The 72,089-nt window shown below is 41.5% G+C and overlaps 2 protein-coding genes across 3 annotated transcripts in view; one reads left to right on the top strand and one right to left on the bottom strand.

The window, feature by feature from the left end:
- Nucleotides 1–9,667, top strand: part of LOC111142588 (GRB2 associated regulator of MAPK1 subtype 1) — a 196,875-nt gene extending 187,208 nt beyond the window's left edge. Inside the window, exons 5-6 of one of the 2 annotated variants that reach the window (XM_022495880.1) lie at nt 6,767–6,933; nt 8,417–9,667. In XM_022495880.1, the coding sequence (XP_022351588.1) occupies nt 6,767–6,933; nt 8,417–9,311 (1,062 nt within the window). In that variant the 3' untranslated portion in view covers nt 9,312–9,667. Of the gene's footprint in view, nt 1–6,766; nt 6,934–8,413 lie in introns of both variants that reach the window. The other variant, XM_022495879.1, reaches the window with a different exon arrangement.
- Nucleotides 9,668–38,684: 29,017 nt separating this feature from the next.
- Nucleotides 38,685–71,605, bottom strand: LOC111142409 (meprin A subunit beta). Its single transcript, XM_022495478.1, has 15 exons — nt 71,543–71,605; nt 69,970–69,988; nt 69,049–69,093; nt 68,919–68,962; nt 67,148–67,226; nt 63,293–63,410; nt 62,384–62,562; nt 61,558–61,776; nt 60,797–60,949; nt 59,256–59,471; nt 56,166–56,609; nt 54,490–54,669; nt 53,146–53,281; nt 52,351–52,555; nt 38,685–38,828 (listed from the first exon to the last, which is right to left on the bottom strand). The coding sequence occupies exons 1-15, from the start codon at nt 71,603–71,605 to the stop codon at nt 38,685–38,687; spliced, it is 2,244 nt and encodes a 747-aa protein (XP_022351186.1).
- Between the last annotated feature and the right edge of the window lie 484 nt (nt 71,606–72,089).

Here is a 72,089-nt window from a genome sequence, read left to right as displayed (position 1 = left end):
TTACCATTGATTTCTTTTCTGGCTTTACAGTGGCCAGTGATGGAACGGCCAAAGCAGAAAGCAATGGGAAAATGTCTCTTCTCCTCTCCGTCTTCTTAAATGAAGGGAAACCATACATCCTAGGGATCAGTAAGCCATTAGCCTCCAGGTTATTATGTGTGTGCATGTTTATATCTGGGCACATTTCTAAAGTTCTTTCAAGCTTAGGGGTGAAAAAAGCCATGCCTTCTTCAGTCCACTATCCCTTTCTAGTAACTGCCTCTTCCCCTTCCTTTCTAGTCAGTATTCTTGAAAAGAGTGTTGTGCCCTCCTAACTTCATTCACCCTCACTTCCTGTTATACACTTGACTCACTGGAATCTGTCTGCCAAGTTGGTTTTTTTGTTTTTTTGTTTTTTTTCATTCTGACTTTTGCTAAGATCCCCAGTGACCTGCTGACTCTAGTTTATCTTCCAGACTTTTCCTGACTTTTGACATGCTCCCATCCTTACACCGCCATTCTCCTGCTGTCCTCCCCTCCCTTCACTTCTTTGACACCATTTGGGCAGGAGTCTGCTCTGGGAGTGGTAAGAGAGAATCACCTCTTTCCTCCTTCTTCGTCTCCTCTTCTGCCCATTCCTTAGGGGTTCAGCTTTCTTTTCTTCTCATCTGAGATCCCAATGCCACCATCACACAGATTCTGTCGGTAGAACATCAAACTCAAGCTCCGTATTTTCAAAACTGAACTCCTTGGTTTCTCCCAAGCTTTGTTCTTCCTTCTAAGTTTCTGTCTGATAAATGGAAACAATATTTGCCTCATCGTTGAGGCCTCCAGGCCCAGGCATCACTTTGGTTTTTTTTTCATGCCTCTGTGCCTTTTGCACACTCATACATTCCTTCTTCCTGGAGACTTTCTCGGTACAATTTCCTATGAATTTGTTCTGTCACCTTGAATAAGTTGATGGTGCTCCTACTGATCTTTCCTCTTACTTCTGTTATTACAAGGCCATTTGTGTCTTGATTATGTTTGTCTCCCTTTTTCCCAACAAATTCCACGAGCTAATAATTTCTGTATACGTAACACTAGCTCAGTGAGCGTGTGCTAGGCATTCATCAGACCTTTGAATGCATCAATAGCAAAATGGAATTAATGTACTGTGTAGGAAAAGGGAAAGGGATAGCCATATTCTTTAGACATTTGGGGACAGTGGAAGTAGTGGCTCTGATCTCAGCTCTGAGCCCCAGACACGTTTTATAGCTTACTTCAAACCCTGACTGTTAAATTGTGTCAGTGTGTTAGATGGCAGTCACGGGAATAGGCCTTCTGGACTAAAGAAAGGTGACTAGAGAGTGTTCTAGAAAGAGCAGAACTCACCATTTCCACCTTCCAGTAAATGACCTTTATATTTAGCCCTGGGTTAGCAATCTGCTGCATGAATACTAAGGAGAGGTTGTCTTAATCCTGAGTAGTGGTATCTTACATTTGATAAGAATTTAATTCTTGAGGGTTCCTGGGTGGCCCAGTCGTTAAGCGACTGCCTTTGGTTCAGGTCATGATCCCCAGGACAGGGTCCTGGGATTGAGCCCCACATTGGGCTCCCTGCTTAGTGGGAAGCCTGCTTCTCCCTCTCCCACTCCCCCTGCTTGTGTTCCCTCTCTCACTGTGTCTCTCTCTGTCAAATAAATAAATAAAATCTTTAAAAAAAAAAAAAAAGAATTTAATCCTTGAGCATTTTACAAAAGGGAAGAGGTAATTGTACTGGAGGTGTGACTGCTGGAAAGAAAATATTTATTTATAGAGAGATTGTGTGTGTGCTTGCCTGTGGGCAGGGGGAGGATTAGGGAGGGAGAGAGAGAGACTGTCAAGCAGACGCCCTACTGAGTGCAGAGCCCAGCTCTGACCAGTCCCATGACCCTGAGATCATGACCCGAGCTGAAATCAAGAGTCAGATGCTCAACTGACTGAGCCACTGAGGTGCTCCAGAAAGAAGAGCTTAGACCCGAGAATTCATGAAGCAAGGCTCTGGGGACAGCAGGGAGCCGGCTCTCCCTGCTGCCCCCTGATTCCATGTCATGTCATTGACCCTGTCCTAACCAGCAGGTGGCAGGAGCGTGTCTGCAAACACCCCAACTACCCATAACCAGAAATGATCAACCAGTAGCCGAGGTCATGCATAATCTGGGATAGACAGTAACACCTGCCCCCAAACAATGCCAGCACCTCGCTTAGGACCAGCGTTGGAGGTTTATTCCTGATAACCCAGGTACCCCCAACCGCACCGTGCTGCCAGACATGCCACGTTGGAGAGGAAGGGAAGGACTCTAGCCTGCCAGCCATGCTGTATTCTGTAATACCCCCATTTAGAATAATAGTTACTCGGAGGGGGGTTGACATTTCCCAGTTTAGAAATACCGTCATTGTCATTTTCGCACTCCTACTATGGCAAGTGTGGTGGTGGTAGAGTTGAGGTTGGTCATATGTGCCAGGTCTGCTGGTACATTTTTTTCTCACTAATAGGAGGACACACACAAAATTAACATCCAACCCAAATGACTTACCAATAACAATGCCCACATAAAAATATAAAAGGCATTCTTACATATTTCAAAATAAAAGTAGCTTTTTGTTGTATTTTGTGTGTGTGTGACATCTGTTAACCTCTGCCTAGCATTCTGTGGGACATATTTGCACCCGAGGTGATGAGTCCCCGAACTCTGTCATCCACAGGGTACCAGTAACAACAATGCCTACCATTTTCACTTGCAGGCTCAGTGACTATACATGGGAAGTAAGTAAATACAAAGAGTGTGAGCTGAATTCAGAAGCAGTGACATGTACTGGTGCCCCTGTGCAGTGATCCCAGACCGAGCATGTAATGTTTGGGACTGGGCCTGGGGAAGTGGCATTTAGGAACACAGGCAGGAAGAAGCACAGCAGAGAGGACCGGACAAGGACAGGTGTGTATAGGTGACGCTGAGTCTGCCGCTTTGGATGGACCTGTGTGTTCATACAGAGGAGTGGTGGGAGAAATAACCAGAAGGATGGAGTAAGGTGTAGTAATTTCTGTGGCTACCAGAGAGAGCTAGAAAGACTGCAGAAGGCTTCAGTGGAAAGCAGGAGAGGCTGGACTTTATCCAGCCATCAGAGGGTGCCACTGGAGATGGGAAGTAACGTGATGAAAGCCACATGCTGAGACTTTCAGAAGGAATCCGCTGAAAATGTAGCACTTGAAAGTGAAATTGAATATGAGGGAACCTGGAAATAGGGTGATTGGCCTTTCCAGTCTTGTAAATTGCCTTTTATTGTCAGATAAAATTCCTCTCAAATAGAACTACACTCCTCTGGGCTATTCATGTCCCATGTTGAATCCAATCAAGAAGCAAAGTAGAACAATTACTGTAACGGGTGTAGGAGGTAGGAGGGGAGATGGCGCAATGAACCCTCACTGTTTGTAACTTCTGGGTCCCAAAATGCATGTATTTCACCAAAGCATATAGTTTTTCGCATAAACTGCATATGACTTCATTTGAAAATCTTCAGCAACAAGCTGAAGGTAACAAGTTGAGGGGCTCCTGGCTGGCTCAGTGGGTAGAGCGTGCAAGCTTGGTCTCGGGATTGTGAGTTCGAACCCCACGTTGGGTGTAGGGATGACTTAAAACAAAATCTTCCCGATAGAAAGGAAATAACAAGATGAAAGTAACACACAGAGAGTGCTCAGCCCCACTCAGTCCTTACGTACCCACTTGGAGGAGCCAAAGCCGGCCCTTCTGTGCCTCGACAAAATGACACCTGAATTCTTGTTATGAACCAGGTCCTTTTTTTTAAAATAAGATTCTATTTATTTGACCGAGACAGCGAGAGAGGGAGCACAAGCAGGGGGGAGTGGGAGAGGCAGAAGAAGCAGGCTTTCTGCTGAGCAGAGAGCCCAATGCGGGTCTTGACCCCAGGACCCTGGGATCATGACCCGAGTCAAAGGCAGTCGCTCAATGACTGAGCCACCCAGGCTCCCCGAACCAGGTCCTTTTAAAGTCATTTTGTTTTTGTTTTCATCTACCTTTTCTCCCGGATGGTTTTCAAATCAGTCTAATTCTTTGCCACTGAGCTCGCAAGGACGCCCGAACAGCCCTCTCCTCACAGTAGAAGAGAACCCTTCTCTGGCCTTCACTGACTCCTCCCCGTATCCTAAGAGCAGGAACCACACACAAGCACGCACTCTTCCTCCTTTTGAGAGTCCTGTGACCACCCCAAACACTTCGGTATCTCCGCTACAGTCTGGAGTTGAGCTATACACACTCAGCCACAGCTCACCTCCCTGGGCCCTGGGAGCCAGTGCTGCTTTTCACTACTTCCTCTCCGCTCCTCCTCTCACATGGGAAACCTGTCGGAAGGCTCTTCAGGACTCCCAGTTATAGAAGTAGGTGGCAGAACCAGCTCAAAACAACCTTGAGTGCCTGGGGTTAGTTTTAAGAATAGGAAGAGGGGACTTAACATAGGTCAAATTCAAGTACAGGCGGCTGCTTTTCTGTGTTCTAAGAGCTAAGTCAGCCACTTAAAATTAAAATTCATCTTGTCATGGACATCTCAGCATATCATAATTGACATCTAGGTCAGTGAGCCCTAATGAAACATCACAGTCAATGACTACTTCCAGAACTTGGAAATTTCTAAATCAAATTCAGCATTAACCATGTTTCCCCCATGCTCTTTTCTAACCCAGTATTGAAAAGGGACTGTTTATTTTAAAAATTAAAAAGTTATAAGACAGGCTCCTTATGTTTTCCCTGATTCCTATTACCGTATGCATAAACAGAATCAGGCACATGTATAATAAAGTAACACCCATCCTGTAGATACTCCCTAAGAAAGAAAAGAAATGTAGCTGGCTCCTGTACGAATCACTAACAAGACGGAAGCTGACTCACTATCTCAGTTACTTATTTTGTAACCGGTATATACTCCTGAAAGCCAGCCAGTGGGGTGACCAGGCCAGCCCTTCTCAGTGTCCTAGCTGGTTCTCAGCTCCTTAAGAAAAGGAGACCCTCCAGTAGTGCGGGAGTCCCCCCGCCCAGCTGAGTGATCCTTTCTCTCTCTTGCTTATCCAAACCCAGGTCTTCCCAGATTTTCCTTCTGTAGTCCTCCACTACCTCCTTTTAAAAAACTTAAAAGGGAAAAGTCTGCATGTATTGGAGAGAGAATCCGCTGCTCAGAATTACTTTGTTTCAACCTAAAGAGCTTTTCCAGTGAAAAAACAATCACCCATGGGTCCCAGTCACTGGGGCTGTGGGTTCTTCTCCGGGTGGGAGCAGTGATCCTCTGCGCTAGGAAGAAATGCAACAGATGAGACTTTTTAAATTGCTTCCATTTCACTTAAAATTGAGGTTTGCGTGGTCATGTGACTTTTTGTTACCTCTGGTTTTTTTTCTGGCAAGCTACTTAGGTCTGGGAAGCCAGTCAGAGGCCCAGTGTGCCATGTAGGTGGTAGAGGATACAAAGTCACGTGCACATATTTTATTTGGTTTTAAGCAAACCCAGTACCAAAGCTAATGGAAGCATTTTGTTTCATTGTCCTGACTACCCCAGAGCTGCTGGGACAGGGACAGAAAGAAATTGAAGGCAAAGGTGAAAAAATTGTTGGGAACACGACCTAAAATCAGGCAAGGACCTTTCTGAAGAAGTCAGAATTGGCTCTTTTTACCTGTGTGGCTTAGGGTGGACTAGCAGAACCAGGTATAAGCTGCCCCCTGCTGCCTGACACAGAGAAGTACACTTAAAAATGTCTGCCTCATTAAAAAGAATCCTATTCTCGAATGCCTCTGTGAATGGAAAAGAAACGGGATAACTTACAGCCTGCAGACTCACGCAAGCCATAGACATCACAGGTCACCTAATGCTCTCCAAGGTGAAGCTGAAGGGAGTTAGAGGCAGCTCTCGTGAAAAGTGCCAGGTCCCGGGGCTTGGAAGTCTGCCTCAGTACCCCATCTGCAGCCTTGTTCCAGCAGCATCTGTGGTACCCGGGAGCTTGTTAGAAATGCAGGTTCCCAGGGCCCTGCCCTCGGTCTTCCAACTCAGAATCTGCCCATCAACAAGAACCCGGGTGATTCACATGCACCCTTAGGAGTGAGAAGCCCTGAGCATAATAACTTCAGAAGGAGCTTCCCCGTGGAGAAGAGCCTCCAGCCCCAAAGGATCACACTGAATTCAGTTTGAACAGGGGATAAACACAGCCCAGTCGATGAGTTTGATCCTCTATGAAGGTCACGATTGCCTTATGTCCTTCTTTTCTTAACGCATCCCTTTTACACAGCTCACCCATCACTAGCCCTTTAACTCGCCGTAGTTCACATTATTGGCCGTGGTTCAGCAGCCGCTGGCCTTTGCCAAGCAGTCCCCTTGAAAGTCGGTCTGTCCCGGGGGTGTCTGGGTGGCTCAGTGGGTTAAAGCCTCTGCCTTGAGCTCAGGTCATGATCCTGGGGTCCTGGGATCGAGCCCTGAATCGGGCTCTCTGCTCATCAGGGAGCCTGCTTCCCCCCCTCTCCCTCTGCTGCCTCTCTGCCTACTTGTGATCTCTGTCAAGTAAATAAAATCTTTAAAAAAAAAAAAATCGGTTTGTCCCAGCAAGTTCGCGACAGGTGTAGCTTTGATCTCGGGCAGCATCAGTGTCTGTCGTCCTCCTCGCGTGCTGCGTCTTCTCTCTCCCTCCGTACACCTGCTGCTACTGTTGTTTAAGAGTAGCAACTTGGCCCAATGTCAGTCTGTTGCTAACCCAGAGTGTTCTTTTCTGCGCCAGGTCAGGGAAGAGTGCCGGCTCCTGAACGCCCCTCCTGTTCCGCCCCGAAGCGCAAAGCCTTTGTCCACAAGCCCCTCCGTCCCTCCTCGCACAGCCAAGCCAGCGCGGCAGCAGACTCGCTCTCCCAGCCCCACCTTGTCCTACTATTCTTCAGGGCTGCATGACATGTAAGTCTTCACGCAGGGACGTGTCTTCTTGTCGGCCAGCTCACCGGGTCTTGAGAACAGTGTCAAGGTAGCCGCAGCCCAGGCAAGAGGTGGGAGAGGAAATGTCCTTTGAACGCAGAGGAATTTCACTGGAAAAGCATGATGGGGCCCCTGTTGGTTTCAGGTTAGGATGGAAGAGCCAGGGTCCTAGGAAGAAAGGAAACCACAGTATCTGTGAGAAACTCTGTGATAAAGGCCAACTAGATTCTCTTTAAAGCGAGCCGCGGGGTGCCACCAGCTCCCTCAGACCAGCATCTTGTTCTTTCCACTCCCACTTCTGCACGAGCAGACAGGCAGCGCCTTCAGCCGGGACCTGCAGTGGAAAGGGTCCTGTTGGCTCTGCTCTGCCTTTCCACCCAGTACGGGAGTCCCTTCTTGACCGCGGCGGTCTGATAGCCATTCGCTTCTGTCTGGGTCCTTCCAGAGCTGTTGAGCTCCTTCTTTTGCACCGCAGTTCATTCCATGGTTGGCAAACGCCCGTGATTTTTTGGTAATCTTTCCCTATACCCAGTTGAATCTATCTCCACGTAACTTGCAACTGTTTCTTACATCTAGAAAAAAAATAAATAAATAGATCCTCCCTGCTTCTCTTTGGCAGCCCATGAACGATTTGAAGTCGGCTAAGGTGTAAGTCTTCTTTTCTCCAAAGAGATCACCTCAGTTCCGTCAACTGTTTGCCCTGACGTCGCTGCCCGGTTGGTCCCCCATCAGCCTCGTCACCCCACCTCTGAGCACAGCCTGGCTTCCCTGACACTCCTACAATGTGGCGCCCGAGCTGAATGCACCATTCCATATATGGTCTTCACCATTTAAAATAGCTCTCTTTTGCATTATTTTTTTTTTGTTCTCTGGACGTTTAAATCCTGATGCTAGTTTTACTCAGTTGAATGGAAGCCAAGGCAAGCATTGTGTTTGACGCATTTCTTCTCACTTCCGACTTTGGGATAGAAATAGAGTCCTAGGTGCTGGTGCTGTGGTCTTGTCCCCTGGCACAGGGATGACAGGCACGAGGCCCCCCTTTGTAGCTCTCGCACCACCCTGACCCGCTGTAGGCATTACTCATCATTTACATGACCTGTTGGGGTCATATGGGGGTAAGCCTCAACATGGCTTAAGAATTTTTCTCACCGTAAAGATCCAGGCACCCTACTCACCATGATTTTCTTGTTAGTTTAAAAAAAAAAAACTAACCACCTCTACTATATCCTTTTAAATCATTATAAATCACAAATCTGTGTAATTATTGGTATATTTTGGTAACTTACAGACTTTTTTAAAAACCCGGTGAAGTTAGCAGGTGCTTGATCGAATTCATGATAAATACTGTGTTTTCCTTCCTAGCTGTCCTTTTCTGTTCAGAAGTGACGACTGGGGGATCAGAGTCGGCTTGACATTTGGCTTTTCCTTTTGACTCACCTCCTTTTCTGTGTTTGCTCTTAAGCAGCGTTCCTAAAAGTGACACAAGTCCTCCCGAAAGCGCTCCTGTGTCCTGCTATCCCTGTAACCGTGTGAAAACGGATTCCGTGGACCTCAAGTCCCCGATGGGAAGTCCCTCTGCTGACACGCTCTCCTCCAGGCTCTCGTGGCCCAACCATTACTCGGGAGTGGCGGAGAACCAGACCAGGAGTGACTTCCTGCTGGGTCCCAGCAGGAGCTACAGTTACCCCAGACAGAAGACGCCAGGCACACCAAAGAGAAACTGCCCAGCACCCTTTGATTTGGACGGCCTCGAGCTCTCGGCCAGTCCCCCCGGCTCTATCACTTCAGAATTCAGCGGCAGCATCTCCGCCTGTCCTAAGTCAGCCAGCTACTCTGTGGAGAGCACAGACGAGAAAATTCTGGCTGCTGACACGACCAAGCAGAGTATTTCGTGCCCTGCCTTACCCCCCAGGGCTCCCAAACCAGTGGAAGAGAAAACCGCCTCGGACACTTCTCCTTTGCCTCTGAAAATTGATGGTGCTGAGGAAGACCCCAAGTCAGGGTCACCGGACCTCTCTGAGGACCAGTACTTTGTTAAAAAGGGCATGCAGGACATCTTCTCCGTCACCTACCCTTTCGCATCTCCGCTCCACCTCCAGCTGGCCCCCAGGTCCTGTGGCGATGGCTCCCCGTGGCAGCCACCCGCTGACCTGTCGGGACTCTCCATAGAAGAAGTGGCCAAGTCGTTACGGTTTATTGGTTTGTCTGAAGATGTCATATCATTCTTCGTTACTGAGAAGATCGATGGGAATTTGCTCGTTCAGCTGACCGAAGAAATCCTCTCGGAGGATTTCAAATTGAGCAAACTGCAGGTGAAGAAAATAATGCAATTCATTAATGGCTGGAGGCCCAAAATATAGCCAAATAACCCCAGCTAGCATTGAACAAAACGAACAAATGTGTGTGCTAGAAGGGGTGGGCTGGGACACAATTCCATGTTTTTTGCACTAAAAACCTTCTCTGTAAATAGGGATAAGAGGAACCTCTTACTATGCAGATTACGTTTTTGAATGGTGAACAGGCTATTTTGTACATCAATAAAAATGCTGTACAGAACACTTAGAGGTGTGCCTTGTACATCACTCAACACTCAACAGCTGCTAAAAGACAAAAGGCATGTGCAGAGAAGTAATTCTCACCCAAGGAGGTTTATGTGAGAAGGTATGATATTTATTACAAAATAGCCAAAGCTGAAAACTGTAAGAATCAAAACAAACAAACAAAACTTAAACAAAAAAAACAAAACAAAACAAAAAAAAACAAACACTTTTTGAACAACAGTTCTCTCCTTTGGGGGAATCGACTTTAGACAATGAACTGTCCTGTGCTCTGTCGTTTGGATTGCTCAGTGCTAATCGTTTTACTCTTGTGCCTGAAAATGTTAGTGATATGAAATGACACTTTACTGTTTGATACATGCTTGGTGGGGATCTTTTCATCAAGAGACATTTTCCAAAAGTCATGTGTTGATAGAGGATATATGAAATAATACAAATCATGACCACAATAATTTATCTATAACTACTGCTGATTTTATTGAGCAGTGGGGAAAAAAAACAACCCTAAACATATACATATATGTGCATATATGTATACCCAATACACATGTGTGTTTTAAACATCATTAGTCTGATATTTTAGATAACATCTGTTCACTTTCAGAAATTTGGGTTTGGGGCCGTTAACTAAGTTGACTATTTTAGGAAGAGTGGACAGAGTGATTCCAAAGATTCTCAGAACCCTTCCCCTCGAAGCTCAGTCTGACTCTGCTTCATCATGGAAAGCCTGGAAGAAATCAGTAGAGGGTCTGTATTAAAGAATTAAATTTGATTGTAAGCCCAAGGGCGGTGGTTTGCTTATAATAATACTTGCATACCGATGTCTGGGAAAATGATAGTTTCTTGTCAGGGGGTAATTCATCTCCTGTTTGAGGGTCATCTTTTTTCCTGGTGTCTAACAGCGAGAGGTCTAAAGAGTGTTTCTCAGAGCGTGTTAGGTATCCAACGCTTGGCTTCAAGAGAGCTCAGAAATCAGACTTAGGACCTTCACCTTTTGAGTAAATTTTTATAAAGTATCAGTAAGTACACTTGTTTCGTTCATAAACCTCTTCTTCCATCTCTTCCAAAGAAAACACATTATTACCATAATTTTATTCCAAGAATTCCAGGACATGATTCTGACAGTTCTTGCCAAATGTGATTAAATAGTCCAAAATATAATGGCCTCATCATCCTTGTTGACATTTTGGAGGAATGTAAATCTTAGAAAAGTTCTAGTTCTCCGAGCAAGTCGCCAGCACTAGCCCTGCCTCCCCCCAGCCTGATTCTGGATGTGCAGACATCTGTGACTGACGTCAGCCAACCCGGTGTCACTATGACTTGCAGGATTGGCTTCTATCTTCTTACCCACTCTTCTTGCTCACCAAAATAAATGCACAAGGGGAAAGACAAGACCCCTGGTAACACAACATGCAGTATGCAATATGGCTTTATTTCTTGACATTAATGATGCTCTCAGTCCATCTCCTGATTGAGAATTGAGGTGAACTGACACCTCTTCTCATTTTCCATCCTAAATCTTTTTTTAAGCATTTCTTCCCTCCCTTAACACATCTCCCAAAATGTAAACACTCTAGGTAAAATGTATCCCATAAAGAGAACTGAAGCACCCCTTCAGAAGTAGCCAAAAAATCTGTATGGAAGTTTCCGGTCCTGCACTCACATGACATGAGACTTGCCCTCAGTGACTTTCATGTTTAAGAAACATCCTTCTGTGTGAACAACCATTTCTCTAGCAATGTTAATCTATCAGTACTTTCTTTTAAAATAAAAACAGGATGCAGTTGAAATGCTGCACGTTTCTTGTTTTTGTTTTTGTTTTTGTTTTTCTCTAGCAAATCCTTGCTGAATCTGCTTTTAAGCATCCGACTCTTGGACACAATTCTCGAATTCAGGCCGGGGGAACACAGTAGGTTTGGTTTACTGTGAAGGCTGCCCCCATGAACAGCTGACTCCTTGTGTGTTTCTCTTTCCTTTTTTTTTTTGTTTCTTCTTTGCAAAAACTCGACACAAATAGTTTCTGGTTTTCATCCGGGCATGTTTATATCAAGTTTGTATCGGTGGCAACGCAGAGACTACTTGGGGGTGGGCACAAGGGGGCGGGCGCTAGGCCCTTTGGGTCATGTATTCAGATTTGTTGAGCACCTTTTATTGCCAGGCACTGTGCTAGTGTGACTTGACAATGCTGGGGGGGGGAAAAAAGCCCTTTTGGAGCTCATAATGTTTATACTTAAAATCACAGTTGCTGAGTCTGCATATGTGTGAGTAAGACGTGAAATCTTCTGGGCCGTTGGATGTATGGAGAGTTAAGTGTGTTCTGTCTTTAAAGAATCCACAGATGGAAGAAATCACAAATGGCAGCCTCTGTGAAAGGGGTAAAAAAATCAACACCATGTGATCGTGAAAACTTGGACTATGTTGGAGACAGAAAGTACCTCGGACTCCCACTGGCTAATGTTCTCTTTTGCTGATTGGGGATGTTTAACTGTGGTAACTATCTTCTGGCATCTCTAAAGGCACAGATAGACGTAGTTGCCATCCTGAGCTGAACACTAGTCTGTAGAGGACCTTGGCACCCTGACTAGACACGGCACACATAGGCAGAGAGAATCACGGCAAGAGCCGTGGCGCGGGGGTCGGGAGGAAACGGCCTTTCCCTTCAGAGAGCTGCAGTTTCGCAGGGAGAAATGATGTTCTAACGATCCCCAGAAGCAGAATTTTTTGTAACCAGCCAGGTCAAGACTGAGCATTATCTGGCAGGTTCCGTGCAGTCAGTGCGGTGACCGTGGGGCTTGGGGGAAAGTGTGTCTAACAGGACCCTTCTTGCGATTTAAATTCATGGCCCCCATCAGAAGAGAAAATCAGCAGTAAGCCAAACCAAGCAGCTTAAGTGTAGAATATGAACCTGACTCATGCTGGAAGGGAGAACTCACACACTCCCAGACCGGTTCTTTCTCAGAACCTTGTAAAGGCCGGCACATTCTCCTTGAAGTTGAGCTGCTCAACTTTATGAACTGTGAAATTTACATTTATACTCTTTCAACCCACATGTACCATTCAAATTTATGAAGTTGCGGCAAGCTGTCCATTCGACTAAATTGCCGTGTTTATTCCTGTCTCACGTAGAAATAAAACAATCTCACGGGAAACTGTTATGACAACCCATTCCAACTGTTTTCAGACACAGGCATAAACACCCTCTGCTCACATTCCAGAACCACCTGCCCACTATCCGTACAACTCCTTGAGAAGTTCAGGGATTGGATGTGGACGGAGAGAGGGTCCTTCATTTTCCAAACACTTTGTGTAACAAGTCACTACTCATCATGTCTAAAGAGCATAAAATCAACATTGTGAATACCCAACTGCAAAACAAAACAGTTCTCCAAAGTACCTCGTATACCATTTAGAGGAAATTTCAACATCAGTCCCCCTGAAAAGTTAATTTTGCTGTTGGACACACAAGACTTTCAGAAACTATGACCCTTCTGTCAATGCCCACTCTTTATCTAGTAAATAAAGGCAATGGGCTCCTAGGGCAAGACGAGGAAAATGCCCAGAGTGCAAATGATGGAAAGTAGGATTTTTTATGCTGTGGGGTTGTCATGTTGTGGAATTCTCCTGGCCCCTTCTTGTCCAGTCCCATTGCAGTTTAGACTTTAAAACTTGTTGTTTTAAAATTTATCTCGTTGTGAAAACCAGAAACAAGAGGTAAACGTGATTTCAGTTAAAACTGTGTACAAATATATTACGTAATTTTGCTGCTCTGTCTAATTTTTAGGCTATGGATTTTGTAATGAGCTTATCAGATTACAAATTTCCTTTGTTTACAGTCCCATGTAGTCAGGCTCAGATCGTTTCTTAGCTATCAGCCTCTTCTCCCATTTTCGTATTAAGTTCCATTTAAAATGCTGTTTAAGCTAAGCCTGAAACTTCAACTCAATTAATTAAAAATTGGGAGAGTGTTCCTTGATTTAAATGGAAAGGGTATATTCTGTTCAAAGAATTTTGTAACTGTCTTTATAAGTTCTTTGCTTGGAAAACCGGGGGTGGGGTGGGGTGGGGGGTATTAACTACCAGTTAATGGTTGTATTACTTTCCAGAGCATTATCTAATGGGCCCAATGTGTACCTCAAGAGAAACATAGTATGTTATGTCTAAAAAAAATTCATTGTTGATTTAAATGGTTCCAAAATGTCTATAAATAAAGAAAATTTAAAAGTTGCTCCTCTTGCTGTTCCTCAGTGAGTCGGACCTAGGGCATAGTTTTCTAGAACTTTCTTCCCCATCCTCATGAAGGAGATGAGAAGGCATCTGAAAGGAATTTTAATGCCACAAGCCCATTCCACACTAAAAGATAGAAGACAATGGCTATTGTACAAAGAAGAAGCTGGGAACCAGGTCGCCGGACGGCATTCAAAGAAAACCCAGTACTGTGTGGTCAGGAGTTCGAACAAAAGACAAATACAGGTGAGCTTTCAGAAAAAAGAAAAAAGAAAAAAGTCCATGTTTGTGTGGGAAAGAAACAATACACATTCCTCACTTTTGGGTTTATATATGGTTGAATTTATCGAATCACAGGCAGTGTAAGCAGTGAGAGAGATGGTGGTGGCTACTAGAGAAAGTCATGAGTCTTCAGCTTACTTCAACACCCACCGGTGAGTTTTACAGAGAAGCTGGCAAATGGCAAGGGGGCGTTGCTTAAGAGAGCTTCCATTTTACTTGAAATAGCATGAAATAGCTTCAGACCATTTTATGGAGAGGCTTTGGGGGAGGGTCAAAAGGGCTGAGAGGACAAAAGGAACCCACGTCCTCGGCATCCAACAGGAACCACCCACCCAACAGCTTCACAATCGTGCAGTTTTCCTGACCTCTTTTACTAGGCAGAGCATTCTCAAACCATCTATTTAAGCATTCAACCCTCCATCCTATTTCACAGGGATAAAGCTTGTGACTAAATCCATAGGTGACCGCTTCTCTGGATTTCGGGGATATGCACTAGAAGAAAATCTAGGGTTTACCTGTAGAATGGGGTTGGCTAAAATATGCAAGGCTCTATCTCAAGGTCCTAGGAGTACTTACATCAGATGGACACTAGGACATAGGATTCCCCCAAACTGAAAAATTGCAAAGTAAATTTGAGTTCAGAAATAAGTGGGGTTAGAGTCAAATATCTGGAGGTTAGAAAAAGCCAAATCATTGAAAAGAAAGATTAAGTACTGGATAAATTCTCATTTCACTTGAAATGAATTTTCCCAGGTCCTCCTTGCTTAGCTGACTCATACACTTCCTTCTGGATTTACCAGTACCATCCCCCAAAGCCAATGAGATTTCACTCTGTGCTGACAGCTTCCTGCGTGCATTATCTCCGTCCCTTTGTAAGCTACAAGCTCTTCATATCAGGGCTTAAGTCTCCATTGTTTTGTCTTCAAGAGTAGATGCTCTTTGGAGTTCTCCTGAAGGACAGCATGAATACCATCACATTCCTGCTGGTGGCCAGACTTTGTGCCATCAAAATCAAAATAATAAAGTTTAAAAAAAAGACACAAATGAAACTTGTATCAATCCTAAGACTTCTGAGTAGACTTTTTTAAAAGAGGGCAAGATATGAAGTTGTTTAGAGGTCCCAGACTGTTTGCATCATTTGCCAATGAGTTCATTTTCTTCCAACAGTTTAATTAAGCCAATGACTTCAGTTCTTTAATGGATATAAACAAACTAAAAAAGATCAGTGTGTACCCATCAACTGAGTGAAATATTGGTTCTAAAAGACACAAGCAATTGAGTAGTAGATATGGTAGAGTGACCAAGCCACAATTTTAGGACTACCGGCAATGACCGGTGAAAATAAGGAGTCGGGTGCCTGGCTGGCTCAGGTGGTGAAAATTTTGACTCTTGATCTCAGTGTTGAGGGTTCGAGCCCCTTGTTGGGTATAGAGATTACTTAAAGATGGCATCTTTAAAAGAAAGAAGGGAAGGGAGAGAGAGGAAGGAAGGAAGGAAGAGAAGGGAGGAGGAAGGGAGGGAGGGAATGAAGGAGGGAGGGAGCGAAGGAAAAAAAGATAAAGAAAAAGAAAATAAACAGTTTCTGTGTGCTTAGAAGCCCAACTGTGCAGGGCATAGAAAATCCATGGACAGATCACAGAAGTTTAAAGTCAGAGGGAACCTTGAAAATGGTCTCGTCCAATCTCTTAACTTTATTTTAAGTATCTCTACACCCAATATGGGGCTGAAACTCATGACTCCAAGATCAAGAGTTACAGGCTTTACTAACTAAGCCAGCCAGACACCCCCAACCTCTTTACTTTATAGGAATGAAGCACATGGAGGATAAATGACTTCCCCCAGATTGCATATGGTTTGTGACAGAATCAGAGCTAGAAATAAAGTCCCCTGATACCCCATTATGTATTCATTGTATTACAACATTGTCTCCCAATTTCCTTGACTTTTTTTTTTTTAATAATATTTTTTTCCCCTGGGTGGGGCACCTGGCTGGCTCAGTTGGTTGAGCATACAATAGTAGAGCACTGTCATTTTTCCAAGCCCTATGAGTTTGAGCCCCATGTTGGGCATAGAGATAAAATTGATTTTTTTGAGTGCAAAGAATTTCCTATCCTGGTCCTCCGAGCTCTCTGTCTTCTAAGATCTTGAACTGATGCTACACAGCCAGTGCTAGCTGGAAATCAAGAGAAACCTCTCCTGCTTATAAAATGGAGGCTCTGAGCCATGTCTCTTGCTTTTTCATCAGAAGGAATGACTCCCTGGAGATAGTGAGATAGGTATAAAATGAAAAAATGTCAACAAACAAACAACAACTTACACATAGTACACACACCTTTCATCCCATTGTATTTAGCCATGCCAGCCCCTTGGAAGAGTTTACAGATGGAGACACCAACGTGGAGAAGCAACGGTAATTCTAAACATGGCCGCAGGGTGTCGGGCTTTTCCAACCAGCTAACGACTACACAAGGCTTACTCCAGATGGAGTACAACAGTTGAGGCAAGGAGGAAAACTTTAAGTTCGGCCTGTGTTGGTGGTCTCCATCTTCCTCTCATTCAGTTTTCCACTCTCCTTAGCCAAACACATTGGAATCCTGAAGTCATGGAAACAGAAAGAAGTGGCTCAAAAAAGATAAGGCATTTGAAAGTGGAGCTCTGTCAATTTTCCAAGCCATATGTAGGGAAGGAAAAATTCTTCCTCTACCCTTCGTAGTCATCCAGCTGGACTAAGAATTAAATTTAAAAGATGAACAGAAGAAAGAACAAAACTTTCATGATGTGCACACGGAGGCCCAATAATGAAATTGAGACCTAAAGAAATGATCAAGGCTGGAAGTTTTTATACTTTTTAGACAAAAAGACAATAAATCTGTAAGGAATCAATTAGTAGGGAATTCTAAACAGAATTTGGACTGGGGCAGTAAGTTAGTAAAAAGTAACAGTAAAAAGTAACTTTATAGTCTTCTTAGTTCTAAATTTCTCACTCTGGTGATAAGGATGTCTCTTTCTCTCCTGGCATAGGGAGGATAACTTTCTCATGGGAGAAATATTTCCTGCTTTCAGAGGACAGAGGAGGGTCTGGGTGTCCTCGCCCCAGCTGCCTCTTAAGTATTTAGAATAATTGTATGCTAAAGTGGCACATTTTGGCTGGCCTACCCTTGGTTCCTATACATATGTCCACTACAAAAGAGATACAGGAATTTTCAGAGTGCAAAATTGACCCGTCAGATGCCTTGTCCCTTTCTTGGTTCTGAGTCTCTGGAATTCTGAAACTGAAAGGTACATGTGAGTTTAAAAAAAAAAAAAAAAGCTGTACTTCTTTTTTTTTTTTTTTTAATTCCGTTTGTTGGTTTTGAGCAGCAAAACCCTCAACCAGAAACAAAATCTAGCAAGTATCATTGCATTAAAGCTGACTTCCAAGATAAGATTGGAAAAGTAAATCTCCTTCAGTCCTCTTTCACCTTAGTCAAACCATGAACCTACTAATCGGTCCCGGAAGAAAGAATAAATAAAAGATTAACAAAGGAAATGTCAAACTTCAGCTCTTGCCTAAATATGTTTATGCTTCATTCTCTGTGCTTTTTACTATTTTCAGTAGCAGTTTTTTGACAAGGTGAAAGTCTCTCAATTTAACTTTTAAGGAGATGAATTTACAGTTTTTTTTTTTAAAGATTTTATTTATTTATTTGTCAGAGAGAGAGAGAGAGCGAGAGTGAGCACAAGCAGATAGAGTGGCAGGCAGAGGCAGAGGGAGAAGCAGGCTCCCCGCTGAACAAGGAGCCCGATGTGGGACTCGATCCCAGGATGCTGGGATCATGACCCGAGCCGAAGGCAGCAGCTTAACCCACTGAGCCACCCAGGCATCCCGAATTTACAGTTTTTTATCTGAAGAAAACAAAAATGCTAGTTCAAAAAGATATAAGCACCCCTATGTTTTTTGCAGCATTATTCAAAATAGCCAAATTACGGAAGCAACCTAAGTGTCCACTGATAGATGAATGGATAAAAAAGAACTGGTATACATGTATGTATAAATATGTGTGTGTACACACACACACATATATATACACACACATGCACATATATAATGGAATATTACTCAGCCATAAAAAAGAATGAGATCTTGCAGTTTGCAACAACATGGATGGACCTTGAGGATATTATGCTAAATGAAATAAGACAGAGAAAGATAGATACCATATGGTTTCACTTATATGTGGAATCTAAAAAAACAAATGAACAAACAACAAAAAAGTAGAAAGAAATACATAAATAGATAACAAAGTGCAGGTTGCCAGAGGGTAGGTGTGTGGAGGGATGGACAACATGGGTGAAAGGGAGTGGGAGGTACAGGCTTCCAGTTATGGAATGCATAAGTCGTTGGGATGAAAGGTAAAGCGTAAAGAATACGGTCTATAACACTGTAACAGTGACTCATGGTGACAGATGGTAGCCACCCTTGTCATGAACACAGCATAACATATAGACTTAACAATCAGTATGTTGTATGCCTGACACTATGTAACACGTATGTCAACTATACTTTAATAAAAAATAAAATTTTTGAACAGACATTTCTGCAAAGAAGACATCCAGATGGCCAACAGACACATGAAAAAATGCTCCACATCACTCGGCATCAGGGAAATACAAATGAAAACCACAATGAGATACCACCTCACACCAGTCAGAATGGCTAAAATTAACAAGTCAAGAAATGACAGTTGCTGGTGAGGATGTGAGAAAGGGGGACCCTCCTACACTGTTGGTGGGAATGCAAGCTGGTGCAACCACTCTGGAAAACAGCATGGAGGTTCCTGAAAAAGTTGAAAATAGAGTTACCCTATGACCCAGCAATCGCACTACTGGGTATTTAACCTGAAGATACAATTGCACTGATCCAAAGAGGCACGTGCACCCAAAAGTTTATAGCAACAATGTCCACAATAGCCAAACTATAGAAAGAACCTAGATGTCCATCACCAGACGAATGGATAAAGAAGATGTGGTATATATACACAATGGAATACTATGCAGCCATCAAAAGAAATGAAATCTTACCATTTGCGATGATGTGGGTGGAACTAGAGGGTATCATGCTTAGCAAAATAAGTCAATCGGAGAAAGACAACTGTCATATGATCTCCCTGATATGAGGAAGTGGAGATGCAACGTGGGGGGTTTGGGGAGTAGGAAAAGAATAAATGTAACAAGATGGGCTCAGGAGGCAGAGAAACCATAAGAGACGCTTAATGTCACAAAACAAACTGAGGGCTGCTGGGGGGAGGGGGGTCAGGAGAGGGGGGTGGGGTTATAGACATTGGGGAGGTATGTGCTGTGGTGAATGCTGTGAAGTGTGTAAACCTGGCAATTCACAGACCTGTACCCCTGGGACTAATAATACATTATATGTTTATAAAAAAATTAAAAAATTAAAAATAAAATAAAATAAAATTTTAAATAAATAAATGAAATACTTTCAGTTTGAGTTTAGGTTGCCATCTTGAAATAGTATCATTGTCCAAGTTTTCATATAACCACACTTACCTGTTTCTACCACATGTCAGTGATTGGAGATGAAGGGGTCATGGGACAATGGCTTCGTTCTGGGAGTTGGGGCACAGGTCACAGAAACACTGTTCTTCACATTGTAAAATGGTCCGCTCTCCTGGTTTTGTGTCTCTTTTTATATTACCCCTGGCCTCCACACACTTGCTCTCACTTTTGATGTCTCATCTAAGTGAACACCGTAGAATGATGCCAGTACTTCATGTACATCCTAGCTGGGCCATTCAAAAGTTGAAAAAGGCTAGAATGCAAATGCAATCCAGAGAGGTGCTCTCACTGATCTATCCTTGAGCCAGGATTACTCATGAACCCGCTCAAAGTCTGAGTCCTGGACAAGACTTTAAAGACCCTCAAACACTGTCATGATTTATTCACACATGTAGAGATCTCCAGAGGAGAAGTTCCCATTTCTACATTGTACGGTCCAGGGTTCTTCCTTTTCTGCCTCATTTTGCAACTTAAATCATCCATTCGGTTTTGTGCTATGTAAGTTAGTGACATCACAGTTTTTTAAAAGCTTACCTATTCCTCCATGTGATTAATTTTGAGTTGGGCCATTTTCTATTACATTCTTTCTCAGGCCTGAGACTGTTCACGTAGTTCCTAGTTTCCCTGTATTAAGAACAGCCCTTGACTTGTCACCAAGGCTTCAGCGCTATTGTATACTAGTTATCTGGGGCACATTTTGAAGAAGTGAGATTTCTCTCTATGCTAATTATCCTGGATGACAGAAAGATGTGGAAATCATTTGTGCTGGAAGAAAGAAAAAGACAACCTGTAGAGATTACACTATTAGAGTAACTAACATAAAGTACTGGAATCCATGAATTAGTTAATCATTGATAGTTTGTTATTTGGAAGCATGAGATAACTCATTTATCTTTCACAGATAACTAACTATAAAAGAACAGTTTGAAATATGGAATGGGAAAATGAGGTACATGTTCTCCTTATTCAGTTAGCTATTAGGTGTGTCTCACCAGAATTAATGCTTGATGAAAAAAAAAAATGCTACTATTTAACCCTTGCTGGCTTCTTTGAGAGATGTGCTGTTTCTTTATATTTTTAGTCTTACCATGATGCCAATCTTTCGAGCATTCATCTTCCATCCTTGGGTTTTTGTCTCCTCCTGACTGTCCCCCCATGTCAGGGCAGGATTTTGAGGTAGGAGGATTATCAAGGGCAAAGTGGGCAGTGGTTGCTGGAGACCAGGATTCAGGACCCATGATCACATCCAGAAGCCATGTTCTAAGCTGTGGATTCTCCCTCTGCCAGACTTGTTCATCTCCCCACCTAACTCAGCTGCTCTCCTCACTGACCACTGTGGTTCTTACTGTTCACTGAAATAAAGAGTCCCATCTACTCTGTCTTCCTCCATTCTGGGTTTCTTCTCACACACCTTTCCTGGACCTTCTTAGATCTTTAACCAGACGTAGCCCAAATTTCACATTTCCCTGAATTCCTTTTATGCTTTTTCTATCTCCATGTAGCTCGTGAGTCTGCTTTAAAAATTGACTAACTTGATTTCATAAATCTATTCTTATCGAAGCCAAAGAGGTCCACCAGGAAAACAATACTGGAGATGGGGTTGATCTCATAGGCAAATGGAAGAAGGAAGTGTGACTGGTGTGGCATTGATGGATTCATTAATTGAAGTAATTTGGGGGAAATGCCTACTATCTTTCCCAAGCAGTAAAAATTTGCCTGTTAAATACCAGATGTATGAATGCTAAAGTCAGGTTTGAAATTACTTTTAGTATCAAAAAATTATTTATCAGCCAGCCTCTGACCCTTTGGCATGCCCCTAAGACGCATGCACGGTGTGTGTAGGGGAAAGTGTGTCTCATTTGCTCCCCGGTTGACCAGCACTCAATCACTGTCTGAGTCTCAGCCCGGGCCACTGCACCATGCCCCGCCAAGGCCACTGGATCTCTTCCTGCTACGCATCACCTCCTGCTTAGGTGGGCACCACCTCTGCAAACAGTTGTCACTTGAGATATGCATATGGGCATTTCCTGTCCTTCTCTGGCCCTTCCTCTCCCCAGCAGCAGCATAAAGTTTCAGTAAATAGGCTGCTTCATCAGCATGAGTTACAGGTGTGCTTTCTTATAATCCCAGGTGTCCAGCAGGTAAATACACAAACACATACACCCACACATGCAATAGACAAATGCGCTCTCAAAGACTCACAGCCTAAACCCATAAGGAAGTAGACCCAATAATGAACAACAGACCTCTTCATGACTGCCCCCTTAGCTACCCAAATGCCCCACGAAAGCTTTGATATACTATCCACAGAGGCATGATTATATTCTCACACATGCTTCTATCCTATATCCTAAGGGAGGGTTTCTTTTTCTTTCTTTTTTTTTCTTTATTTCTTTTCTTTTTCTTTTTTTTTTTAAGTAGGCTCTGTGCTCAGCATGGAGCCCAGTGCAGAGCCCAAACTCATGACCCTGAGATCACAGCCTAAGCTGAGAGCAAGAGTAGGACACTTAACCAACTGAAACACCCAGGAGCCCCTCTAGTGATGATAACTTTACACTTGTGGAGTCACCTAGTCCTGAATTTGGATCAGAGCTTTGCTCCTTATTATTAGTGTGACCATTGGCCTCATTATCTTACCTACAAAATGGGAATGGGAACAGCTACCTCCTAGAGCATTTATGGAAATTAAATGAGTTAAATGAAACTTAATTCTGTTTTGAAATAGAACTAAACCCGTTTAGAGATGAGAAAGCAGGGGCACCTGGGTGGCTCAGTTGGTTAAGTGTCTGCCTTTGGTTCAGGTCATGATCCCAGGATCCTGGGATCAAGTCCTGCATTGGGGTCCCTGCTCAGTGGGGAGTCTGCTTCTCCCTCTCCCTCTGTCTGCCGCTCTACTTGTGCTTTCTCTCCTCTATCAAATAAATAAATAAAATATTTTAAAAAGGAAGAGAGAAAGAAAGAAGAAAGAAAGAAAAGAAATGAGAAAGAAGGTGGTGATGGGAATAACTTAAATTCTTCTTTTGGCCATCCATTCACTTCACAAGTGCTTTTGAGCATATATTAGGTTTTCAGTACAGACCTGAGTGCAAAAGCAACTCTAGTGAATAAGACAAATTCTCTGTCTACAAGCTACTAATTTACAGTTAGCACAGTAATAAAATCTTTTATTGAGTACTTAATGTGTTCCATTCATTGGAACTTAGGAAATAATATGCATTATCTCATTTAATTTACACAGAAGCAACAAGAAATAGCTACTACTGTTATTTCCATTTCTATAGATGAGAAAAGGAGTCTTAAAGGGTAACTCATCCAAGACATCCATCACATAGCAAGTAAATGGCCAATCCTGGGTTTAAACCCACGGCTTTCATCCAGCACCCATGCTCTTACAAGGAGATGCATAGAAGGTGCTCTGGGAGCAAATAGGGAAGAAAATCGCTGTGTCTTGTCTCAGTGTCTGAGTCATAGGATAAAGAAATGGAATATTAACTTTATGACTAATGACTGCGCTCAAGCTAGAATCTTTGCTGGACCTCCTTCTGCTTGGAACGACAAAACAGGGATCCTGTCAGGCAGCATCCCTCTTAGACAAGCTGGGTGGAGATACCCCGCTATCTGTCCACTGGTCACATGGCCTCCTCAACCATAGTGAGCCTGAGATTTCCCAAGGTCAGTGGGCTCACCAGGGGCACTAGAGACCACACTTCAGCTGGTCTAGGGCTGTGGAACAGAGGTTGTACCCAGAGCACCTTTGGCAGCTGCTGTGGGACAAGGATCACAGCTTATGGAGAGTGAGGGAGACATGGGATTGAAGATGGCATCCATGTTGTCCACCTGGGCAAGTGGGTAGAAGAGAACCTGGGGTGGGAAGGAGCTGCTGCATCAGCTTTGGGTGTACTGCATTTCAGACAGTCGCCCAGTTGAGGTTGTGTTTGGATGCATGTAAGTACAACCCAACTAGAGCAACTTTGTTGAGTAGAGGATTGTTTTTCTCAAGTAACAAGAAGGCCAAAGAAGGCAACTTAGTTCTTGTGCAGCGACGGAAGGATCCTTCTGGTCCCTGCTCCATGGCCTTCACATGTGGTTGTCATCCTCAAAATGATACCTTGGATCCTGTACGGACAAGCATTCTTCCTGAGTTCCAAGCAGAACAAAGACTCAGAAGTGTGAAGACTGCAAGAGCCATGCCAACTGACTCCACCCCTTTTTAATCAGGAAATGTATTTTCTGGAAGCTCTGCTCCATAGATTTCCACTTGGCTAAAACCAGGTCACATGACCACCCTAATGGCAAGCGTGACATTGGCAAGTATTTCTTACCCAGAACTAATCAGGGCTCTCTGAGCAAGGGAGAAGAGCTCGGACATTGAATCAGCCACCTGCAGCATCTGCACAGGCCCTTGTGCAATACGTATTCATAGCCCCATCACTGGCTGTAGGAATGCAGGCCATCCTGCTTGGGAGATTTTTGATACATGAGTCAGAGGTTGAGGACGGAACTCCGCTCCAGAATGAGTCAGACCACTAATGTTCTTATTCTTGCCTGTATTTGCAATGGTCTCAAACCCATCAAAAAATTTTTTTGAGAAGTGCTACATGTTATATTTCACCTCCTGGGAATGCCTAATGCATACTAGTATATTAAAGGCTCTGAGAAGTTTGCAATAAAAACTTGTTTGGCTCTACTTAACCCAACGTTTCTCCAACACTCTCCAGATCATGATTTGGAGATGCTGACCTGAGTCAGTACCTTGAGATCACTTAGGTTAGTTCTTCATGGCCATGTGGTTCACTCATAATTAAGCTGTTGGCAGGATATAAGAAACATGGGATTCCCACCCCATAGGGTTGTAGGTCCAACACCAGTTCCTGAGCATGAAACCCGCACAGACTCCTGGGTCCTCATGTTGCGTGTGTCCCACACTCTGGCCAACACTCGGCCATTGCTGTCTTGAAATTAATTTTTGAACAGGGGCCTTATGTTTTCATTTTGCCCAAAGCCCAGAAAGCTATGTAGCTGATCTCAGGCAAACAGGATAAAAATCAGATATATGTGATTTATATTTTTAGCTTTTTCTTGTTTCAGAAGAAGCAGTTGCCTGCTAGTGTAAATATGTTTGCCCTTCTTACTGACATACATAAACATATATGAAAATGCTAAAACATTATAAGTGTTCTCTCATTCCTAGTTACATCCTCCCCTGATTCCTGTCAAGGGGGTTATGTCAAGTTTATATCAAACATAGTAAAAAAAGAAATTAGACTCATTCTGTTATCATAAATGGATATAAAGAGGAATTTAAAGCGAACTCTTTTAAAAGTAAGACAGTTGGCATGCCTGGCTGGTACAGTCAGTGGAGCATGTGACTCTTAATCTTGGGGTCATGAGTTTAATCCCCACATTGGATGTAGAGCCTACTTGAAAAAATAAAAAATAAAGCAAGAAACAAAAATAATAAATAAAGCAAGAAACAAAAATAATACAGAAGCTGATTTCTTTAACCTTAGCTCCAGGCCAATCTGCAGTTTTTCATTTATTTTTGTCCTGTTCTTCCACTTCCAGCCTAAAATGTATTTATCCCAACAACCCCCATCACCACACGCTCCAAAAAGAGAATGCGATTAGGCAGGACAGAGAGAAAGAAGTGTTATCTTCCACAAAGGAGGGTTGATGGGTCAGGCTGCCTCTCAGTATAGGATAACTATGTCTAACTTGATCGGACTTCAAAAAGCCTAAACAAAGGGGCGTCTGGGTGGTTCAGTCAGTTAAGCCATTGCCTTCAACTCAGGTCGTGATCGTGGAGTCCCAGGATCAAGTCCCACATTGGGCTCCCAGACAGTGGGGAGTCTGCTTCTCACTCTGACCCTCCCCCTTCTCATGCTCTCTCTCTCTTTCATTCTCTCTCTCTCAAATAAATAAAATAAAATAAAAAGCCTAAACAGAGTCTCAGGAACAGTATTGAAGAAATAAAACTGCCTTTAAGAAGCAAGAGCTGGACTTCCATTACCTTGAGAGAAGAAAGTTGAGCCCAAAGGAAGAACAAAAAAGCAACAAGACTTAAATATGAGCAGAAAGGGGGAAAGGAGGCTCTTTGTCATTATTTGTCATGTAAAATGGCAAGATAACGACCCACCAGGGATTGACCTTTTCACTGGAAGGAAAGCGTTGGCATTTAGACTTCTTCTGAGTCAGGAACTGGGTCGTAATAGATCTTTACCCTCTCTAGAGGAACCACCGCAGCGAGTTATTGTTGGTAGTGGGTGTTCAGTAGCATCACTTGGTTATTTCATGGGTGAGCAGGGTGGGTAAGGGTAGAGTTGGTTGGTGGTTTTAAATTCAGCATTTCTTCTCTTTTCTTCTCCACTGTTATAGCAATTTCTTTCTCTTGGTCTCTACCCCCGCGGATGCTTTCCCACAGCCTTGTCCTTAATACCATATGCTTGTATTAGTACTACAATGGCCATTCTCCTCTAGAAAGTGAATTGGGGTCTAAACCTTACCATTTTGTCACTGGATTGTAGGCTTCCATGTCTTACTTATCTTAGTCCTGGTTCCCCCAAGACTTGCCCACCTGCCTGCCCCTCAGCCTGCCCCTTCTGGTCAGATGTGCTGACTATTTGTTGTTGGATCAGTGAATGGAAACAAATGAACCTTTGCAATCCACTTTTGTCAACAAACTCTTCTTTAAGTCGTTTATTTTTTTAAAGCAAGATCAATGTTTGCCAAAAATATTAAATGTCTCAAGATACCTGTGTTTACCTGTTTAAGGTATCATTTTTGTTTTTATTTTATTTTTTATTTTTATTTTTTTAAAGATTTTTATTTATTTATTTGACAGACAGAGATTACAAGCGGGAGAGAGGCAGGCAGAGAGAGAGGGGGGAAGCAGGCTCCCTGCTGAGCAGAGAGCCCAATGTGGGGCTCGATCCGAGGACCCAGAGATCAGGACCCGAGCCGGAGGCAGAGGCTTAAACCACTGAGCCACCCAGGTGCCCCTCATTTTTGTTTTTAAAGTTGAAGCCTACATTTAGTTTTCAGTCCAGTGAAATTATCTGCCATAGCTCTAAAAAAATCACAAGGCATCCAGTTTTTTGTTTGTTTGTTTGTTTGTTTGTTTGTTTTAGTAACCTCTACACCCAACATGAGGCTTGACCTCACGACCCCCGAGATCAAAGTTGCATGCTGTACCAAATGAGCCAGGCAGGCACCCAATTTCCCTAGCTTTTTACTTTTTCTTTATCTTTTCTCATTGAAAATGGTATTTAAAAATTCTGCAACTTAATGGATATATAATTCTCTCTAAATTATAATGTTATTTGCTTTTTATGGTAGAAAACATTTGCCTTTGTTAGATTTGCTTCTTCCCCTACGTGAACACCCAGCTGCATTCTACCAGACTTGTCTCAAGGCAGGGAGAGCCTCAGTGCTCACTGGAAACATCTTGATTTCCCATAGGCCATTTCAGAGAAGATCTCTTTACTAGTTCCTTCTTTTGAAAGTTTTAAGAGAGCACAAGTCTAAAATAAATAAATAAATAAATAAATAAATAAAATTCACAGTATAGCATTCTGAGATTTAGAGAAGACAGGCAAAGGTTAACAAAAATAGAAAGAAAGAAATTTAACTCATTCCATTTTATTGAAAGCAATTTCCAAGTAACTTATCTGTTATGAAGATAACTTCATCCAAGCGTTTATTTAATAGTTAATTAGCAGCATCTCTTAAAAGATCTCTGCAGCCTAGAAAACACAAGGCCATAATCCCAGCTAATAATATCAAACTGATGAGCAAAGACATAGCACCTACGTTTTCAGCTGATGATGTGGCAAAGATCATGAAATTCTGCAAAACTCAATCTAAAGTGAGTTATAAATCGCACAAATACCAGCTAATGGATAATGAGATCCTATTCTAATGTTGATAATGTGCATTGTAAGTGTTTCCTGTTTCTTAAATAGGATATCTTTGACCATTTAAACAAGTCTTTAGCACCAAGCATCCACAGGCATGAGTATATTAGAAAAGCCATTTTGTGTATGCTGCTTGGAGGTAATGAGAAAGTGCTTCTCGAAGGGACACGCATAAGAGGAGACATCAATGTCTTATTAATAGGTAAGAGCACGCTGAGTTAATAGTGCATTGATAACTTATTTTTATTGTCCCCTCCTCACCACGCTTGTGTGACTCGGTGATGTAATATTAGCAAGAAAACAAAAAGCCAAACTAGCACAATTATGGTGTCATCATTTTCTTGTATAAAAATGTGCTTGCCTTTTATTAGAAACATTTTTTATCCTTGAGAGTATCATTTGACCTTTGTAACAAATATCCTGTATCCAATATAGCAATCCCTTTCCCCACATTCCCCACATATTTCCTTACCTCTCCCCTTTTATCTAGCCCTAAGTCGATCTAGTCAAAAATCCAACAAACACCTAGAAAAGTGGACTATTGTCTAAATCTCCCTCTTGCCCACATTGTTCCCCATCTTTCCACTTTAGCCTTTGAGCAAAGACTCAAAAGCCAAGTGGGGTTTCAGCAAGGATTTCGAGTGTTTGCATCTAAAAACCTGCAACTGGCCAATCTTGCCCCAACTGCCTGCCCCATGTGCCTCCAACTACTGGGCACCTGGAGTGGCAAAAACACATGTGGGGGCACCTGGTTGGCTCAGTCAGTAGAGCACACGACTCTTGACTCATGAGTTTGAGCCCCACATTGGGTGTAGAGACCACGTATATAAATGAAACATTATAAATTAAAAAAAAATACACATGATTCATGGTCTGCCTTCCTGTCTAGCTGTGGCGATGAGATGAATATAGTGACTGAATATGTAATTATTAAGTACTTACTCTGTGCCAGGGAGTGGCACAGATGAAAAGTGGAAGACACAAAGCTTGGGTACACATTGTAAAGGTAAGAGGAAATATAAGAGGATACACATTGTAAAGAAATCAATGTATTCGTATGCTCCGGGCTCCATGACGGACGTCTAAGTAGAATGCTGCGCGGGCATCCCCAGAACCTAGCAGAAAGGAGATTCAGAGAAGAAAAATACCACACTGGTGAGAATAGTGGTGAGGTTTTCAAGAGCACTACTTTAGCTTTCAACACTTCCCTCGAATGGTCATTTAAGGACTCCTCAGAAAGTATTCCTAGGGCGCCTGGGTGGCTCAGTCAGTTAAGCATCTGCCTTCAGCTTAGGTCATGATCCCAGGGTCCTGGGATCAATCCCACATCTGGTTCCTTGCTTGGCGGGAAGCCTGTTTCTCCCTCTGCCTGCCACTCCCCCCACTTGTGCTCGCTCTCTCTCTAGAGAGAGAATAAATAAATAAATAAATAAAATCTTAAAAAAAAAAAAACAAACCTGAAAAATACTTATTCCAAGCATCCCTTAGTATCTCCCACATTTGATGCTGTGACATATTCAGATTTCCACTTAATTGTCACCTTCAAGAGACCGAATCAGATATCCTAAGTAGCATAGCCATCCCGCCGGTCACTCACTTCCCCCTAACCTTCGCCTAGCATTTGTCAGCATCTCTTTCTTGTGGGTTTGTGCATTGCCTATAAGCTCAAAGAAAATCAGACTTTGTTGTATTGCTTAGAATTGTATGCTCAAAAATATTTTTGAATGGACGAATGGTAAATGCACAGAATTTTCTCAGATCAGCTTTGAGGCCAGGCCCCTTTTGCTTTCTCAAAACTTCATATTCCACCCATTTTTCCCGCACCCATATTAGCCCTCAATCAATCAATAGCCAGTATCGTTCCACAAGACAAAAATTTTACAGAATATTCATTCCATCCTCACCGATGCTCCTCTCTGTGCTCTGACGCCTCAGATAAGGGTCATAGCCAGAGGCAAGGCCTAGGACACCCATGAAACCCGAGCTAATTCTGCACAGATATTAAACTATAAGAATATACTTTTTAAACAATAAAGAATACAATGTAAGAAAATAAAATGCATTCTGGATTATAGGCAAGTGTTGTCTTTTTGCTATAAGTTTATGGGGTTTTTTAGTTCAAATATCATGAAAAATTAAAATCTGGGATGGAGTGTTTTGCTCATTTCCTAACATTTTATGTCGAATGGAAGGACTGCCAATCTGAGAAGAGGAAAAATGGCACGATTGTATGTGATAGATGAGTGAAAAAAAGTACCCTAAATATTATTTATGCCTAACAAGCTAATAACAATGATCCAAATGAGATATTGTTTCAACTTTAAAGCTTCTATCTTAAAAATAATTCTTTGAAATGTGTTGTTGTCTTCTCCCATGTCTTTGATTGTGCTAATCTATCTGATTCAATTCCACAAATATTGACTGTGTAGTCTTTGAGAACTTGGAATGGGGTGGGGGAGGGGAGGGGGGAGGGCTAGGAACGTAAAGTGAAGAGGAACCTCAAGGATCCTAAAACCTAGTATCCTGCCATGTGTTCCAGAATATTTTTGTACAAACATGCCATATTTTTTTTAAGATTTTATTTATTTATTTGACAGAGAAAGAAATCACAAGTAGGCAGTGAGGCAGGCAGAGGGCAAGGCCGGGGGCGGTGGGTGGGGTGTGGGGGGTGTGGAGCAGACTCCCTGCTGAGCAGAAAGCCCGATGCGGGGCTCGATCCCAGGACCCTGAGACCACGACCTGAGCTGAAGGCAGAGGCTTTAACCCACTGAGCCACCCAGGCACCCCAAACATGCCATATTTTAAAAGATTGTGCCTCTCTTCACTCGTGTTTTCAGTATTAAAATCGAAACAAGGTCAGAGAAAGGTGCCCTGCTGTCACAGAAGCACGCTCTGCCGGTGCGGGCTCACCCAGCTCCCCAAAACGGTCATGCTTCTAGCTTTTCTGGTTGCCTTCTCTATGGGAAAATCAACAGAGCATCTGTTGCACTGAGCTTAGAAACAAAAACGTCCTCTGCTGTGGTAGGAGATAACATCCGCAGAAGGCTGAAAATTAAAATAAAATAAACAGAGGACTGCAGATTGTTCAAATTAGGTTACATTAAAGCCAGAGGAACAGCCTGTCATCTCGCTGTTAAATTAGACTGCGGCTGCCGCTGATTTGGAAGGACAGATGACTGAATGACAAGTGTGAATGAGCCCTGGAAAAGGTGCAAAGGGACCCACGGGGAAGCAAGAAATGCAGAGCAGATGGACAATTAGATTTGAACAGAAGGAGAAACATAGAATTTTTAGGTTGAATTTTTTCAGAAGATAGCAATAACCCATATTTCTACAGACAGACGCCTTTTCTTTCTGATTTCGAAGTCCTTCTCTTTCAGTTTGCTGTCAGAAAAAAGACAGACAGGAGCTGCTGGTAAAGTGATACAGATAAGAACTCCGTGGGTAAGAATACTGGATGTTTCTGGTAAATCTCAGCAAGCATTACGTCACGTCACAGGGTGAGTTACATAGGCATTTCGTAAGACTCTAAATTCCGATACGGGCCAATGAAATCAGTCAATCAGTTAACATAGCCTATTTCTAGGACGTAGAGGTCCCAGAGTACTATCCATTTGCTGCCAGCTGGAAACGAGCTATCTAGGTGAGGAAGCTTGCCGTTATAAGAACCAACACTTTTCTTTTTCTTTTTTTTTTTTTTTTAAAGATTTTATTTATTTATTTGACACAAAGAGAGATCACAAGCAGGCAGAGAGGCAGGCAGAGAGAGGGGGAAAGCAGGCTCCCTGCTGAGCGGAGAGCCCAATGCGGGGCTCCATCCCAGGACCCTGGGATAAGGACCTGAGCTGAAGGCAGAGGGTGAACCCACTGAGCCACCCAGTCGTCCCAAGAACCAACGCTTTTCCAATTTGAAACTCTTTGTTGAATGAATGGATGGGTGGAGGAAAGGGATTGTGCGGTTGCATTCAGTAGTAGACCTTGAAAACAGTTTCCTGGTGAATGTATAAACATAAGTTCCAGTGTCCTACTATCACACACAGACACCCCTGGGCACTGAAATGTGAGTTGGAACCACTGCTTCACTGACACAGTCCTCCTGGGTGGATCTGATACAACAGACAAGCCTAGAGGGCAGGTGGGATGGGCCAACCAGAAGACTGTCACTGATGGCCACCAAGGCATTTGCTGGGAGAGCACCCCAAGGGGGAAGCATCAGGCTCCATGATTGGTTAAAAAAGAAACAATACCAGGTTTCTTGGAGGCAAGGTGGTATTTTGAGTTCTGCACATTCGGAGTAAGTCCAATATTTTTTCTCTGGGACACTCTCATAGGTTCATAGCAAAACCCTAGGAAAACGGAAATGCAAAGGACAGACCCAAAGAATGATCCTTATATAAGATCCCTACACAACGCTGGGAACACTGCCCCGAAGCCTAGCGTGGTTTCAGAGAACACAGGCCAGCTCCAGCATAACTCAGCAGCAAGCCTCCGTGAAAGGACACCTTCCCAACAACCACGTCCTGCCTGGCACATGACAGGACAGGACACGGCCACCCTGCCCCACTAATGTCTTGGCACGAGCATTATGCTACACAGGGATTTACGCTTTCACTCAGTAAAGAATAACTGCGCGCCATGGGTCAAACTCTGGGCTCAACCCTGGGGGCTCAAGGACAAACAAGGCACATTTGGTGTCTGCCTTCATAGGACTTTCATTCCGGAAAGCACTGGTCAAGGGTATCAGTGGCCTAGAAGTGACCTAATAAAGGACCTCAGACTGGGTGGCTGAAACAACAGAAATATATTGTCTCACAGGTCTGGAGGCTAGAATTCGAGGAGCAAGGTGCAGGTGAGGTGGTTTCCTTCTGAGGGTTATGGAAGAGAATCGGTCCTATGCCTCTCCCCTTGTTGGTTTACTGCAATCTTTGGTGTTCCTCTGCATGGAGAAGCATCTCCCTGATCTGGGCCTTCACCTTCACGTGACTTTCTCCCTGTGTGTACGTCTATATCTAAATTTCCTCTTTTTCTAAGGACACCAGTTGTATTGGATTCAGGGGCCCACCCTACTGTAGTATAACCTCATCCTAACGAATTACATCTACAAGAACTCTGTTTCCAAATACAGTCACATTCTTGGGAACCAGATGTCAAGACATTGACATATAAAGGTTGGGGGACATAATCCAGCCCATACAGAGGAAACACTGGTAGGAGCTGCGTGGAAAGGGTGAGTGATGGATGCCATATGCAGCTGAGCTCACGTGAGAAAGCCCCTGGAAATTCTCAAAAACTATCATGGAGGCCTTAGAAGTAGTGGGAGGTCCCACAGAAATAAATGGAGACAAAAGATGGAAAAATACAATTTTTTACTTTTTTCCTTTTACTTTTTTTCCAGCTTTATTGGCACATAATTGACATCATTGTGTAAGTTTAAGGTATACCATGTGATGATTTCATGCATACATGCATACATACTGCCAAACATGTACCACAATAAAGTTAGTTAACACCTCCATCACTTTATATAATTACCATTTTTGTGTGTATAATGAGAACATTTAAGATCTATTCTATTAACAACCTTGAAGTATTAATAATGCAGTATTGTTAACTATAGTCACTATGCTGTACATTGTATTCCAAGGACTTACTCATCTTATAACTGGAGGTTTGTATCCTTTGGCCAACATCTCCTCTTTTCCCCCCAATTCCCAGCTCCTGGTAACCACCATTCTACTCTTTGTGTCTATGAGTTTGTCCTTTTTATTTTTAAGAATTTATCTTTAAGTAACCTCTACACCCAATATAGGGCTCAAACACACAATCCTGAGATTAAGAGTCTCCGCCCTACCACCTGCTCTACCAACTGAGCCAGTCAGGCACCCCGATTTTGGCATTTTTTGATTCCATAAATAAGTGAGATCCTATAATGTTTGTCTTTCTCTGTCTATTTCACTTAGTATTATGCCCTCATGGTCCATCCGTGATGTTGCAAATGGTGGAATTTCTTTCTTTCTTTCTCTCTCACTACTGAATAATCCATTATATATCTACAGCATATCATCTTTCTCCATTCATTTCCATATTTTGGTGTTTCCAGATGTTGGCTATTATGAATACTGCTGCAATAATATGGGAGTGCAGATATATTTTTGAGACTGATTTTGTCTCCTTTGGATATACATCCAGAAACAGGATTGTTGGATCACATGGTAGTTCTTTATTTTTTGAGGAACCTCCATACTATTTTCCATAGTGGCTGCACGGGTTTACATGCCTAACCACAATACACAAGGATTTCCTTTTTCTCCACATCCTTGCCAATGCCCTCTGCCCATTTTTAATCTAACTGGTTTTGCTCTTGGGTTGTGTGATTTCCTTATATATTTTGGATATTAACCCCTTATCAGATAATTTACAAATATTTTCTCCCATTTCACAGGTTGCCTCTGCTTTTCATTGATTGTTTCTTTGATCAGAAGCTCTTTAGTTTGGTATGATCCCACTCATTTATTTTTGCCTTTGTTGTCTGTATTTGTGGTATTAGATCCAAAAACTTGTTGCAACCACTTTCAAGAACACTTTTCCCCATGTTTGCTACTAAGAGTTTCATAGTTTCCAGTTTTACGTTTAAGTCTTTAATTCATTATGAGTTAATATCTGTGGGTGGTGTAAGGGGTTTAACTTCACCATTTTGCATGTGATTTTCCAGTTCTCCCAGCACCATTTACTGGTGAGACTATTCTTTCCCCACTGAGTGTTCTCGACTACCATGTCAAATATTAGCTAACTGCATATGCAGGGATGTATCTCTGGGCTCTCTATCCCATGTGTCTAGGTACGCGTTTTAAAGATTTTATTTATTTATTTGACAGACAGAGATCACAAGTAGGCAGAGAGGCAGGCGGGCGGGGCGGGGGGAAGCAGGCTCCCTGCTGAGCAGAGAGCCTGATGCGGGACTCAATCCCAGGACCCTGAGATCATGACCTGAGCCGAAGGCAGAGGCTTTAACCCACTGAGCCTCCCAGGTGCCCCTAGGTATGCGTTTTAATGACCGTATCAGATTGTTTCGATTTCTGTAGCCTTACCGTGTCGCTGGAAACAGAAAGTGTGACGCTTCCAGTTTTGTTCTCCTTCCTCATGCTTGCTTTGGCAATTTGTAGTCTCTTGTGACTATACAAATTTTAGAATTTTTTTTTCCTATTTCTGTAAAATATGCGACTGGAATTTTGAGAGGGATTACGTTGGATCTCTGGATGGCTTTGGGCACGATGCACATTTGAACAATTTTAGTTCTTCTGACCCATGGACGCTAAATATCTTTCCATTTATCTGTGTCTTCTTCAATTTTTTTAAATCCAAGTCTTACTGTTTTCAGTATACAAATCTTCTACCTCTTCGGTTAAATTTATTCCCAAGGACTTTATTGTTTTTGATACTATTATAAATAGGATTGTTTTCTTTGTTTTTTAATTTTTTCAGATTTTTCCTTGTTAGTGTATAGAAACTCAACTGACTTCTGTATGTTTACCAGATTCATTTATTAGTTCTAACAGGGTTTTTTGGTGGAGTCTTTAGGATTTTCTATAAATAGGATCACATCATCTGCAAACAAACAATTTTACTTCTTCCTTTCTGATGTGAATGCTTTTTAGTTCTTTCTCTGCATGATTGCTTGGGCTAGGACTTCCAGTACTTTGTTGAATAGGACAGGCGAGAATGAGCACCCTTGTCTTGCTCCTGATCTTACAGGAAACACTTTCAATCTTTCCCCATTGAGTATCATGTTAGCTGTGGGTTTGCCATATATGGACTTTATTATGTTGAGGATACTCTGAATTTGACTTCGTATTTTACTGCCCAGGCTAGAGCACGGCACGTGTTTCATCTGCTATTCTGTTTTTTTTTCATATGTTTTTAAATGTTTAGGCCTCTGAATGGTTTCAAATTCATTGCGGTATATAGAATAAGGTATAAATCTAAATTAATTTTTTCCCTATCCTGATATCCAGTTATCACAATAATTTTTCTTTAGTAATGATTTGGGAAATATTTGCAGTGAGTTTCTATTGCAGAAGAAGGTCAGGAATTCTCAAAGCACCTTTATCAGCCATATCCATCCAAACCTTCCCTTCTACCACAGGTTCCCGAGGGACTCGGGACAAGAACTTAGGAACTTGGGAACCTGCTCCAAGAAATTGCAGGTCAGGAAGTACTGCTTTGATAGAACGGAGTTCATGTCCAATATTCCCAGCTTCTCCACGTGATGAAACTGAGCTAGAGCATACAGCTCGGCTCTCCCAACTAAAGCCTGACTCCAGAACCCAAGATAATACCAGTTTCTGGCCAGATACCAGATATGGCAATACAATGATGTGCAGATAGAGAACAGAGGGACTTGGCAGGCCCTGAACCCACTTAGCCAAGCAAATGGCAGGAACTTAGGTATGGAGACAGGGAGGCAGAGAGGCCCACTGAGAGCAGAATTATCAACCACCCCAACCCTGCAGCCTCTCTCCCCAGTTGTCATATTGCTTCTGTTTCACCATACATTAATTTTATAATATATGAACAATGGAATAGAATCCCCTGGGCAATTTATGTTCTTTTAACCCAGCACTGTAATGTTTTGGGTTTTATTACTTTCTAAAATGTTTCAATATGACAGAACAATTGTATGTATATAGATACATATTTTTTAATTCATATTGAATTCTTTGGTCCTCCAGGTGACTATCAAATTGTCAAGTTCGGTTTTCTATTCTGTTATAACTTCCATTGATGACACATCAATGATGCATAAACCTATGTATTACATTCAGTTAGGAACTGTTGTCTTCTGTATTTAAAATTCTCAACTTGGATTATTATATATCTGTCCATCCATTCATTCTTGTCTTTTTATTTTTTCTGTTACAATCTTATGATTTTATAAATGTTGTGTGTCTTGAGTTAATTATTAATAATTCAATATTTGCACAGACAAAAAAAAGGAATCAGTGATATTATGAATCATAAGAAATCATCTGAATGGCCAAAATATATTTCACATTATATTTAGTCTTTGTCTGTGATTTGTGACTCAGAACACCCAAAACTGTTGGAATCTCCTGAGCTGATAAGAGAAACAGGGATGGTTTTTGTTGTAATATTTGGTCTTTGTCCTTAGTTCTTGAAATTACTTTAGAGCCATCATGGTGAAATGGATGTCTTATTTATAAGAAGTGCCTTTCCACCACAGCTGGGTTTATGCTACTGAGGTGACTTTTGGAAAGCCCCTAAGGATGGGGGCTTGTTGTTGTGGGGGGAAACAATCTTGTGATTAGAGGGTTGGAACCTTCAGTCCCACCTCTCTCTCCACTTCAAAGGAAGGGCGAGGTGCTGGAATTTGAGTTCAACCACCAATGGCCAGTAATTTAATCAGTCATGCCTACTTAACGGAGCCTCTATAGAAACCCAGAATGACATGATTTGGAGAGCTTCTGGGTTGGTGAACTTGTTACAGAGAGAGTAGCATGCCCAGAGAAGGCAGAGACACTCCACACCCCTTCCAACATACTTTCCCTTTGCATTTCTTCCATCCACCTGTTCCTGAGTTATATTCTTTTATAATAAACCAGTAATCTAGTAGATAAAATATTTCTTTGAGTTCTTTGAATGACTCTAGCAAGTTAATCAAACCCAAGGCTGGAGTGGAGGTATGGGAACCTCCAGTCTATAGCCCTTCAGTGGGAAGCACAAGTATCAACCTGGGCTTACAGCAGACATCTGACTTGGAGGGTGAGGGACGGTCTTGTAGGACTGTAGCCTTTAACCTGTAGAATCTGATGCTGTCTCTGGGTAGATAGTTTGAAACCAAACTGAATTCTAGAATACCAGCTGATGTCTTGAGAATTACTTATTTGTGTGTAATCCTCCATCCTTATACAGACACACACACATGTACATGCACACATGCACAGATTAGAATTGGATACAGAATCCAAATTATCATTTCATTATCATTGTATATTTTAGCACTATGGCATTCACATGTACAAATAATCTTGCATAGTTATTATATATATATATATATATATATACACAATTATAAGAACTTATTGCCTCTGATAATTTTTGATACAGTCCTTTGCATTTTCCAACAATAGACTCATAAAACGTACAAAATTAAAATGTTCATTTCTGTATTTTCTTTGTAACTTGTTTTTCCTTCTCAACTATCATCAGAAGTCTGGGGCACCTGGGTGACTCAGCTGGTTAAGCATTTGCCTTCAGCTCAGGTTACGATCACAGGGTTCCTGGATTGAGCCTTATGTTGAACTCCCTGCTCAGTAGGGAGTCTGCTTCTCCCTCTGTTCCTCCCCCTGCTTGTGCTCTCTCTCTCTCTCTCAAATAAATAAAATCTTTTAAAAGAAACTATCATCAGTATTTTTTAATGGTAACTGAGGCTTGTTTTCTTTCTTTTTTTTTTTAATTTTATTTTTATTATTTTGTAAAGATTTTATTTTTAACTAATCTCTACACCCAACATGGGACTCAAACTCACAACCTGGAGATCAAGAATCACATGCTCCACTGACTGAGCCAGTCAGGTGTCCCCCTCTTTTTCTTTTTTTTTTTAAGGCACATTTTATTGTGTGTGTGTTTTTTTTAAGTTTGTTTTTTTTTTAGTAATCTCTACACCCAATGGGGGCTCAAACTCACAACCCCAAGATCAAGAGTCACATGCTCTTCTGACTGAGCCAGCCAGGTGCCCCTTGTTTCCTTTTTAATAAGATTATGTCTGAGGGGCCTGGCTGGCTTAGTCGTTAGAGCATGTAGCACTTGATCTCAGAGTTGTGAGTTCAAGCCCTATGTTGGGTATAGAGTTTACCCAAGGAAAAAAAAATTTTTTTTAAAGACTATCTCTATCTTAAATTTAGCATTTTTATAATTTCTACAGTTTTTAAGATCAAATGGAAAGAACAATATGTGATTAACTATTAGAAATTCAAATGCTGAGCACAGCAACAGTTTTTCATTTCTTTTAATAAATTAGAAATAATTTACTCTCTAAAGAGTAAGTATTTGGGACATACCTCTGGAATCACCAAATTTGGGGGCCATTAATTACTTTCTCTACCTGAAGTCTTCGAGAATAATATAGTCTATGAATGGGGGGATGGGAGTCCTTTTTGTGGGGTACAAGTAGGTTGGCAGATCACATGAGTGATGAGTCATTGGCCCCCAGAGCATTATCTTCAGAAAATACTCCCATTCCGTCATTCAGGCCATCCATTCTGTAGCTTTTCTTTTCCCTGTTCCTTCTCCTATTGTCCTTAGAAATGGCCCAAGAAGCTGTAACCTGCAGAAAGACAGACACAGAGAGGCAATGGCAGCCAAAGGAAGACACAAATTGGATAGAAGATTAAGGGTAGAAAATAGAAAGTTTCTTGGGACTGTCAGCGCTTCCAAGGAGAGACACATACTCAGTCCTTTTCCGATATTAACTTCATTTTATATAGTATCCTAGTACCAGCTCGGGAGCTTTCAGAGAGACTGAAAATTAATTCATGAAATACTGCCGAACTCAGGAAGCCAACAATTGCCTCGTGAGGAGGGTGTGTCTGTGAGGAAGGTTGACAGATAAGAAGCCATTGCCGCCCTTTGCTGACAGTCCCAGGACCTTATCCACTCACGCTTTATCAGTGCCATCCTGACAATCCCACTTACTCATTGCCTGAGCTAGCTTTCCCAGGCTCCAGCTGCTTTAGGGTGTACCAGGTCACCATCATTAAGGTTTATGGTGACTGAGTCATGGCCCAGGGAAGGGACATCACCCAGGAAACGTAAGTTCTTGAGGACTTAGGGATGACTTTTGTTTTGTTTGTTATGCAATCATCAGAAGATGATGACAAAAACTTAAATCCTTCTGTTGTGATATGTAGAGTAAGAACCCAAGTAAACCCAAAAAGATCATGTCATTTTTGAAAATCCTTAGAAAAGGAAAATTTTAAAAACCCCACTAACTCAACACTAGACTATACACACGTGAGGTAGTTATATGAAAGATGCACAAGATTCCTTTTTTTAAAGCTTCTCTTTACAGTTTAGACATTCTAATGTAGTTACTGGAACACATGCAAAGAACCTCATCACATAAAAAATTAAAAAGGAGGGGCGCCTGGCTGCCTCAGATGGTGGAACGTGCGACTCTTGATCTTAGGATTTTGAGTTCAAGAGTCACGTTGGGCGTAAAGCTTACTTCAAAGAAAATTAGATAAGAAATATTGTACCTTCTCCCTCTTCCTCCTGCTCCTGCCCGTGTATGCTTTTCCTAAGCCTCTGGGAGATCTGTCTGTGCTTTGTTCATGAGGGTGGCTGGAGAGGGGGTCTTCCCTTGAACATCTCAAGATATTCTTTCAGAAGCAGCGATGGTCATCAGCTTTGGGACAAAAGGGCTTTACTGAGCTTCAGAACCTGGAACCCAGGCCTTAAGTCTTAAGGAGGTCAAGAGCAGTGAGAAGCAGAGATGACAAAGGCCTCAGGTCCAAGGTCTTAACGTTGAGCTGGCAAGTCAAATACATTCCTTGGTAAAGCAGATTCCTCAGTCTGAGGAACCTCTTTGTAGTCTTGGTCAAATTTTGAGGCGGATGTTTTACCTCACATTTTCAAACTACTGATTCTGCTAATAAATTTTGCTATGTAGGGCATGAGGATGGTGTCCCCATACCACCAAGCAATGATCTGATACCAGCTGGGTGTCCTACCACTCAACTCAATTCTGACACTATCTACCTGGCTATAGATCAGAGGTTCCAACGACTGCCTCCTGAAGTTTGATTAATTTGTTAGAGTGGCTTAAAGAACTCAAACATTTTACTTACTAGATTATCAGTTTATCATGAAAGAACATAAGTCAGGAACAACCAGACAGAAGAGATGCATAGAGCAAGGAGTAGGGAAGGGGCCCAGAGCTTCCATGCTCCCTGAACCCACCAGTCTCCCCCCACCTCCACATGTTCACCAGCCTGTAAGCTCTCCAAACCCTGTCCTTTTGGGTTTGAATGGAGGCTTCATCACATAAGCATGACTGAGGAAATCATTGGCCACTGGTGACTGATTCAACCCCCACCATGCCCAGAAACCAGAATAGGGCTGAAACTACCTAATCTTCATTGGTTCCCCTGGCAACCAGCGCCTATCCCTATTTTTCCAAGATCACCTCGTTAGCAGAGCAAAAGACACCTTTCCTGCTTTCATCATGTAGGAAATTCTGGGATTTTAGGAGCTCTGTGGCAGGAACCAGAGGAATAGCAAATATGTATTTCTTATTACCAATCATTATATCACTACATACTTCCCAGTATAATTTCTTTTCTGTTTGTTCTAGGGCTGATTTGGTTTGGCTCTACTTGATAGTTGACCCCCTCAAAGATTTCCATGCAGTTTCTCTGTTAGATACGGATCTTAAAAGATAGTTTAGATGTGCCATCAACCACTGCTGAGGTCCAATCAGCCACCTGTGGCCCCCCCACGCACACAGCAGAATGGAGGAAGCACAAGGTGAAGGACAGTTCATCTAATTCTAGAAATGATATCTATTCTCTGCCAAATAAGGATAGTGTGGTGTCTAAATGGGGTTATCTCAGGCACCGTCTGTCTTCAGCTCAGGTCACCTGGGATCATGACCCACATTGGGCTCCCTGCTCAGCAGGGAGTCTGCTTCTCCCTCTCCCTCGCCCCTCCCCTCTGCTCTCTCTCCCTCAAATAAATAATCTTAAAAAAAAAACAAAACTTAAACTCTAAAAAAAAGGGGGGGTGTTTTGATCATATGAGGACCCCCGTATGGGATGATGACAGGTGGAAGCCAGTGGCAAAGAATTCACCTGAGGCAGAATAAAAGAAACAGAAGTTGACTGAATCAACTGCAAGGAAGCAGCAGGCAGGACCCCCCGAGGAGAAGCTGTCTGCCCCAGGCAGTGGTGGGGCCGATTTTTAAAGAAGGAAGGTGAGGAGGTATGAGGACCTACGGAATGTCCCTTTTTCGGTATCTGTGCCTGGTTGTGAGTAGCCCATTGTTAAGTTAGGGCCTATGGAAATCTCCATGTGGGTCCCATGATGGACCAGTCTGGGTTCTGCCAAGTGGTTGCTATGGGCCCTTTCTACATTCCACTGCTCAAGGCTGTTTGACAGAAAGTGGCCCTCACAGATAATATTACCTATCACAATGATTCTTTTGAGAATTAAATATATAAAACATCTTACACAGAACCTTGAGTAAGGCCACCCCCAAAATGTTAGTTCCCTTTATCTGACCAATTGGAAAGTCCGTTCTTCTTCCGATCCTGCTAATCTCTAAGGTCCCGGAAGTTTATGAGCTATCCATCTCCGGCGGGCCTGTTTCTGCTTCCTGGGTTGATCTGAAATGAGCATTTATGTAGCCAACGATAGATTATATATAATATATTATATGTAATATGTAATTTATGTGTGTGTGTGTGTGTGTGTGTATTAAATACAATTTGGACCTACTATAGCTATGCAGTATTGTTGGGGAGGAAGAACTTCCTCCGCCCTGTAGTCCTTCCAGCTGGATGTAGAGTCACATTAACATGAGATAGGTTACCAGGAGAAAATCAAATTTAAGAGGTGGGCTTCGTTTGTTAGGAGTCCACATGGCACTGAGACACTGAGGCAACATGAAGCTAAGGAAAAAGGTAGGGGCCCAGGGTGAGAGGAGACATTTAGAAAAATAAGATTGTTCCATTATGCAGCTGAGTTTCTTTGGTAAGAGGGGGGCCATTGTTAATAGTTCTGTTCCTGTTGCAGGCTTTCCTTTCCAGTGTAGATTTAGGCAGTTATGGGGGAGGCAGACAGCTTTTTCTGCATCTGTTGGGTGTTCATTACTTTTAAGTCAAAATAAACTTTATGCCAAAGTGGGACAAGTTGGGGCAGTCTTCCCTGAGCCCTTACAATATTAATGAACGGCATTTTACCGTTTTACCGAAGTGTATGTATACCTGCTTATTCCCTTGTTTTTCTGATATATTCATGTACTACATATGAATAATATGATTATATTCACATATAAGAAATGGGAAGAATTGCCTCTATTTGTCTTAGAATAAAAAATACAAGATGGGGGATGCCTGGGTGGTTCAGCTGGTTGAGTGTCTGCCTTTGACTCAGGTCATTATCCCAGGGTCCTTGGATCGAGTCCCACATCCAGCTCCTTGCTCAGCAGGGAGCCTGCTTCTCCCTCTCCCTGCCACTCCCCCTGCTTGTGCACACTCTCTTTCTAATAAGTAAATAAAGTATTTTTAAAAATACAAAATGCTCAAAAATTATCTCTATCTCAATTTGGGAACCCTTGATTATGGAGCAGTCACAGCTTGCCCATGACTTGGTAGCATCGATCAACCAAGAACCACGCTGTGGGAGGCCTGTAAAGCTTGCAACACAAATGGTCAAGATTCTGTGCAAAAACACAACAATAAAATCAACCCTTAAAGGGCTAAATTTTCTTAAGCAGGATTTTTACAAACTGCCATGAACATGGACTTTGAGGAAAGGCACATACACAACTGCAAAGCTGCTAATTAGACACTTACAAAAAAACTGCTCTTGGGGCACCTGGGTGGCTCAGTGGGTTAAAGCCTCTGCCTTCGGCTCCGGTCATGATCCCAGGATTCTGGGATCGAGCCCCACATCGGGCTCTCTGCTCAGCAGGGAGCCTGCTTCCTCCTCTCTCTCTGCCTGCCTCTCTGCCTACTTGCGATCTCTATCTGTCAAATAAATAAATAAAGTCTTAAACAAAACAAAACAAAACAAAACTGCTCTTAACTAATCCCCTTGCTACTCCAGCCAGTTTAGGGAAAATAACCCATTATCCTCCAAGACACTTCCTCCTGCCTCCTTACCCTCTCTCTTCTTACCCTCCCTTTGTATTCCCACTTCTAACAATAGCAGCTCTTGCTTACAAAGTGCTGGTGATGTACTAAGAACTGCTTAAAGCACTTCACATACATCAGATAGTCTAATTGTTGCAACAACATTCTGAGAAAAGCATTGTTATTGCTCAGTAGAGAGGTGGGGAAATTAAGGCAGAGAGAGTTGAAGTAGTCTGTGCAGGGTCATACAATGAGTATGGGGTGGGATGTGAGCCTAGACAGTCTGGCTCCTGAACTGCATCCTTACCCAGCTGCATGGGGGGAACACTGTCTCTTCTGTTGCTAAAGGGACTACCTACAACTTTTTTATTCCAGGTTTGTCTGAGACAAGGAAAGCCTACTGTTCATAGTCATTTCTTTTTCTTTTTTTTCTTTTATTTATTTTAGAGAAAGAGAATGCAAGCTGGGGGAGAGGCAGAGGGAAAAGAAGAGAGAGAATCTCAAGCAGACTCCCCATTGAGCACGGAGCCTGCCACGGGGCTCAATCCCACGACCCTCAATCCCACGACCCTGAGATCATGACCTGAGCCGAAACCAAGAGTCAGACACTTAACCAACTGTGCCACCCCAGCACCCCATCTGTAGTCTTTTCTGACAGCACTCTTCACCCTCAAAAGTACCCTGTTTAGATAATAAATTTTATTTATTATTATAATTATATTATTATTAATATATTAATAATTATACTATTATTATTATTTTAATGCTACCTACTTTGCATAGCTACTATTTGTTGAGTGCCCACTGTGCACCAATTTCCCACATAAATTTACCACCAAATGAAATTACCACATTTAAACCACACAAAAATTCCCATATGTAGTAGATGTCCCTATTTTATGGCTGAGGAAATTGAGGCTCAGAGATATTGGGAAAGTGTTCTAAAATTACTAAGTCCTATTTACTGAGCCAGGATTCCAATCCAGGTCTGTCTTTTACAAAAGTTCATGTCTTTAACCACTATCCTAACTTTGCCCCTTCTGAAAGGCAAGCAGCCAAGAAAAATCATCTAAAAGGCCACTAACCAGGGTGTCTGTGTGGCTCAGTCTGTTAAGTGTCTGCCTTCTGCTTAGTCATGATTCCAGAGTCCCGGGATCAAGCCCCATGTGGGGCTCCCTGCTCAGTGGGGAGTCTGCTTCTCCCTCTCTGTCTGCCCCTCCTCCTGCTTTTTCTCACTCACTCTCTCTCTCAAATAAATAAATACAATGTTTAAAAAAATAAATTAAATAATAAATAAAATGTCACTAGCTATGAAAAGGAAAGTCTCCCATTACTCCCTGCATTTCACTTGTGCAGCTGTTCTTTTTTTTTTTTTTTAGATTTTATTTATTTATTTGACAGAGATCACAAGTAGGCAGAGAGGCAGGCAGAGAGAGGAGGAAGCAGGCTCCCCACCGAACAGAGAGCCCAATGTGGGGCTTGATCCCAGGACCCTGGGATCATGACCTGAGCTGAAGGCAGAGGCTTTAACCCACTGAGCCACCCAGGCACCCCTTGTGCAGCTATTCTTAAAGGGTGGCTCGTCAATCCCTAACAACCTCCCAAATCCTTTCATGGGGTCATGGAGATAAAAATATTGTCATATTAATACTAAAATGTTATTTGCCTCTTCTATGGTGATATTTGAACTTCTGGGACAAAAGTATTTGTGAGTCTATAATGAGATGCCACCTTACACCCACTAGAACTGTTATAATTTTTTAAAATGGAAAATCGGTGCACCTGGCTGTCTCAGTCTGTAGAGCATCTGACTCTTGATCTCAGGGATCATGAGTTCAAGCCCCACCTTGGGTGTGAAGATGACGTTTAAAAAAAGAACAACAACAAAAATGGAAAATAACAAATCTGGTGAGGATGTAAAGAAATTGGACCCCTCACGCATTGCTGGTGGGGATGTAAAATGGTGTAGCTGTCATGGAAAGCATATGATAATTCCTCAAAAAGTTAAACATAAAATTGCCATATGACTCACCAGTGCTACTCCTAGATACATTCCCAAAAGAACTGAAAATAGATGTTCAGGGGCACCTGGTTGACTCAGTTTGTAGAGCGTGCAACTCTTGATCTCAGGGTCATAAGTTTGAGCCCCACACTGGACAGAGAGATTACTTAATAAAAAGTATTAAAAAATAGATGTTCAAACAAAAACTTGTACACAAATGTTTGTAGCAGCATTATTCACAATAGCTTAAAGGAGGAAACAACCCAAATGCCCATCAGCTGATTGATGAATGGATAAAAAGTGTGGTATATTCATACAATGGAATATTATTCAGCTGTAAAAAGGAATGCTGGACAATTCTAAAGACCACAGTGAAAGCTTGAACATCTTATATTAGGTGAAAGAAGCCAGACACAAAGGTCACATATTGTATGATTCCATTTATACAAAATGTCCAGACTAGGCAAATTCATAAAGACAGAAAGCAGATGAGTGGTTGCCAGGCGCTGGTGGGGGGAAGAGGGATAATAACTGCTTAGTGGATAATTTTCTTCTGGGGGTAATGAGAATGTTCTGGAACTAGAGAATGGTGGTGATTGTATAACATTTTAAATGCACTGTGTCACTTTAAAATGGTTAAATGGTGAATTTTATAATTTAAAAAAAATTTCTATGGTTTTTTTCAAGATTTATTTATTTATTTTAGAGAGAGAGAGATGGGGGGAAGGGCAGAGGGAGAGAGACTCAAGCAAGTCTGACTCCCCACTGAGCCCAGAGCTTGACTCAATTCAGGGCTCAGTCTCATGACCCTGATATCACAACCAGAGCCAAAACTAAGAGTCAGATGCCTAAAACCAAGAGTCAGACCACCCAGGAGACCCTGTATTTATTTTTTATTTTTGAAAAGATTTCATTTATTTATTTGAAAGAGAGAGAGAGAGAGCACAAGAAGGTAGAGGGCAGAGGGAAAGGGAGAAGTAGACTTCTCCTCAGCAGGGAGCCTGATGCAGTACTCAACCCCAGGACCTTGGGATCATGACCTGGGCCAAAGGCAGAGGCTTAACCAACTGAGCCACCCAGGTGCCCCTAGTTTACAAATTTCACCACAATAAAAAAATTAGGAGCAAAAAGTAATCATGGGTAAAACTGGGGTATCTTAACACAAATCAAGGCAGCCGTACCAGACTGTCACTGGAAGTCATTGTAATTTTCACTGTTGTACATTCATAGTAAATAAATACAGAAATTCGTAGTAAATAAATACAGAATTTTAAAGCCAGTTTTACTTAAGAATGTCCCTAATGAAGCAGTAGACATTATTAACTTTATGAAAGCTTAACCATTGAGTATACATCTTTTTTGTATTTAAGTATAAATTTTAAAAGAACAAATTATGTATATGTTACATTTATATATACTTATACATAATTTATATAATAATATATAATAGAATTTATATATTACATTTCTGTATAGCTAGGTATACATATTTATATCTAAATAAGTGTATATTATATATAACATATGCTTTATATGTTATATTTAATATATAATTATAACCATATATATCTATATACCTTTATATATGAAAATTGTAATACCCAGAGTAAGGACTATAAGAGCTATACAAAGAGATGCACACAGAAACACTACAGATAAATGGATAGATGGATAAAGATAGACGTTCAATATCATTAGTCATTAGGGAACTGCAAATTAAAACCACAGTGGGAGATCACTACACACTTCTCAGAATGGCTAAAATAAAAATAGTGACAAATGAAAGAAACCAATCTGGAAAGGCTGCACACTGTATGATTCCAACTCAATGACATTCTGGAAAAGGCAAAACTCCGGAGGCAGTAAAAAGATGAATGGTGGTCAGGAGTTAAGTGAAGGGAAGATGAGTAGACAGAACACAGAAGCATTTTTCAGGTGGTGAAACTATTCTGTAAGATATTATAATCAGTGAATCCATGTTACTATCCATCTGTGCAAACCCATAGACTATACCACACCAACAGTGAATCCTAATGGAAAGTATTGACAACAATGAATTTACCACTCTGCTGATGCTGACAGTGGGAGAGGCTGTGGGTGTGTTGGGGAGAGGGGGCATATGGGAACTCTGTACTTTCTGCTTAGCTTTGCTGTGAATCTAAAAGTACTCTAAAGGAATAGCTTATTTAAAAAAAAAAGATACTAAAACACAAAAAGGTGGTAGATACGCAGAGAAACTGGATTACTCATATGCTGCTGCCGGAAGTATAAAAGAGGACAGCCCCTCTGCAAATCACTTTGGCAGTGTCTTAAAAAACTAAACATGCAATTACCATATGACCCAGCAATTGCTATTCTGGGCGTGTATCCCAGAGAAATGAAGACTTATGTGTCTGTAAAACCTGTCCATGAATGTTTACAGCAGCTTTATTTTTAATAGCCCCAAACTGGAAACAACCCAAATGTCCTTCAACAATGAATGGTTACACTGTGGTGAATGCATACCGGGAACAGTACTAGGCAATAAGATGAACAAACTAGTGTATATACAATCTGGAGGACTCTAAGAGAATTATGCTGAGTTTAAATTTAAAAAAAAAAAAAAAAAAAGCTATGCCCAAAGGTTCTATAGTGCATGATTCTGTTCATGTGACATTGTTTTTAAATGACAAAATGACAGAGATGGAGAACAGATTAATGGTCACCGGGCATTAAACAGCAGGTGTGAACAATAGGCAAATGGACTGGTTATTTGAAGGCAACTTGAGGCATCCTTGTGGTAATGAAAATGTTCTGTATTTTGGTTGTAACACTGTAGATAATCTGGCTGTGACATTGTACCATAGCATTGCGAGGTGTTCCCATGGAGAGAACCTTCGAGAAGGGTACAGGGATCTCTCTCTGTTGTTTTTATCTTTATTTTTTTAATAACTACATGTGAATTGATAATTATCTTAAAATAAAATTTGAATTAAAAAATTGACTGAAGTGAGCCTATCACTACAAGGAAGACAGTATTTGTTGCCAATAATAAGATTTAAGCTTTCAAGCAAAAATCCAAATTTTAGAAAATCTGCTTTTGCCACCATGAGTATCAACTTCCCAAGACTTAAAGACTTTTTTTTATAAGATCAGTAGTGATATTAACTAATGTCATGTTTTGATATGGTATAATAAATGTGCCACAAGCTGTAAGCGACGCATAACTCAGCGAACCAGGAAGGTATTTTCTAAATGATCAATACACAATATTACAAAATCATGCATAGATGAAAGATCCATCCTGATCCTATATGGAATACAAAAGTTTGTTGATACTTTCTCAGATTCCAGCTGCAGCTAAACTTTAAACAAAGCATTCAAAAAGACTATCCAAAATTACCTGAAAAGCTATTTAAATACACCTCCCATTTCCAATTACATACCTGTGTGAGGCTAGATTTGCTTTGTATCCTTCAATGAAAATAACGTATCACAACAGACTGAATGCGGACACATATGGGAGAATTCAACTGTTTTCTATTAAGCCAGACGGTAGGGATTTGCAAAAAAGTATAAAACGAATCTAAATTTTCTTGTTTTGAAAAACAGTTTTTTTTCTTAAAAATATTATTTATGCTAACATGTAAACATTGGGCTTATTATTTATTAATGATTAAGAAATACATAGCTTTCCATTTTCCTGGTTTGAATTTCTAATAACATAAGTACTGACAAATGTGATATTCACAAGCAAAAGCCCTTTGGGTCCCTCCATCACTTGTAAGAATGTGGAGGCTCCTGAGACTGAGAGCTTGGAGAAGCACTGTTTTGGGAGTTAAAAGTTTTCTAGTTGATTGCAGTCACATGTTCAAACAAATTCTAAACCCAGCTCATGTTCTGAAGAGTCTGTGGAAGAAAACAAGAGAGTAGCCAGCTTTGGCCAGAGGGGCAACGTGTTCCCGGAGAGAGAGGGAGCTGTCCTACTACCCCTCCTTACACTGGCATGGGACCACACACAAATGCTGAGACAGCATGTAGATCATTTCCACTGGGTGTTTCCAGTGGGTGCCCAGGTGATCACTTGTGAGGCCACTGCCCTTGGCCCCCAAGGGAAGGATCGGTAATTTGGAAAGCTATCCCTAATTATTGTGCTACTTTTTATAGATGATATTATACTTCTCCAGGAGCCTGAATTGCTTCCCTTCTTTTAAAAGCAAGAACACAAACATTTCAGCAATTAGACTTTCACCAAAAAATGATTTATAGTATATCCAGCCCTTTACAGAGAAGATCCATTTATAGGAGAACAAGGAAGTTGGAATAGATTCTAGGTGAAATCCATGATGAAGAATCCTTTTTAATTTCATTTGCTGGCCATGTTGTTGAGTTGATCTTCAAAATGCATGTTGCTAAAAGGGGAAAGAACAATTGATGATTTAATTTCTAAATTTAAAGACCATCATTTCAATGAATCACAGTGAAGCAGTCTCATTTTTAAATGAGGTGCCATCAACAGGCTCCTGGCATCCCTGCCTGCCGGGGGTCTGCCCCAGCCGGGTCTCCACGAAGAAGCCCTGGCCTGTCTGGCTGGCCTAATTCAGATGCTACACCGTTACAACGAGCACACACTGCAGCCTCAGAAAGAAAGGCGTTCTGATTTAAGACCTAAAGTAGATCTGGAGATTCTGTTTTCCGTGAATTAACTGTAGAAATGTTTAGACTGGAGGATATGTAAGTTGATTTCTTGCTCTTGGGAATATGGCGGTTAGGGGTGTGTGTGCTTGCGTGTGTGCGTGTGCGCGCACGTGTGTGTGTGGTGTTACTTAAAGGCCCTACCCTGTCCCTAATACTCTAATAATTCTTCTCTTTCTTTTTTTTTTTTTATTTTTTTTTTATTTTTTTTTTAAAGATTTTATTTATTTATTTGTCAGAGAGAGAGAGAGGGAGAGAGAGCAAGCACAGGCAGACAGAATGGCAGGCAGAGGCAGAAGGAGAAGCAGGCTCCCTGATGAGCAAGGAGCCCGATGTGGGACTCGATCCCAGGACGCTGGGATCATGACCCGAGCCGAAGGCAGCCGCTTAACCAACTGAGCCTCCCAGGCGTCCCAATTCTTCTCTTTCTTGATTTAACTTCCTTCTTTCTCTCTCTTCTCTTTATCATTTTCTTTAACTCCTTCCAATATTGGCTTCATAAGTCAGCCCTTTTAATAGTGCGTATGTTTTCCAATTTCCAGAAGAATAACCTGGCAGTCCTGTCTATTCACTAATGTGTCCTCTCTTCCCTAACCACTACTCCAACCCTCAAGTGCACCCCTCTTGGCCCAGGGCACTGTGCTTGCAGGTATGACTTTTATCAGGTTGTCCTACCAGATCATTGGCCAGTCTGTCCTTTTTACTTTGAGTCATAAAGTAAACCAGAAATACTTGTTTGTTTGAAACAAACACAACAAAACACCTACATACATTTTAAGTACTTTTCTAATAAGCTTGAGAAGTAACTGAGCCGTGCTTTGTGATTAGCTGTAAATACTTCCTGTTGTTGAAGAAATGCAACAGCAGTGTATGCAAATAAAACTATTTGCTTTATGCTCGTTATCATTGTCCATCTTCTGACTAACTTCATAAACAAATTTAGTGCCTCAATACCAGTTTGTCCACTTCAAAAAATTAGAATTGTAAAATATAGTATGACTTGAATTGCCATTTTTCTTCAGAAAATAAGTACTTGATTTAGTTAATTGCAGTATTTCTAGTTTCCGAGATACCCTCATTGGGCACATTTTTTCTTTAGTTTTGCGAGTCGTTTTCAGAAACTCTAAATTTTGAAAGAAATAGACCTGGAAGAATTTTATAGCTTCACTTTTAAACAATGTTCAGATTTGACGCCATTTTCCTTGGGCTCTTTCGTGTGTGAGACGAGGAGTCTGTGTGCTCTACTCCTGCATATGTAGTGGGTGCTGGGGTTCACTGCTTAGTCCTGCCCTTCAAAATAAAGGCTTTCTTGCTGGACATGCCCTTGCCATGAGGGCCCTTCCCTCACCCAATTGTCCACTCCCTCCCAGGGGGCAACTGCAATCCAATGGCTATGATGCTGGGAGTACATTGGCTTTGTCTAAATTCCGGAGAGTATCCCAGCTCTGTGCAATGCCATCCCCATGTTCCGTGTACCCTCACTCTCTGCCCTGTCTATCTTCCTGTATTCCGTTACTCTGTGCTCCCAGGAGCACTCTCTCTGGGGAACCAGTCTCAAACAAGGTAGTTTCAAGAATCTATTGCCATTTTAGAGACCTTCTGAGACAAGACTTTAAACTCTCTACTTGAAAATCTTGCCTTAGAGTTAGTTACTGCACATGGAGCCGGATGGATTGTTACCTTTGTTAATGGAAAAGCCTCAAACAGCTCGGCACCCCCTTCCTACAATCCTGAGCTGAACCACCCCCAAAAGACCTTTAGAGCAAAAACTCTTATAGTTCACCTGTCCCCTCTATCAGGAAGGTTGGGGTTAGAGGCAAAATCACTTTTGCCCTTCAGAAGGGTCACAGACCCTCATCCTCAAAAAAGTCTACAACCATACACAATTTTGGATATAATTCCAGGAGGATATGAACTCCTTCCCAAAATCCCTCATGGACTCCAATTTAAGAACTATTGACCTGGGCGCCTCAGTGGTTAAAGCCTCTGCCTTCGTCTCAGGTCACCATCTCAGGGTCCTGGGATCGAGCACCACATCAGGCTCTCTGCTCGGCGGGGAGACTGCTTCCCCCTCTCTTTCTCTGCCTGCCTCTCTGCCTACTTGTGATCTCTGTCAGATAAATAAACAAATAAAATCTTAAAAACAAAAAAAAAAACTGTTGACCTTACATGAAGGTAACAGGAACTCATGGTTTCAAAGCTGTTATCCAGCATAGAAAATAAAGAGGTTCTTTTTTAAGCATATAAGAAAGTCCTAATTCCTCTTCATATGATTTCATCGATAGGATTTGAATCGCCAAATATGAGACTCGACTTACATTTTCCAGAGATAAATCTGCCGTATTTGAACGTGTCCTTTTTTGATATTTCTTCCTGATGCAATAGACAGTGACAAGAGTGACTATCAGCATCAGGGCAAACATAGCAGCAGTGGAAGACGCAGCAATGACAATGGTGTCCTGGGTGGAGCCTCTTTTCTCACACCTCTTCCCCATGTACCACCAGTCTTCCCCTGACAGACACCTGCACATTGGAATGTGACCAGAGTTATGAGTTGATATTTCAGTCAACATTCAGGTCACTGATATATGGAACTCAACCAGATGGGAATGGTTATACCAGCTCCAGGAGACCAAGCAAGGCCAGTGGAAAAGAAATGGGATTACTGCTCAAAACAGTGGCCCTAAGGTGGGAAGGAAGGTGATGTAGATAATGGAGAAAATTAAGTTCTAATGTGTCAATCTCTCCACATCCCCCCTGTACCCTTTGGCCAAGCTCATCCCAGAATGACAGAGGACTATCTCCATCTAGAAAACAAGGACAGTCCCACTTCACCACACCAGACTGTTGTGAAGACTTCATAAGACATATATCTCATGAGGACTTTTTCAAGCAATTACAACATAATGTACTATTTCTTCATAAATAATTTTACCATTCTTCTGGCTACCCAAAGTCCCAAATGGAGAGCAAAAAATAAATATCCCATGAACGGCTTTGAGATGAGAACCAATGGACCATTCATGTACGTGATCAGTGTTTGACACTACACTATGGAAAGAATAAAATTTCTAACAAGAGAACGGGGAGATCTCATCCAAGTGACCCCTTACCTGCACTCGGCTTTCCCATTCTGGACAATGCAGATGCCATCGTTCTCGCATTTGAAGTTCATGCAAAGGTCATTGATGACAGAGGTCGGGCTTGGCGGGCTTGGCTGAACTTGTGTAGAATTAAGGTGGGAAATGTCTAAGGAGGGCAGAGGGAGTGTATGGATGGAAATCAGTTTGACTTTAGCATTTGGTCTTTAAGTTTCAAAATAGATGCTTAGATTTCACAGGCAGTAAGATAATAAGTCAAAATCTAAATGCAAATGGAAGCTGGGCCAGCCCATGGGGCTGTCACCTGAACTCCACGCTTGCCTGGGCCTAGGCTTGCCTGAGCTACAGGGGGTCCAACTCCTTAAAACCCACCCTCGAGGGACAGCAGTGCAAGGCAGTTGATGGATTTGCCCAAGGTCACAGGTCTCTTGCTGGAGGGAGCAGGCCGGGGGATATTCGACACAAGCTACCAGGTCCCCCCAAACAACCAGGGCTCTATTCTTTGCAGTGCATCTGCTGCTTCTCCTCCAAACAGGGTTGAACTGAACTGATGAACATGGGACTTCTTCCCTGGTACAGAAGATGATCTTTCCCTCGACACAGTTATTCTTGAATAACTTTTTCCAAGAAGTATCGTCTAGATTTCCTCTAATTGACATTGACATAAAAATTTCAAGAGTTTTAATTGCACCACCTTTCATCACAAACAAGATGCTGATTTACTGAGATGGAAGTGGGTCTTTCATAATAAATGAGTTATAATGGTGCCACATAAAACATGGAAACTACCAGTATTCCTGGAAAATGTATTTATTAGCTGCCATGGGTAAGAAATTTTAAAAGGCAATAGATTAATACTACTGCTGACAAAATATATGTGTGTGTGCTTATATAGGACACATAAAAATATACATGCATGCTTGTGTGCTCACATGTGCTCACATGCTTGTGTGCCCACATATACATATATGTGTATATATATGTATATGTATTCAAAAAACACAATAAAGACAATTCATTTCCGGTTAATTTCATGTTCTTGTCTGATTTTCCTACTTCTGGAACCCCAGAGTGTAATTTTATGGTACGATAGCTATACTTTCACTTGTTTCTAGAGATTTCTGGCGTAAATTTTCTATGGCTCCATGTGGTGGTAATTAAGTTATTTATCCTGGAATGGTCACTGTTTTCATTTACGTTATTTTCATATTGTTCTTGATTCATACCAAAAAAAAAAAAAAATCCCGCTAATGCCCGTTTGCCCCATACCTACAAGTGGAACCCAGAAGAACACAGTAAATAATGGCCGCGACAACAACAAAAATAACTTATATACAACTATTTTTACTGATATACCTTCCACTGTCAGTAGGATATAAACATCATCTCCTTTTATAAAATCTCTACTTTTCAGCCTCTTGTGGGTTATAAAGGCGCCGGTTCCATAGCCTTGACCTCTTCTAAACTGAGTTCCATTAGGAAAAAAAGCCACCGCTCCCACTTTGGAAGGCCGGTCCCAAAAATAGTTCCCATCATCTGAAAAGGCAATTTGTATTCATGGATTGTGTTTAGCTTCATCATAGCTTTGGGTGCTGGGAAAGAACAGGCAATGTGAACCACAATTAGGATAGAGCTCAAAATAATTAAATGATGCTATTGACCTGTGATGTATTCCCTGGCAAGTCACTGAAGCTTGTCCATTTATACTGTCCTCACGAAAATGAGATTGCCTGGCAGGGGAGACCACATTCTGGAATTTGTGTGGAGACATACCAAACGTTTCCTAGGTAGGCTATCACACCCATACTCACTGGCCGGTGTAGAAACTCCCCTGCCCATTAAAATCATTCCTTAGTGACCTTGAGTCATACACAGTCCTTTTAACTAAGTTAAATCAATAGGTTTCTGAGACTTTTTTTTTTTTTAAAGTAATCTCTACAACATGGGGATCGAACTTACGACCACAAGATCAAGAGTCACGTGCCCTATCGACTGAGCCAGCCAGGTGCCTGAGAGAGTTTTTTTAATACTAACATAAAACAGTTCATCTCATTAGCTGAATTATTCACCTACCAGAGCAAAGCCCTTCAGGAAAAGAAGACAGAAGCACTGCTTCTGGGGAAAGGTGATGACCCACCCAACTTTGAGCCATTTTCAATGTCATTCAGGGAAATATGTTTGGGGGAAAAAAGTGAAGAAATTCTGAGCATCAAGTCCCTACAATCCTGTTTGTGAATATTTTTTTTTACAATCAGATTAGTGGTTTCTCTTTTCCTGTGTCATTCAGGTCCATTTTTTTCATATATAGAATTCAAATTTGGCAATAATATTCACCTTGCCATAATTTCATTTTCTATTAGGTTCCCAGAGGACAAAGGATTGCTAAAATTAGAAATGTGATCATTTTGCGGGGAGGAGCTGTTCGTTTTTGAGACTGGGAAGATAGGGAATGATGTCACCATTGGCAAGTCCTCCTGAACTTTTTAATAAGAAGTTACAATCTCTTCTCAGAACCTTCCCAACACTCCAGAGCACCTACTCAACATCTTCCTTCTCATCAGGAACCATCCCCTTCTATAAGAGCTGAATTGTGCTTGACAGCCCTGGTGGCAAGGGGGTGGTTATTATTACTGCCTCAGTGTTATGGCTGAGGACACTAGGGCTTCAAAAGACTATTTGCTCTGTATCGCATAGCTAATGAGAAGCAAATCTTGGATTTGAACCCAGGCATGCCAGACTCTAAAACCAACACTCCTTGAACAACTGTGAATTCACGTATGGTCTAGTGCCAGGAATAATGTCAGTGTCTTCTCTAATTTTCAGAGACATTCTCAACTCACATTCCTGACAGTGTCCTGCCTAGGGGACTCTGCTCACAATTGCTGAAGCCCTTCTCCTCAATATCTTCTGTTCCTAAAATTTGGGGTTCAATACTCCCTACGTACCTGACCATGCAGTCTCTCATTCCCAAATCATCTGTCCCTCCTAGAGCAGTGATCATGTATTAGCAATAAAGAAAACGAGTCACAAACCGGTGGTCATAGATGGGTCTGTAGTTACACTCCGCTGATTGGACATACGCTGCCGAATGTCAGGATTTTGATCCAAGAGTGTCATCGTGGCTTGTTGCCAAGGACACGGCCATTGTAATTGATCATCATTGGCTCCAGAAATCAAGTGAAAATACATTCCTGCATTAGTTGAGTGGTTTAGATTCAAGTGAATCTGAAAGGCATAACCTTTAGAAGAATAAAATGGAGGGCTATAGAGAGTTCCACTTGAGCTGCCAATAAACTGTGTGAAATTCTTTATATGCCAGATATGATGAGGGCACCGTGTTTCCGAAAGATTGATGTCATCAAGAGACAAGCCACCCAATGATGCACCAGTGCCTCTGACCCCTCCAAACACCACTCTGAATTTGTTGGTCACTTTCAGTGTTACATGGTAAAGTTGCCAGCTCCCGATGGGTATCTCTGTAAAAGAGACATTATTATTTCAAAGCAAAGGACTGAGAATCCAGTGCAAATCAACATTAGGCTTTTTAACCTTCATAGGACAAATGATCATCCTTGAGCTATTGACGCCTATAGTGTGGAGTGTGATCTGCTCTCCTCTCCAGCTCAGGCCCATTCCCTTCCAGGGAGTTCTGTGCTAAGAAGCTGCTCTCTGGAATATCTGGATGCTTACCTATTTGTTTCTCAGAGAGGTCACCCTTTCCCAGCAACAGGTGACCAAACAACCACATCTAACTTAGGAATATTCCATGCCCTATAAATGAGTTACCCCCCATTCCATGTTAGCTAAAGCCAGTATCTGTGCTTATACCCAGGATTCCTATGAGACTCAGCCAAACCCTCATTTGTAGTTGAATTGAAATACTTCCTTCACATGCAAAATTTTCAGTCAACATTTTGGTAGTATTAAACAGGAATCCACCAAACCCCAGAAGGCCCACATTTACCATTTACTCCTTAGATCATTTACTAGTGACTCAATATTATAAATATATTATCTAATACTTGATACCATCATCTTTCTTCCCATCCTACACTTGCCCCTTCACCATCATCCCCTCCCCTAGCTAGCAGCCCAGGCTATGCTATCTTGTCTTACTTTCTTCTATCACATACCCAAATAAGAAGCAATATATTAAAAAAAAAAAAAAAAAAGTTCAGAATCCCCCAGGTAGAGAACAGGAATTCATGTCGAGCTAGTAGTTAGCACAATGACTTAAAACTTAAATATATCGGCACTTAACGTGAAACACAATTATGTGAGAATAAATTAGAAATATCCAAATTACAGAAAATACTAGTATCAGTGGTTAGACTCTAGACTGAACAAAACTCTTTCATGAAAGCTTCCGCTTCATTATGGTCAGCACTCTCCATTTAAAATCTGGACTCCTGGGGCACCTGGGTGGCTCAGTGGGTTAAAGCCTCTGCTTTCAGCTCGGGTCATGATCCCAGGGTCCTGGGATCGAGCCCCGTGTCGGGCTCTCTGCTCGGCAGGGACCCTGCTTCTGCCCCTCTCTCTCTGCCTGCTTCTCTGCCTACTTGTGATCTCTGTCTGTCAAATAAATAAAATCTTAAAACAAATAAATAAAATAAAATAAAATCTGGACTCCTAAGGAAGCTTCTGAAGTACCTTTTGTGCTACTGTTTATGGGAGGAAAATGGTATGACATATAGCATAATGTAGATCGATTTTATAATAGGTTTTCATAATTGGTTCAAACCAAGTGGTTGATATGCAGAGCAGACAGTAACAGGCAGCAGGGAAATTTCTTAACCACCTGCTTTCATAGCTGGTCAGTGTGACCCACCTCTTGGACACAAGATTGGAATGGAGTGTTGCCCTCCCTCCACTCAGGAATTGCTCCAGAAGTTGCACTTAACCCAAATCGTAACAATTATAATTCTACACTGGGATTTTTTTTTTAAGCTAGATATTAGAGGAAGAGTCCTTTTTCCAGTTTGATGGCACATTTGATAATATGTAAGCTGGGAAGTGAAATATCCAAAGCCCCATTTCTGAGGACAAAACCCATCTGAGATAACAAGAGAGGTCCCTGACCATGTTCAGGGATAGGTCCAGCCCTGTCTGAGGCCAGTTCCTCCTTCGTCCATGCCACAGTCTCTTTACATTGAACCAGTAACTTCCCATTTTGCCTAAACTAGTTTTCCTTATGTTTATTTATTTTTTTTATTAACATATAATGCATTATTTGGGTACAGGTCTGTGATTCATCAGTCTTAGACAATTCACAGCACTCACCATAGCACATACCCTCCTCAATGTCCATCACCCAGCCACTCCTCTACCCTCCCACGCCCCAGCAACCCTGTTTGTTTCCTGAGATTAAGAGTCTCTTATGGTTTGTCTCCCCCCGCCAGCCCTATCTTGTTTCATTTCCTCCCCTTTCCCCCCATGAATATCCTCCCTGCCTCTCAAATTCCTCATATCAGATTTCTCTGAAATCATATAATTGTCTTTCTCTGACTGACTTATTTCGCTCAGTATAACACCCTCTAGTTCCATCCATGTCATTGTAAATGGCAAGATTTTGGTTTTTGATGGCTGCATAGTATTCCATTGTAGATATATACACCACATCTTCTTTATCCATTCATCTGTTGATGGACATCTAGGTTCTTTCCATAGTTTGGCTATTGTGGACATTGCTGCTATAAACATTTGGGGCACGTGCCCCTTTGGATCACTTACATTTGTATCTTTAGGGTAAATACCCAGTAATGAGATTGGGGGGTCATAGGGTAGCTCTATTTTCAACTTTTTGAGGGAACTCCATGCCTTATTTTTTTTTAAGATTTTTTTTTAATTTATTTGAGAGAGAGCAAGTGGAGGAGGGCTAGAGAGAGAATCTCAGCAGACTCCCCACTGCGTGTGGAGCCTAATGTGGGGCTTGATTCCATGACCCATAAGACCACAACCTGAGCCAAAAACCAAGAGCCAGATCCTCACCTGACTTGCACCACCCAGGCACCCTCCCTCATATTTTTATTACTCGCCAAGAACTGACCTCCTCAGGGCCACAGACTGAAAGGGTTAAGATGACCTCACTCTGAACCAAGACAATAAGAACGTTGACGTTGTACCTTTTATTTCTTTCACAAGCGTCAAAGTACCAGTCACATGGTCGGCAGAATACTCCCTGGTGTAGATATTCAGCTGGTCATTTTCACTTCCGCTGTTGTATAAATAAAACTGCAAGCACTGATATCCTCTTTTAGGGTAGAATATTCGACTTTCCAGCATAGCTGTGGCCCCCACGCTTACAGAGCTACTGTTGAAATGCATGAAGAAACCAGAACCTGTTCAGAAAACAAAAGCAGAATTGACAAAGCAGATAGGAGATACAGGCACGCGTGTCTTGCAGGCTCATGAGTTCTACTTAGTACCCACTGTGTGCAGAGCACTGTGCTGGGCATTTAAATACAGGTCCATGAGTAGGCAGTTTATAAAAGAGAACTTAGTCCATGTTTTCCTTCCTATAGCTTTTAAAATCAGAAAAAAGCATCACCTTCTTGGTCTTGTCTCTCTCTGTCTCTCTCTCTCATCTTCTCCCTCCCTCCTCTCCTTCCTCCTTCCTTCTGGCCTATGGAGGACCACTACCCACTATCCAAATTTGCATTTATAACAAAAGGGTATTTTTATTGACATGCATTTGACACAGAGTATTGTGTAGATCTAACATGTACAACATGCTAATTCGATACATTTATATACTGTAATATGATTGTCGCAGTAGCAATAATTAGTAACTTCTCAACATGTCACATAATTGTCATTTCTTTTTTTTTGTGGTTGGAATAATTAAGTTCTAGTCTCTCAATAAGTTTAGTGATTAGAATACAGTATTGCTGTTTATATTCCCTGCACGGTGCGTTAGATCTCCAGGGCTTTCCTACTACTCATTGTAAGTCTGTACCCTTAACATCTGCCCTCCAGCACCCCCAACCCCTCCAAAAAAGGAAAATAAAAGGAAAAGCACTCATTACTGTTAGTGACCCCAACCACTGCCTAGACCAGCTGAGCGCTCATGCAATGACCCTGAATTCTAAAGTCTAGTCTTACATCTTTGTTGCCAGGAATGAGCAAATAAATAAAAATGAACTACTTGTAGCCAAATAAATGACTGTTTAATTTAAAACAAAATTATGATGGAAAAGTATACTCATCTGAATAAAATCAAATTATACTTTGTCTCTTCATTTTCAGGATTTTTATAATAGGAGCATGTAATCACAACCAGCTGAAATTCTGAAACTGAATAATTCACAGCCCTGTGCTATTCACTGGGAAGTCTCGTGTATCTCGTGAGCTTTGAGAAAACAACCGGGCTATGTTGGAGATAAGAGCCCTTCCAGGAGGTACAGTCCCTTTCTGCTGTGGGCACAGACAGAGAGAGGCCTCACAGAGCCCAGCTCTGACTCACCAGAAGAAGAGAAAAGTCAGGAGGAAAGGCAAAGAAATGAACCATGTCCTTATAGGCACTGGACTCTTTCCTTAGTAGCAACCGAATGGGTTATCATTAACAATTCTGGTAGAAATCGGAGATAAAATCCCAGTCTTTCATAGCAAAGGAAAATGCTGGGCCCGCCAAATGTAAAATCCAGAAGTATCTCCCTCATGTTACCTTTGCACTGGCCCATGCTGGAGTGATCGCTCTCTGGCCCCCTGGGAACCTGGGACACCCATTGCCAGTCAGCATTATCGTCGGAACTTTGAATCATACCACACACATTTTCCAGTTCAAAATTGCATGAGTCCATAAAGCTCAGGGAAGTGGCTACAGAAGCAAAACAACAATTATTGACACTCCTCCAACATGATAATCCAAGTGATAAAAATGGAGTTTGGACAGAAGTCCTGGGAATGCCAAGATGGCATTAAATACCAGGATGAGACTTCACTCATTCTGGGGGTTGAAGACCTCTTGATAGCTCCAAAACCAAGGAACTGATCAACGCTGTTTATCTGGATACTGTCTGCCCCAAGACATTTTTCTTTAACTATCTAATGTATGGGAACCTCAGTCTACATTCCTCTAATTATCCAGATTATTCAACTGCAGCACGGATTATTTGATCCCGTCTGTATGACGTCTCCTCTTTAAAAAATTGACACGTTACTATAGGACCCAATTTCTGTTTGGATCTGAAGGCCAGAACTTCTGAGAAGAAAAATGAGGCTTCCAAGGTGTGAATTTGGGATTTAGGTGACTTGGTTTTTTTTTCTTTTTTAAATATCAAATATCAAACTTCAACTATAAACCATCAAAAAACTATCAAACCATCATTTCAGAAAAGCCAGCGATGCTTCGCAAAATGGTGCAGCGCGTAATCTTCCCTACATGCAGAGAAACACGGAAGGCATTTCAAAGAACCTGCCACATACTGCAGTTATAAAGCCGATTCAACTTCAAGAGATCAGAGTCACTGAAATCCATTCGTTGGCCGATCACATCCATGAAGTCTGAGATCCTTGTGACAATTGTTGGTTCTGTTCCATTTTGGAAAGCAGTCTTGCTGTAGTGCATTACCGAGGTATAATCATAGGGAACATTCAAGGAGTCTGATACTTGGTCATCGTAGGTGTTAAAATTGTGCTCTTTGCCTAAATGATAAAATTGAAAAGATCTTTAATTACTTGACGCCCACAACATTTAGCTTACCTTCTTCTAAGTTTCCGTTACTGCCCAACGTTGGACGTTACCATTTAGCATAAGACTCGAAGAACTGCTAATAGAAAGGTAGATTCTCAAAGGTGGGGCGGAGACAGAATCAGTGGCAGGTGCTGACGGGAGGATGGGGGCACCCGACGTAGATGGAGATGGAGGTTAGAGGACTTTGAGAGGTGTGGTGGGGAGGCACCTGGGAATGATAGCCCAGACAGGAGTCATCAGAAGGAACTGACATAGTCAGCAATTTCCTGATTACTGGAACATGTGTGCAAGTAATACGGTACGCAAGTATCTGTATTGTATTTATATCATCTAGAGAAGATACCTAGCTGCTTAGCATCACACTAATGGGCAATGGATTGCAACTTGAAATGGGATGACTTCGTGGAAATAGTGAGGTAGATCTGATCTCCAAAGCTTACAGAAGTAAAACATCAAGACATCAGTTTTTCCATTATTAACAGCTGGCAGGAGACGGCACATGCTTGGAAATTCAGTTTTTAATAGAAAAAAAAAAGTAAGAAAACAAAGGAAATGTACCTGACTGAATTCTGTCCCACATTATCCTGACATAGTCATCCCGGTCAGAACGAGACTGCTCGTGCCAGAATCCCAGCGCGTGGAGGAACTCGTGTTGGACTGTGGCGATTCTGTCACAGTTGGCCCCGATGGAGAGTTGTTGCTTCCCCATGTGCCTGTTTCCCACTGAAGACCAGCAGCTTACAGGAGAGTTCACAGGGCAGGGAAAAAGGGTGTTCTCATGATGTCTCAGGCCAGAATCCCCAGTACCCAGGGCACTCAGTTACCCACCTAGATCCTCCACTCATATATCAGGGCACTGCATTTCTCTCCTAACCCTGCCGATCTATGAGAAACTTTACAGACCAGATGACGTTCGGAGATCTGGCTCTGACACTATTACAGAGGAGCAAGTCATCCCCCAATCAACCTACTAGTCCTGATCTTGAGCTGGAAATTTCTAACTTTTTCACAGTGTCCTTGGTATATGGAAGACCTCTAATAAGGTTTTATAGGGGTAGCAACCACATGGAGTTTCTGAGCTTCGGACAAGAGACACTGTCCGTTTAACTCAAGTAGGAAGGGTAGTTAGGTTAAAATAAATTGAAATGCACGTGCGTGCACACATACACACAGGCACCCACACACGTGTTTTACTGGAAGAGGGAAAGAAGGAGGGTATAAGCTACAAACGGCTGACGTTCCCTGACTTGTGGGATGGACAGCCTCCCTGTCTTAATATAGTTGCATGTATGAAAATACCATTTTTATAGCTAAGGACACTAAATGCAGTCTGTCTTTTACTCTCCAGCAAACAGCTAAGGAAGCCCCCCTACCCACCTCAAGATCAGGGCCTAGGGCAATTGCTGTGATGGGTCACAGCTGCAACGTTCTCACTTGACTCCTAGGAAGACAAACTCTCCACCTTACCCACTGCCCTTGAACACTGATATATAGTTAGCTTCTCCAGCCCAGGGCTTGAAGTCAATGCATGTTTTTAGGCGATAGCGTTCAAATGCATTAAGGATAACTCCCTTTGCGTTCATTTCTGATGGAAGAAAACCAACAAAAAATACACATATTAAAATTATTCACCGTTGAACAATTCACCATGGAAACAGGATGTGCAATATGTTATATATCATGAGATTCATGATATATGAATGTGTAGTGTTTTATTTTTACCAAATTTTGTATTCTATACAAATTAAGTATGTATCATATGCAAGTATTTTATTATTCTTCAGCTCCCTGATTTTGCCCCATTTTTATTTCTCTGGAACCTTTAGAGAGTACATTTCAGAACAACAAAAAAGACATTTCCTTATCTCAAAGAATAGATACCTTGGATCACAGGCAGCCAAAACGAACACTCACTGTCACAGGTTTCATCAGAGAAAACTACAGTATGTATTTAAAGTCCCACTGCAGAGCTTTTAATTTGAGGACCTTGAGATGGGAGATCCATGAAAATGCTGAAATTTATGTGAAGTATCTGTATCTGTATTTATATCATCTCATCTATGTCGGTTCTGTATCTATATCAACTACCATCTATATCAGTCTATATCTACATCAATGAATGTGTTTCCTGGGGAGACTGTTCATGAGCTTCTCAAGTGTGTTCAGAGCCCAAATTAGGGTTAAGAACTATTGCTTTGGGGGCGCCTGGGTGGCTCAGGTCATGATCTTAGGGTCCCGGGATCAAGCCCCACATCAGGCCCCTGAGCAGGGACCCTGCTTCTCCCTCTCCCTCTGCTCCTCTCTCTCTCTCTCTGTCAAATAAATAAAATATTTAAAGGGAAAAAAGAACCATTGTTTCAGAATGAAGAGGGATACTAGCTGGTTGGATAGATACAGAACTCAAAAAAGTCAGAGGCATGAAAGCAACAAAGAGATTCAGGAAAAGAAGCTCAAGGGTTACCCCTTTCACAGGAGCTGCATCTAGCAGCAGGTAATATCTGAAGTGTAAGAGAAAAAACTAGAGCAGAATTTAGTATGTTAATAATTCAATATGATTAATATATTTCTGGAAAGCCAGAAATCACTCCCAGTGAACCCTTCATACCTATTTACTAACCCTTCATAGGTATTTTCTCTTGCTACCTGTAAAAGGGGCCTTGCTTAGTGATTTCCTTGGAGTCATTTGGAGTAGGTCTAAATTTCAGAAATGTGAGGAAATACTCTTCTCACTTGGAGCACAGAGAGCAAGTTCAAGGCCACAATATTAAACAGAGGTAAAGGACTTCCTAAGTAAGAAAGAATCAAAATCATAGAATTAAAAAATGACCTATAAAAATTTGAAGATTAATTACATTATAAAACTAATGCAAAATGATGCTATAATATTAAGTAAAAAAATGCAGATCAAAAAATCTAAACAGACACACCAGCTGGCTCAGTTGGTAGAACATGCAACTCTTCATCTTGGGATTGTGAGTTCAGCCCCACACTGGGTGTAGGGCTTACTTTAAAACAAACAAATAAATAAATAATAAAACAAAACAACTTTAAAAAATTTAAAACACTATAGCTATACCCATGTAAAAATGAACACAGTTTGGATGGTAAGATTTGGACTGAATTTTTTTGCCTAATATGTTTGATTTTTATATGTGTATCAATTTATTTTTTAATTTTTATTTTTTAATCTTTTCTTGGCTTTTTCTGTCTACTCTTGGTTTTTCGTCTATGTTTCTGGCCAGTCCTACCTTCTCAATAGCTTCTATTAGATCTTCCATCTGCATCAATTCTAGAAAGTTGTCCTCCTGAGCTGAATTCTAATCTTGGCCATCTTTCCCCTCAATACCACCTTATTGGGCCACTCAATAAGATCCAGTTATCTAAGGAGCACCTGTTATATGCAGGGCATTGTGCAAGGTGCTCATCCATGCCCATGGCTTCAACCATCTCCCATAGCCTAATAACACCCAAATGCTCTCTATCTTTAATGACCAGGCCATACACTGATTATTATGATCTCCCCACCACAGTAAGCCTGATACATCTCAAACCCTACATGCCAAATGCTAATTTCCACCACACTTCTCTATTCCACTCTCTTCAAGACATATTTCCCATCTTGATAAAGGCACTATCGACCCAACTGTCTAAGACTGAATCCTGGGCACCAGGAACTCTTTATCTAGACCCACCTTCTTCTTGACCTCTTGCAATCAATCACCAAATCTAACAATTGCTTCCTAAATCTCCTTAGAATTGTCCATTCTTGTCTATCCTCACTGAGGGAGTCTTGGTTCAGAAACTCTGTCTTTCCCTGAGTTTCTTCTATAGTATCCTCATTGGTCTCCTTACTTTCTTTTTGCCCCACTTATGCTATATCTTCTACACGGAAACTAGCATGATCACAACCTCACATCCAGGTTAAAACTGTTGGAGGCTCCACATCACCATCATTAGGCACACCAAGTTCTTTAACAAGGGAAACACTCCCCAATTCCAATCTACATTCCAGTTAAGGGTCTTCTCCTTTCCTCACACCTTTGCATGGTGACCCATCTGCCTAGAGCACCCTTCCCCTGCCACCAGCTTGCATGATCACTTTCTGCAAATTGCAAAGAAGCACCTCATCTGGGCAGATGCTCCAAGTGTTGACTTGGCAGGTAGATAAGTAGCACTTCATGCAAACTAGGAAATGTCGGTTGATGGACAAAATGCAAACTTGATTTCAGTACCAATGTACCCCCTCCCAGGCACCAATGTATTACATCAACTTGCATAATTTTCATGGCAACTCAGCTGCACAGTGTCAACCGCTTCCTGATGTATATGCCTTTATATCTAGGTTGAGTTCAATGCCCCTCCAAAGTGCTCCCTAGCTTTTGAACATATCACTAAGCAAAATGTTTATTCCATTCTGGCATATCTGAATCTCCACTGAAATGTATGAACTTTAGGGAAAGTTTTCCAAAAAAGCAGTTCCCAAAGCGATTCTGGTAACTGGCACCATAAATAAAATGAGGACCATGTTTAGAGTTCTCCATTACAATTAAATTTCTTCTATAGAAAAGTTTTCTTTCATTTTGGATTGGCTTCTTCTGACTTTTTAGTATTGAAATACTCTTTATTTTATGAAAAGATGATAAAGATAATGGTTCTTGTAGCTGTGTAAGTTCCTGACTTGGCAAAATAAAATGTTGGTAAAACAATGCCAAGTCCTACAGTTTTCTATGTTTGTTTGATATTTTTAACTCATGTAAAACATGAACATATGAGAAACCACTGTTTTCAAATAAAGTCTACCTCCCTGATCTTTATGTCCCCAGAACCCAATACAGAGTATGCGCTCCATAAATGTTAGTTACATTAATCCCTTTCTTGGTCAGAATTCTGCAACTATTTCAAACAAAATCATTTAGGTTCTTTTCATTGTTCATTTTGTGTAAATTTTTATAAGAAAATGTTCATGGCCCCATAAAGCAACAAACAAACACTTCAAGACCATATGAGCCTACCCTTAAAAATACTGTGATTATAGGGCACCTGGGTGGCTCAGTCGTTTGGGCATCGGCCTTCAGCTCAGGTCATGATCCCAGGGTCCTGGGATCAAGCCCCACAACTCTCTCTCCCTCAGTATGCCAATCTCCCTGCTTGTGTGCTCTCTCTCTCCCTCTCTCTCTCTCTCTGTCAAATGAATGGATAAAATCTGAAAGAAAGAAAGAAAGAAAGAAGAAAGGGAGGAGAGAGAGAGAGAGAGAAAAATACTGTGACTATATTCTGTCAGGAACATATATCAGTTACACATACTCCAAGGTATATACTAACCCAAGCTATCTTCTAGAACATATGGAATAGTATGAGGCCATCTGTATTCTTCTCCAATGATAGAATTTCTATCTTGTGCCTGTCAAAAATAAATGTGAAGGGTTAATTCATTGAATCAGGCAAAAACTTAGGAAACAACAAATAGTTAATCTATAAATAAATGAAATTTAAAATGTAAGAAAATAAGTTTAAAATGTAAGAAAACAAAATAATTTCATAGTAGTGAATGGTTGCTCTGATTCTGAGGTGGGAATAACACTTGTTTTATTCTAATCTGTTTTGAGGACAGTAGCCTCATGAATTAGGAAAGAAAAGAGATGAGATAAGAGAGAAGGGGAAGAGACGGAAGGACAGAGAGGCAGGAGTTAAATTACACAGGTCTTGAAGGCTGTGGGTAAATTTGGATATTATTCCAAATGCAGTAGGAAGCTGTTGAAGAGTTTTGTTGTGTGTTTTTTATAAGATTTTATCTATTTATTTGAGATAAAGAGAGAAAGCAGGAGCAGGAGAGCAGAGGGAGAGGGAGAAGCAGTCTCCCCGCTGAGCAGGGAGCTCGATGTGGGACACAATCCCAGGACCCTGGGATCATGACCTAAGCCAAAGGAAGATGCTTAACCGACTGAACCACCCTACTGAAGAGGTTCAAGACAGGAAGTGAAATGGTGTTATTGCCTGTTTAAAAGACCACTTTGTTGTGGGCGGGGCGTGGGAGGTGGGGACCGGGACAGGGTGGAAAAGATTACAGGGGAGCAATATTTGAAATAGACAAATTAGGAGAAAAGTGGGTTATTCAGAGCATGTGTGGCAGACAGAAATGACAGAACTTGCTAATGTATCAAATGCTGGGGTGAGAGAAAGGGCAGAAGCAAAGGTGACTCCTGGAGTTTTTACTTATTTGGGGGAGTAGGTTCATGCCTTTGCTAAAAGGGAAAATCTGGAAGGAGCAGTTTGCATGAAAAATCTGAGTTCACATTAGGACACCTTACATTTGAGGCACCTCATAGGCATGGAAATGGAACTGGCAAATTGGAATTGACAAATTGGCAGCTGGATAGACCAGTCTGGAGTGCAATGGAAGGAATGGATGAGAGCCACACACTTGGAGTCATCAGCATAAAGATGACATGTCAAGCTCTGGCACAAGGTGAGATCAAGAAGGAGTGCAGAAAGATAGAGCCCAGGACCAACCATTAGATACCACAGCTCTGCTTCTTCTGTTGAAGTTCCCCGTCGGGGGTTGATTTAAACTGCCTGTAAGGTACCTATGTTCATCTGTGTGCCATACACTCTTCATGCATAGATGTGTTTACCTGGCAACACTGTCGTTAGCTGTCAAGATAGAAGTCACAAAATCTATCTTTTATGGTAAAAACCTTATTCATTGATGACGTTTACAAATTCAGGTTAGCTTTGTTTCAATTAAATTTAGATTAAAATTAGATTTAGATTAAATCAGTGAGGTTCTATTTTAAAATGAAAACATCATATTGTTCCAATAATGAAAGCCCATCAGATCAATAAGACCAAGGCGCACATGGTGAGGGATGATGGCGTTGACAACACAGAAATCTGAGAAATGGCTGATGAAGGCACCGTTATGGGAGTCCCTCGGAGTATAACGTTTTCATTGAATACATCTGTCACCATGATGATGCACCCTTAGAGATAGCTGGGCTTAACAAAGTCCATGCTGTCTAATCATTCTCAGATACTCTGTATTTTGGTTTGCAATAATTAACAGAAGATTCTTCCTTGCTATGTTTCAACTTACCCCATCAAGTCTAATGTCTCCCTCAAAAAGATCCAGTCCCAAATCTAAGAGGGAAGATTAAAAATTCATGTTAGCAAACTGGATTCAAACTCTCCACTTCATAAAAATGTAAAAAAAAAAATCTACAAACCTTCATTGATATCAAATATATCTTGATTGAGTCCACCATCTACATCTTTAACTAAAGGAACAAAAAAAACCACATTGAATATTATGCTTATGAAAAAAGACAATCTTCATCAATTACCAATTAAAAGTAAGTTTTTTTTCCCTCAGAACCTACTAGGTTCTGATTCAATGTACACTGACTGATTGATTTACTGAGAACGAGTTCTGATTCACTATACATTGATTCATTGATTGATTGATTAACTGAGAACCCTCCATGAGCAAGGCTTGGGGCTATAGGGCTTTTGCATATGTGCTCTTGTCCTATCCATGTCCCTTGAATTCCAGATCTCCAGGAGTAAGAAATTGGTCAGTCTATATAATATTAAACTTAATTTTAAAGACTAGACTAGATGATTAAATTAAATAGGAAGCAAATGTTTAAATTAGGTCAAACCAGTCCAATCTGCCCAATATATCCCTTGCTAGTAATAAACCTTGGAACTCTCAAGCAGAATTCCTAATTTAAATTTGAATTACTCTTTTAAATTACAAAGGAGTGGATAATAAAGCAAAATCTCTAAGTGTACAACAGAAGAGGATGGCCATCAGGTCTATCTGAGTTTATACAAAATAGCAGAAGTAATAACAGCAAGCATTGATGGTATGCCTTGTGTCAGTCACTGTGTTTGCACTTTCCTATATCACCATTTATTTTCTGCTGAGTGTGTGGAATCTTGGAACAGGAACAATAAAACATTTCTCAATAAATCGAAAGAAGGCAGTGTTTGATTAAAGTTCAAAGCAATTATAAAATTATGCATATGCAATTATGCATTGTGCTTCTCATTAAATGTGTCTTGAGTTTTTCCGTTCTGTTGTTCTATTATCCATATAACTTTCTTTTACTATGACTTAGAGCGAAAACTCAAGATAGACTCACCAAAGTTGTCTTGAGTTGGCTGAGAAACAAACACATAAAAAAAGGCATTATTATGACACCCATGACATAAATTACCTTCTTCCAATTTATATCTAGCAATTTGTGGAGGTTTTTTTCATTAATATTATGGATTTTTTTCTGGCTTATATCCAAGATAGTTAATTTGGAGTCTAAAATAACTTTTTGAGGAAAGGGTCTTCTTATTTCATATAAAAAAATGAAACTGCCTGTGATATTAATTTGAAGGTGAAAGAGACAAGAAACCAACTTCACAGATTGAATAGAAGGCAGAACATAAGACTCTGTCCCTCAGATAAGCTTTCACCTTAAACATGATTCTCTAGAGAATTCATGGAGCAATGTTTGAAAAACTTAATAATTTATCCCCATCATTGAAATATTATTGTAATTTATAACAATCCCTTCTAAAGAAATCTTATAGAAGACTTCATTAATCATGTTTTACTTTCACATTTTTCTCAAAACTCTGCTTTCAAAGACAATACCAAATGTTTAAGGAAAAAAATCAGTGGCTATACTTTGCAATTAAAAAAAAAACTTAAAAAAAACTTCTGAAAATTAGTTCTACAAGTGACCACATGAAAACCCAGAATACATGCCTAGTAGAAGAACTTATGTAAATCTAAGAAATGTCTTAGTGGAGTCTAGTGAAAAAGTTCATGGCACTGGAAGGCAGTAGGTTTGGGTTATATTCCGGGTTCTGCCAACTCAGAGCAAGTCAGTTCACCTTCCCGAAACTCAGACTCTCTATAAAACAGGTTAATATGGCTTACATATTCTAATACCAGAATCCTATGGACTGTTTCGCAAGCAGTGGGAATGAACTGATTGGATAGTTTAGCCTTCTTTTTGATATTAAGAAGTGCCTTATTTGTCTCACATGTTAGTCACACATAGGCACACTCACAGAGAAATACCAATACACCTACTCAAAAAGTGTGCATAAGTGAAATTTTAATGTGTCTTAAATGGTATCTCTTGTTCTTGATGCTGTAGATGCCATTTACAGAATGTCAACTCAATATAATCACTTATTTGTAAATCACAACTAAAGCTTTTCCCCTAGGCATTTGAAACTTCATTTAAAACCCTGAGTTGGTCTATACAAACTACCTGTCACTGTAGCAAGATGGGTTGAAACTGACAAAGAAACAGATGAGAAACCCCATGCTACAAAACCAAGTGTTTGCTTTGCCGGTGACATTCGTCATTCACTCCGTTCGAGTCTCACGTCACCATAACAGCAATATGCATTTCACTCAGCAGTAAAATCGGAATGGCTGTCACATTTCGCATTTTCCACATTATCAAAAGAAAATTTGTTACACAAAAATGAAACTGAAAGAAATGTGTAACTTTATGTCAATATCTCTGACTCTTTCTCTCTGGGGGTGCTTCTCACTCCCTATGAATCTGCTTGCCCCTGTTGGCCTCAGAGAAACACTCATTTCATTACCGTTTTGAAATTCTAAATTTTTAAGAAACAAGAAACGAACAAGCAGGCCATTGGCCCCCAGTTTTTCTAATCGTTTTCCAAACATCGTTTCCTTACCAAGCCAGGAACCATGAGCAGAACAGCGGAGAACAGAAAGCAAGGCAGGTGCCATGAATCCATGTTATCACCTCCAGTTGAAGCCACAAACTAGGAAAGTCAGAATATCATTTACTTTTTAAAAGGCAAACATCATAACTTCTAGCCTTTGATCTCAACGATCCATCTTGCAGGTCAGCTTACCGTGGTAGGAGTACCTACAATCAAAGTGTTAAAGTCCAGTATCCTGAATACAGCCCTGAGAGGAGTTGGTTGGCCTTTTTTTTTTTTTTTCAGGTCAACATTGAGTATCCAAGTGCCTGGCGGACACCTGATATTGAAGTAAGTTCTCTAATATATACAGACTTGCCCCCAGGATTATTAACAGCCACTCAAGCAAAAGAAAATACCAAATTAATTTTTAATCTCAATCTTTCAAACAGTAACATTTTTTTAAAAAGATTGCATTTATTTATTTGAGAGCGAGAAACAGACACAAGCAAGCAGGGAGGGGCGGGTGGCAAGGGCAGAGGGTCTTGATCCCAGGACTCGGATCACAACCTGAGCC

Source organism: Enhydra lutris, unplaced genomic scaffold (assembly GCF_002288905.1).
Source record: "Enhydra lutris kenyoni isolate GAN:26980312 unplaced genomic scaffold, ASM228890v2 scaffoldscaffold8, whole genome shotgun sequence".
Taxonomy (NCBI): Eukaryota; Metazoa; Chordata; class Mammalia; order Carnivora; family Mustelidae; genus Enhydra; species Enhydra lutris.
This window is presented reverse-complemented; position numbering and strand designations above follow the sequence as displayed.

What these genes read in the sequence shown, in the direction of transcription:
- LOC111142409 (XM_022495478.1), bottom strand. Translation starts at nt 71,605, where the DNA reads ATGGATTCATGGCACCTGCCTTGCTTTCTGTTCTCCGCTGTTCTGCTC. An exon ending in GTGGGACAGAATTCAGTCAG is followed by an intron (nt 61,777 to 62,383) that starts GTACATTTCCTT and finishes TTTATCATTTAG; the next exon opens with GCAAAGAGCACAATTTTAAC. An exon ending in GCTTGTGAAAGAAATAAAAG is followed by an intron (nt 56,610 to 59,255) that starts GTACAACGTCAA and finishes TCTCTTTTACAG; the next exon opens with AGATACCCATCGGGAGCTGG.